The following is a 71,170-nucleotide window of genomic DNA, read 5'->3' as shown; positions in this document are numbered from 1 at the left end:
ATTGGATCTGTTGCCATAACATTAGTCAAAAACTGGCTCCAAGAGGATAAAAGGACATTCAAGAAAGAAAGAAACGAAGCGGAGGAAGCTTTGAGAAGACGAGAGGTTAAGAGCCATTCTCAAGACTTGGATTGCCGTGAGTAGCTGACTAGCTAACATGCTAATGGCGAAGCTAACTATGCTAACTGAGGGAGCTCACATTTACACTACACACGTCGTTTGCAAGAAGACATTAAAGCTGGAGAATATTTTTTACGTTTATGGACTATAAAAGCCTTTTGTGAACATTGGACAGTTTGTCTAAAATAAAATAAAAAATTATTGGACATTGTTGAGACTAAGACATGGAGGAGAAACGATCGTTTGCTGCCGCATCGGACGCAATGCAGGCGGGTGACCACAAGAGGGAGCCAAAATACACACAAAAGGCACTCGAAGAGAAACTCCACAGGCTTATTGGACAAAGAAGGGCAAAAATGCTCAGATTACGGCTAAAATGAAGGAAATAGACAGCATGAAAAGTAATGACGAGCATGTTGATAAAGTGGAATCAGAAACACTTCAAGGTTTTTACAAGCTGCATGAAGAGTTCATATTGCTAAACAATGTTGCACAGATGTTACCTGAAGATGAAGCTAACACAGATCAGTGTGACTGGTACGAGTCAAAGGCAGCTACTATTAAGCAGTTTTTGCATGAGACAGAAAGTTGGATTCAAGAACGTAAAAGATATGTTCAAAATGAAGAGGAGGTTACTCCACATGACAGTGTTTCTGTGATAGCTGATCTTCGTCGTCAAAGAAGTAAGAGCAGATCGAGTTCCAGCACTGAAGGTTCTTCAGTTGTGGCAAACACTAGTTCAGTGGCTCGCATGAAAGAGGAGGCTAAAAGAGCAGCTCTTCTAGCACAAGCTGAATCGCTAAAGAGGAAAAAGGCAATACAACTACAGGAAGCAAAGCTAAAGGCTGAGTTGGAGGAGCTAGAGATTGAAACTGCAATAGCAGCCTCTACCGCTAAGCTCAAGGTTTTCCAGAACCATGAAGATCCCCGAGATGCCATGAATGAATATGTGAAACACAGGCTGGAAGGACCTCTATCAAGTCTTCCAAGATCCCAACTTGTACATGAAATCCATGCTCCAATGACAGCAAATGATGAAGAGAAGGAAGATCATCCGATTTTTGATGTGTCTGCTAGTATCACGAAACATTCATCTCAGGCATATTTGTGTCATCAGGATCACTCGGATGGAGCCCCACCTACAGGTCCTCAGGATCCCACATCTACAGGTGACAAGATTTATGAAGTGATGCATCATCAGAACCTGATCACTGAAATGTTGGTCAAGCAGCAAAGCCTGTCACTGCTGCCCAAGAGAGACATTCCTGTGTTCTCAGGTGATCCACTCACATATAGATCTTTTCTCAGAGCACTTGACAATGCTATTGACAATAAGACACAAAATGAGAAAGATAAACTCTCTCGTTAAATTCACGGTTTGCACGCGTCCTTTATTTCCAGTGTCTAAGGAATGACACAGATATTGGATCTGTTGCCATAACAACCGGCATCCTGCATGTTTTAGTTCTCTCCCTGGTGGTAGTAAGAACCTTTTCAGCATGTCAATGTTCTTCTTAGGCCTCTAACGAGCCAGAATTGGATCCAGGTGCGTTAAACCAGGAAGAGAACTAAAACATGCAGGATGCCGACCTTCCAGGACCGACTTTGGGTATCCTGGTCTACAGCTTTCAAACCGTTCAGCATCTGTCTGCTTATTAAAAAACGTTCCAATTTAAAAGCAAAAGGAGATTCTCTAGTTGTGCTTCGTGTTATTTTGCTCAATTAAAACACAGCACACCTCGAAAATAACTGCTTATTAACTTATAACCGAAGATTTCACTGGTATTAAACAATAGCGCATGGAGCGTCTTCGGATAAGACGATTCTTACTGATCGGATTTGATTTATGAAATGGGGTATTTTATACAGGTGGTCCACAGACATAAAAAATGGCGCTTGCACTGGGACGGGATGAACAATAAACCGCTTATCATTTATAGATTTATAAGCCTGATAAAAGTGCAGAGAACAATTACTAATTTGTTCAAAGGAAAAGACAGTGATGTCGAAGATTTTAAAAAAGTTTCTGCAGACGTTACAAGATCAAATGGTTTGTCAATGTTTATACATGCCAGCAGAGGTGGAAAGAGTACAAAAATAACGTACAAGCAAAATGAGTTATTTTTTTGATAACGATTTGTGATTAGCACCTCATTAAAATTTTACTTTACTTACTTTATGATGAGTAAAACAAAGTTCAGCTCATCACAAAGAACATGAGAACATGTTGGTCCCAAGCTATTTTTATTTAAAGGAGCAAAATTATAAATAAAAAAGCAACACAAAATATTATGTGTATTTTTATTGGGACATTAATTTCCAATAAATTATGTCGGCTGCTGTTTGTCCCTCCCATCTAACAGTTTTATATAACTGACTGATGACTGATTTGTTGCTAAAATATTATTCAAGTTTACAATGTGTAATAAACTTGCTGCCTTTCTCATACTTGCAGTTAAATTGATGCCTTAAGTACAGCAAGATGATTTATTTTTCTCAGAAGATAACTTGAGCTACACTTGATGGGTTTTGCTCCTCTGTCTTCCTGTTGATTCAACATGAGATCTGAATACAAACCCAGCCGAAAGATCGATGCCATTTCTTCTGGTGTTTTCCTTATGTTTTATCTTTTTACTCATTAATGGATATGATTTCAAATGTAACTGAGTAACTTTACTAAAAAAAAAAAAATCAAGTAAAATTCAGGTTTTTAACAACTTAAAGGACAAATTAGACAAACTGTAATTACAGCAATAGATATAAATGTAACTAATTACTTTTCACCACGTATGGAAGAATATACATTTTTTTCACATTGTGAAGTGTCTCTACTTTCTGTGTTATCCAAACAAGGAGCTTATAGTACAGTAAAATATTAATCTTTTTATTTGCTTTGGTTTGTGCAATGAGCCACTGACGATTTTCGTCATAGTAATAGCAAGAATTTAAAACTACTTTCAGCCCTGCATGGGACCAATAACAGTCCTGAAAAACTGGTGACTCGGTCAAAGCGCAGGGCGGCGGCGAAGCCCAGTTCAAGGGTCGCACTCTGGGGTTTCTGTGGGGACGCAGAGGGCCGTGAACGTGGGGCGACGACCTACTTGGGGTTCTATTTTCATTTATAGACTGCACTTTTTCAACAGTTAAAGGATTATTGACTTCAAACAGCTGAGTAATCAGACTGAAAACGGACAATGCGATCCTAAAAACTCAACACACCTACCCCAAGAGGAAATGAGAAACGGTTCTGACTCTGTTCAGAAAAAACACAAAACAAAAACACTGCTTTTATACTGGCTCCGTATTTAGATTACCACTAAGTAAAAGCGAGGAGCGGGATCTGAAGGAACAGGAGATTTGAACTGTTTCTCCAGCAGGACGCCTCATGATGACTCCGTCTGCATAAAAAGAAGAGAATAATCTCAGAATGTCATCTGCGTTCATGGGGTATTTGGACCGCCTCCAGTTTTAACTACTTCGAAAAGTCCAAATCTCGGTATTTTTGTCATGCTTCCAGAAGTAAGGTTTGTCTGCATTGGAAATACTTTTGTCTGCGCCCAGAAGCCGTGCAGTGCAAAGTCTCTGATGGAGAGCTTCCTTTCAGCAGGAGAGTTTATACAAACAGCATTCTTTCTCTCAACAACATTCTCTCTGTCAACAACATTCTTTCTCTCAACAGCATTCTTTCTTTCAACAACTTGCTTTCTCTCAACCGCAGGCTTGCTCTCAACAGCAGTCTTTCTCTCAACAGGCTCTTCATTCATGTCCAGATCTTCCAAGTTTAGTGACTCAATGTCTTCCAAAACTAGATCACCAATATTCACATAGGGATAGTTTTTCATCTATGTCCTGGTTCTCAAAGTGTACTGATTTGGTATCTTCCAAAGCTGTATCACAGATGTTCACATGTGTAGATTACTTCAATGGTGTTCTGTTGGCTTTCCGTATTTTCTGGTTCAGAACTTTCCAAAACAGGATTACAAGGACGCACCTGTATGAATATTGGACAACACTTGCCTCTAAATGGATCATTCATTTTGTAGGGAGGTCTCATGGGTGAGTTTTCGGGAAACAACTCTGGGGTTTCATTTTCACTGATGGAAAGTTGACTTTTGTCCTGGTCTTCACTCTTGACAAACTCCAAAACAAGATCACAAGGAGCCACATCTGAAGGGGCTTCACTTGCATCTTGGCTTTCCAAGTTTGTTTGTCCTAACTCAGAGGCTGGCTCAATGTTTGGTCCACTGTTACAGGGCTCTTGAGTCTGGACAACATCTGAATCATCTGCACAACAGAACGCATGTTTAATGCACTTCCATGCCTTTTGAAGATTGTTTTTTTGAAGATTAATTTTCCAGGGACGTTGCAGGGTTCTTTTGAAATCCAGTATAATGTTGTGAAAGAACACTGGGCTTTCATCTAGACTGATAGGTGATTGACTATCGTCCAGGTCTTCATCAAACTCCAAACCAATATCACAAGGAACCACATCGGAACCACATCCACTTGTGTCTTGGCTTTCAAAGATTGTTTTCTTCATTCTTTTCCAAAAAGAAGGTCTCTGTTCCATTTTAATCGGTGAGCTTTTGACATTCATCTCTATTGCACTGAGCTAATGAAATTTGTGCCAACTGACCAGAGAATGAACTGATCACTTTGCTCATGCACTGGCCTCTATGACATCACAAAGTCAGCCTTAGAAGGGTCTCATGACACAGACATCATTTGAAGTCATGCTGATGACATCATTGTCAGCAGCATGGCAACTGTTGCTAGGGGTAATAATAGCACGCAGTGAGCATGCGCTATGAAAATAAATGGAATCTGTGGGCACTAAATACATTACTCCCACAAGTCTGAACCTGAAGTGATCTGCGCAGCTTCGCCAGAACAGGGGGGCCAGGGTATCATTGGCCCCTCCACTTTACCGCCCTACCCATTTTTATTTGTTATTTGGGTTCTATCTCTTAACAGGCATAGGGCAAGTGTCAATGGGACCACTACATCCAACCAGTTACTCAGCAAATCCACCGCTTTAACCCAAAGGGTTTGACCATTTTGCAGTCCCATATTCAGTGTAAAAAAGTTTCTACTTTTCATCTGCTCTCCTGCGCAGGAATCCGCTGCTAATGAACGGTAGACGTTCCACTCGGTTTGGTTCGATCGCAGTGACAAGGTCATATTTATATATTTTTTTTCTGCCTGTTTTACAAAGCGCTTCTCTGTCACCTGGTCATCCAGGCAAAGTCGTGAAAACGTATATTTTCTCATGGTGACTCACTAGTCTCAACACGTTAGGCGCAGCAGATCGGACAGCGAAACCAATCGAGTCTACCAACGTCAGCTCAGGCCCTGGGAGTAAATATAATTTTTTAGTACAGATTTTATAGTTAAAGGAACTTAAAACAAAAAGTCAGCATCAATGTAAAATTCTAAATATATTGAAGGGGTCATGAAATGTTTTTTGAAAAATTTACTACCAACTCAAATTCTACTTGTTACCATTTAACTGGCCTTAATTTGGGCTAATTTCATTTACTACCTTTTACTGCCGCACAGAAGCCCTGTTACATGAGGCAAATAGCTTCTGACCCACTGTAACAGTTTATAAACCATTAACCTAACCTCAATACGCCTGATTAGCGCACCATTCTGTCCTAACATGTAATAATTTTAACGCTGGCTGAAACACAAGCTAAAATTTAAAAAGAAAAAAACCCCACAAAAAATAGCACCAAAGGAGAAAAGCGAAGTTGGAGAGGTCGGGGGGATCTGGAACTATCGGTTTTTTACCCCCTTTGCCCCCCTCTTATTATTTTTCCCCCCGGTTCAACGGTAGTGTGTCTCCCCCTGAACCCTCCACCCCCTCTTGTTCCTACGTTCGTCTGTCACCTGGACTAATGGTCAAACCCAAAAGAAGTCCAAAAGATAGATGTTCCAGGGTCCAGTTAGCAAGAGAAATGTCGTCTGACCACTTTTCGCGCTTCGCAAAGGTACTTCTTCCTATTGTTGCACTCACAAAACAGACAGGAGTCCTTCAGTTTCGGCAACTTTATTTGCCCCACTCTGTATTTTTAATTTTTTTTATTTATTTTTGTTTTTGTTGTTCTTCTCAGAAGCAGTGCTGCCATAAAAAGGACACATAGATGAGGATCGGCTGGAAGAGTTGGGGTTGTTTTCTGAGAGTCTCTCTACTCGGGTGGAGCAGCTCTGCAGGACTTGGAAGGTTTGGTGACCCAACTGATCATAAGTGTAGATTCTCCTGGGCAGCCTCCTCCTTCTCGGGCATTCTCCAGGTGATCCTTCATCTCTTCGACCTTCATTAGATTCAGCGGTATCTGAGTCGACCTCCTCTTCTGAGGGTGTAGCTCCTCTACTCCTTCCTCCAAGACCTCGTTTGGCTCAGTCACATCTTCAGCTCTCGGATGAAATTCCTCAGCCTCTGCATTTAGAGTTGACTCGGCTGATCATGTTGTAGACATCTTTCTTGTTCTTCTTACTTTGTTTTGGTTTGTTTTGTTTTTTCTTTAGAATTTGAACTGCTGATGTTGGCCTCTTCCACCAGGTAAGGGCATGATAATAGCAGGTTGCGATGTAACACTCGTTCCCTTTCTGTTCCATGCAGTGGTTTTACGACAAATACTGGGTCCTCCTCCCCTCAACGTCTCTTCGCCCCCCGCCACTCCCCATTCTGGCTCTTCGGTATGCTCTACCCACCTCGCTCTGACTGTAACAGCGGACGATTAAAAGTTTCCGGTATTCTCAAATCCAAAATCCACTGCCGTGAGTTGTGAAGTTCTGCTGAAGAAACACATCCAGTTTTGACACTTTCTGACAACGTGTCTCTCCCTGGATCTCCGTTGGTGAGAAAAAGTCCTGTAAACACCGTTATGCATGAGGACGCACAGAGCCTGACTTTGACGCAGCATAGACGCACACATTACGCGTGGTTACGCATGCAGCTAGTGGATTCATGTCAAAACAAACCCCAAAATGCCTTATATCCTTATAACAGGACACATGTTGGCTACACATTGGTGTCTTTAAATTTAGTTTCCGAGTTGACCAGTCAGAAATATTCCAGAAAGAACACAGGCATGTCAAAACGAGCTCAAGTCGCTCTCTGGATATTATGGGCTCTTTGCACCTACAGCGCTGACGTCACATCCACATGCGCAAATGCAGCTAATTTTTTTCCGCTTTGAGTGACCATGACCGCAAGTAAAGACAAAATCGTATTTCAAAGCAGACCAGAGCCGGACAGCCGAAAAACTGATCTGCCTGTGCGATGCACTTCTGCAGATCACTATTAGTGCTCTGTCCCAGAACCAGCTGGCCTGGACATGGCAATAAATGAAAACGAGAAATTACAAGAAGAAATAAAAGCCCTAACAAACCAGATCGAAGAACTGAAAATCCAATCTACCTTTGGATTACAAAGGTTTGCCGGGTCTGATGACGACATCCGATTTTACGCAAGGTAAGTGTTACATGTCTCAGCTGTATTGAAACAGTTGTAACAGATGATTTTTTTTTTAATGTCTATGCTTCTCCTTTCTTCCGAGTGGGAAGCCTGTAAACAAGAACAGCTTTAGCGAACAAAGAACGACTGCCGTCTTCTTCCCCAAACTCTGTCTCTTTATTACAAATTGTCAAAATCATGAAATCATGCAATCATACAATGAACATTCCTTTGTGCATTCATGTCCATGTGTCCTTCCGTTGCTCCAAAACAACCATATTCCATCTACTTCAATAAACAACATCAGCCCCACCAGCTGTGACAGCATCCAAGGGCCAAATCAAAACAATTCAACAATCAATTTAAATCTTACAGATTTACATAAAAAGAAAACTATTTCTCAAGTGCAGTGAAATTTTAAGGCTACTTTGAATTGTAATAATTCTGAAAAATGTAATCATATTATTAGTACTATAATTTAATATGGGCATATTTAGATGACTGGATCTAGCTTAAGCTAGTACAGTAGAATCAATTACAGGGTAGTAGGGGAAAAGTGGTAACGTCTATAATAAATGTTTGAAACTGATGAGAACTGATTTCCGGTACATGTAACAGAGAGTAACTTTAACACTTCCTATCAAAAGATAACACAACACGTCAGGAAACCACCGTAATCCTTAATAAGGTTGGGTCGGGGAGTGGATCGGAGTTTATAGATACATGTAGCAAACTTCTATAACGGCTGTTTTACGACCGTTAAAACTAAAAACCGTAATTATGAAACAAAATCACTCTTTTTTTTTCCCTTGAACGTCTGAGCACGTCTAGCATGTAATTACGAAATCAGCACCAAATGAACTTGTAACTTTACATTTTAGCGGGGACAGTTTCCACCAGCTTCACACCACTAACCTGTAAACAAGAACAGCTTTAGCGAATGAGAGAACGACCGCCATCTTCTTCCCCAAACTGTCTGAGGAGCGAGGGGGCGGGGCTCCTCACTCTAGGACTCCTGGTGAAACGCTGTCTATAATTTGGTTCCCTGTTTTTTTCTTTAATTTGACGTGGTATTTTGGTCAATATCACCCTAAAAAAACATATATAATGCATCGTAATACTAATAATTTATGTGGTGGCTTATACCCTTAAATTTTTTGTCTATAGACAAATGATTATTACAATCTCCCACTTTATGGTGTATCACATAAGCTTGTACACTGCAACGAACCTTTTTCCTTTTTAAAATTTATGTTACTCGCCCCACCTGTGGTTTCTTAACTAAATATGTCTGAACTCAACAATACAAGGCTTGACGTGCTTCCTCATGCTTCGGAAGCAAAAAGACAGAACCGTAGTCTCCCCTGTTAGACACTAACGACAACAAACACACATTAAAGCAATACACTTAAAAATAAATACAAAATAACGAAAGAACATTGTCCGTGAGAAAGAATAAGAATGTTTAGACATTTAAATAGCAGAATTGTATAAGTAAAATGTCCGAGAATATTGCCTATTAGCATAAGCTAAAGCTAATGTTAGCCACCAAGTTTATAGACCTTTAAAGTAAGACTCACCTTCATATCCATGAATGTATGACGATACATGCGTCTTAAAACCTTTTTCCAGTTTGCTTTGGACGCGGTTGGGGCCCACTGGTTTAAAGGACAAATTAGACAAAATGAAGCCTAGGTGTAAATTCAAACTACAAGACTCTAACTCCACCTGCATCATCCAATCGGCGCGTCCCGCTCATCATCGTCGATCTATCACCGCTGGACCAAGCCACGTCACGGCCAATCACAGCCCCAGTTGAAGAGGACCTCCATCCATGGCATCTTCCGCTTTCCAGCTGCGCTCAACCCACCTCCACCCCTTCCCCACCTCCACTCTCCAGGCCTCCACCATCAGTGTCGGCCCCGGGGATGACATTCCTCTACTTTCTGTGTTATCCATACAAGGAGCTTATAGTACAGTTAAATATTAATCTTTTTGTTTGTTTTGGTTTGTGCAATGAGCCACTGACGATTTTCGTCATAGTACCGGCAAGAATTTAAAACTACTTTCAGCCCTGGCTTAGACCTAAGCTAACTTTTTCAAAGAAGCCTACTTGTTCACCTTTAAATAAAAATTACAAATCTCAGATTTTATTCTTTTTTGTTATGAGAATAAAGTCACAATAAAACCAGAATAAAGTTGTAATATTAGGTGAACAAATTAGTAATTTTATAATAACTCACACTAAAATTAACAGAAAATTAAAATGATAAATGTTGAGCATCTTGTGAAGTTATAGTCTGGTATAAGTTTTCATGGCACTTCGTAATTTGATGCTGATGTGTTAAAAGATCTACAGTCATGGCCAAATGTTCTGAGAATGATTCAAATGTTAATACTTACAAAGTCTACTGCTTCAGTTTTTATAACGGCAATTTGCATATACTCCAGAATGTTATAAAGAGTGATCAGCGTAACAGCAATTAATTGCAAAGTCAATATTTGCCTAGAAAATTAACTTTATCCCCCAAAACACATTTCAACTTCATTGCAGCCCTGCCTTAAAAGGACCAGCTAACATTGTTTCAGTGATTGCTCCATTAACACAGGTGTAGGTGGTGATGAGGACAGGGCTGGAGATCAATCTGTCATGATTAAGTAAGAATGACACCACTGGACACTTTAAAAAGAGGCTGGTGCTTGGCATCATTGTTTCTCTTCTGTGAACCATGGTTACCTCGAAAGAAACACGTGCAGTCATCATTGCACTGCACAAAAATGGCCTAACAGGAAAGAAAATCGCAGCTATAAAGATTGCACCTCAGTCAACAATCTATCGCATCATCAAGAACTTCAAGGAGAGAGGTTCCATTGTTGCCAAAAAGGCTCCAGGGCGCCCAAGAAAGACCAGCAAGCGCCAGGACCGTCTCTTTAAAGTGTTTCAGCTGCAGGGATCGGGCTACCAGCAGTGCAGAGCTTGCTCAGGAATGGCAGCAGGCAGGTGTGAGTGCATCTGTTACTGGCACCAGACCTACACTGAAAAAAGTGATTTTGGAGAGTGGTAAATATGATCTACACAAATCATATAAAATTTAATTAATTTTTTCAGTCAGCCAAGGAATTATAAAATAATGGGTAAATTATACACATGCTACCCATTCGTTAACATTAAAAACCATTACATAGGAAAATACAGTAAAATGTACACCCGAATCTTAAGTATGGTGCTCCAAAGTTGCGCATGCGTCAGACCGCATTTTTGAATGAGCGGGACAGAGAACTCTGCATCGTTTCTGCCATCGAACCGGGAGCTGAAGGTAAGCTATTTACATAGGGGTGCTGTGAATAATAGCGCGAAGGCAAATTGTAATATTTGAAATGATGAGATGTTACACTTCACTTATATTCTCTGTGCATCTGTGTAACATGCCATTACTCGAAATCAAAGTTTGAATCTGTCCCTGGGGCCACCATAGCAACTGCAGGTAAGTTGCAATGAAATGTTCGTGGTGTGCTTTTTACATTAGCCAGCTTGCATGACTGTGTCTGACCGCTGGTTTTAAGGTTAGAAACTAGTCAACGCCAGCGTTTCCTAATATATTGAATGGGCGGCTGTTTAGGCAACACATAGACTGTAAAGCGGATAGTTCAGCTTTTGCCGAGTGGTTAAGGTATAGCTAATGGTCACTAAGTATCTGCAGGCCTCTGCTCCCACATCACGCTGCACCGAGACACAGGCAGTAAATACACTGATGTCAATGAGGAACAATTCATTTGTGTATTTTCGCCGCTCATGAGAAGTCCCGTCTTAAAATACTACTATACTAACATGTCGCCAACATATGAAATGACTGACGTGTTTTCTGTTGTTTGCCTGTTAGCTCCGTTAGCTCCCTTAACATGGCTGCTAGAGTCGGTCTCCGCCGCGGTCTGTTTAAAAACAAAATGATCCGCTCTCCAGATTACCTGCATGCCTGCGTACGTGTGTCTCTGTTGTTAAAGTTTAGCGTTACTTCTCAGAGTTTTATTTTTACAATCGGGACTCTGAAGACTCATGTAAAGATGACGTGTCGCACGTCTTTTCCGGTCAGTCGTCATGGAAACAGCGTGCTGATGTGGACCAGAGTGGAAACAAACATGTTGTAAAATGAAAACAAAGTACCACTGTATCCAACCTTTATGTGTGTAAACACCCACTGTTGCTGCACCTAATTTTTTTAAAGGAATTGTGTGTTCAAGTAAAACATTTTAGAATTGATTTTATATTATATTGGGTATTGTTAAAACGTCAGTGCTTAATAAATGTTTTCAGAATCTTGTAATATTGTTTATGAAGCATATTACATCTATGAATATGATCTATGAAACTAATTCTATGAAGAATGAATATTAATCTATGCAATTGCATTGCCTTTATTTTAGTGAGGTAAGTACAGTTGTTTCTGCACAACAGAACCCTGTCAGACAGACAGACCAGCTCTGATCAGAGGAGCACAGAGAAACTATGCAAAATATTTACCTTATGTTTAGTTTCTACCTTCATTAAAGAGCCTCAGACTAATTGTGATGTTAGATAAATGACTTGTAACTTGTTGGTTGTTAAAGGGAGAGTGGAGGCTCAATTCCACATCATGGTTTAAAACCAAACCTGCATGATCAGAACCTTGGACCCGATGTCACAGCTCTCGTCTCTGCAGCATCACAATTCTGGGCCCCGTAAAGCATAATCTCTTGTTCATGAGGTTAACATGAAGATAAGTAACCTCTGAACTATACATTAGCCCTTATATATTTCTTCTCCCAGGTACATGTCTGATCATTTCTTTTTCTCTTATTTCTGTTGCAGCCGGAGTCTTTGTATGTGGACACTCAGTATTTGCCCTCTCTTCAGTTCCTCTTGTCTGTTCTCCACAAGCAGGGACTCACTGATAGACCACTCTGCTTCCAGTTCTGGGGCTGACACACTCTCCCACGTCCCCACACCCAGTGTATCCTGTACAGGTATGCAAGTTTGCTAAATAAAATAAATAACATTGACCTTAAAGGTGTAGTTACCTTAACCAAAGACCTCATTCATGTGATTACTATGAGATCTGGTCTGTCATTTAAAATTTTATTTGTGTCCTTTTATTTCCTAGATCAAGGAAGAGTTCAGACGTATCACGACAGTTTCCTTGGAGGAGACATTCATGCTCAAGCTTGATGAGTACACACCAAGTCTTATGCAGCTTATGCATGCTAAAGGAGGGGCTGCTGGTTCCAAGATGCACCCTCTGTTGGACACCTTAAATGACGTATGTTGTTTAACTTTTTTTCACAAATGTGTCATTATTGATATATGTGAATTAAAAGTGAATTAATTTGTAAAGAATTGCTTTGTTGTGCACAAAGTTGAGCTCCTTACCAACTTAAACTACCCTTTGGTTTTTAAGCAATTTGGTGTTAGTGTATGTAATTCTCTCCCCACTCTCCACTAACAGTCTTTTCACTAAATTGTATCTCCCTACAGACACAGAGCATTGAGGGAAAAAAAGGGATGCAGTTGTCTGCTGCCTCATTAACTACCTTGGTGAAAGACAAGAAGATCTTTTCCATGACTGCCAGGTATGTCATTGATAACAGATGATTGATTAACTCAAGGGATCCTCTCCACTCCTTTTCCCTCTCTCCCCTTTTGATCACTCCCCTCTGCTCTCCTTTAGATAAGTTGAAATGTATTGAAACAGCATATTCAATAAAATTAAAAATGTGTATCTTTTTTGTTTCTTTCTTTTTAACATGTAGGAATGTGAGGACTACACAGACAAAACAATGAAGGTGATCGTGATGCACAACATCATGGCTGAGGAGGATCCATCAGATGTGTCGATTGTGATTGAGGGAAACCAAGTGATGGAAGGATGTGGAAGCCGAACAAAAGCGTGTGTACTGCTGATGGGACTGATATATGCCCTCAACCTTGACTATCCAAAGCAGCTCAAGAACACATTTGAAGCTTTTCAAAAACTTTTTTTGGAACTTGATGGGGCAAAACTACTGAAGAAGGTCCACAGCCTCAAAAACAAGCTCATGCAATAGACATACATTTCCCCTCTTGTTCCAAGAGGATCTTTTGTCTGGACAGAGAGTTTTAATGGAGTATAGTTTTATATTTTTGTTCTCTTCCCTCCTCTGCTCCACACACAGACACAGAAATATATGTACAGATGGATACATAAGTATGTTGCAGCCTCTCTCAGGTTTTTGTTGTGTATAAATACACCTGCAGATTTCAGATTTGCTCAGTCACTGTTGTGTGAGGCCGAAGAAACACAAGTAAGAGTTTAGATACAAGAAAATCTTCATGTGATTGGACATCCCATGCACCTCTGCTCTGATCACCTCACTTCTCCTTTTCTCTAATCAACTCCTTTCTTATTGAGCAGTCTGGATGTTCTAAAGCAGGGATATGTTTTATTGTCCAACATTACTGAAACAACAGTTGAAGTTGTTAGGTTATAACGCAGGTTCATTATTTGAAATGTTGTGTGACACTGTTGTGCTGCAGTTTATTCTGTGTTTTTGATGACTTTATGGATTAAAAACATTGAGAAGGTGTACGATCTGAATGTCTTTTTTTGGGGTACATCTTACCTTCTCTGAATAAGTAATGGTTATTAACTGCTTTTAATTAACTTTGATTTGTAATTATCAGGTATTACCTACTAGCAAACAAGACATAGTTTTACCTAATTTAACTGAGTAAGTAGCTGTTGAATATATACATAAATGAGGTAAAGTTTACCCAATTTCTTTAAGTATTTCATATATTTTTTGTTCAGTTACTTTATACTCAATATATGGAATTGAATTTACCCCAAAAGAGTCGATGCAAATTGTTACCTCAGATTTATTAGGTAAATTCTATAGATGAATTTTTTCAGTGTAGGGGAATCTGAGCCAGTATCAAGCGGTGCAAAGGCACATGAATCCTTTACAACCAATTTCTGTGGATCACAGAGGATGCGAGTTGAAACAATGTTACTCTGGCAGAGCTCGTTTATTCTGAGCAGCACATTTTCAATTAAACAAACACAACCACAATACAATTCAAATGCAGTCAACAACATCCGGAGTTTCCACAAAGAAATAAAATAAAATAAAATAAAATCCTCAAATAAAATAACATAATAGCAAAAGGAATTAAGAAAATCTAATCCTAAATTAACATAACCCAACTGAACAAAACATTCCATCTACAACACACAGTAAACACCAACGTTTGTCAGTTACAACTGTTTTTTTAACGTTTGTCAGTTGTAACTGTTACAGCGGCCACAAAAGAGATCAAGCCCACCACAAATAAATACACTGTTATAAGAAACAAAAATATTATAATGCTACCCAAACAATACTGACCGATCAAGTGATATAAATAAATTTAAAAATCCCCAAGGCTCCAACAACAAAAAGCAAGCTACACGCCGACACAGATCAACGGCAATACAAAACTTTGCAAATTATACATGTAAGTTATACAATAGACTCCGAAATTAATCTTTATATATGTACAGATCATTTTACATGGCTTATGAGAGTGGCCTTCTATCTTACCTGTGGATCACAGAGGAAGCGAGTTGAAACAATGTTACTCTGGCAGAGCTCGTTTATTCTGAGCCGCGCATGCCCAGAGCCAGGAAACTCGTTCTCCTCGCTAGACCCACGGCGGCGCGAGAGCGCCCCCACTGGCAAGAAGACACACGCACACAACAAACACGTCTACACACACAGGAAAAAAACAAAGACAAAAGACAAGACCAACTCCGATAGAAAAATAGGGGGTGTATTTTCTATTTATTTATTGATTTTTTTTAACCTTTTTTCCTCAACCCACTGCACATCTGCACGCACTGTGAGGCGGAGACTCTTGGAGCAAGGCCTGGTCTCAAGGAGGGCAGCAAAGAAGCCACTTCTCTCCAGGAAAAACATCAGGGACAGACTGATATTCTGCAAAAGGTACAGGGAGTGGACTGCTGAGGACTGGGGTAAAGTCACTTTCTCTGATGAATCCCCTTTCCGATTGTTTGGGACATCTGGAAAACAGCTTGTTCGGAGAAGACAAGGTGAGCGCTACTACCAGTCTTGTCTCATGCCAACTGTAAAGCATCCTGAAACCATTCAGGAAACCATCCTGAAACCATGTGGGGTTGCTTCTCAGCCAAGGGAGTCGGCTCTCTCACAGTCTTACCTAAAAACACAGCCATGAATAAAGAATGGTACCAGAATGTCCTCCGAGAGCAACTTCTCCCAACCGTCCAAAAGCAGTTTGGTGATGAACAATGCCTTTTCCAGCATGATGGAGCACCTTGCCATAAAGCAAAGGTAATATCTAACTGGCTCAGGGAACAAAACATAGAGATTTTGGGTCCATGGCCTGGAAACTCCCCTGATCTTAATCCCATTGAAAACTTGTGGTCAATCATCAAGAGACAGGTGGACAAACGAAAACCTAGGAATTCTGACAAAATGCAAGCATTGATTGTGCAAGAATGGACTGCTATCAGTCAGGATTTGGTCCAGAAACTTGATTGAGAGCATGCCAGGGAGAATTGCAGAGGTCCTGAAGAAGAGGGGTCAACACTGCAAATATTGACCTGCTGCATTAACTCATTCTAACTGTCATTAAAAGCTTTTGTTACTCATAATATGATTGCAATTGTATTTCTGTATGTGATGACAACATCTGACATACACACATAAAAACCAGAGGGCAGCAGATCATGTGAAAATATAATATTTGTGTCATTCTCAATACTTTTGGCCATGACTGTACACTTGATGGGTTTTGCTCCTCTGTCTTCCTGTTGATGCAACATGAGATCTGAATACAAACCCAGCCGAAAGATCGATGCCATTTCTTCTGGTGTTTTCTTGTGTTTTATCTTTTTACTCATTAATGGATATGATTTCAAATGTAACTGAGTAACTTTACTAAAAAAAAAAATCAAGTAAAATTCAGGTTTTTAACAACTTAAAGGACAAATTAGACAAACTGTAATTACAGCAATAGATATAAATGTAACTAATTACTTTTCACCACGTATGGAAGAATATACATTTATTTCACATTGTGAAGTGTCTCTACTTTCTGTGTTATCCAAACAAGGAGCTTATAGTACAGTAAAATATTAATCTTTTTATTTGCTTTGGTTTGTGCAATGAGCCACTGACGATTTTCGTCATAGTAATAGCAAGAATTTAAAACTACTTTCAGCCCTGCATGGGACCAATAACAGTCCTGAAAAACTGGTGACTCGGTCAAAGCGCAGGGCGGCGGCGAAGCCCAGTTCAAGGGTCGCATTCTGGGGTTTCTGTGGGGACGCAGAGGGCCGTGAACGTGGGGCGACGACCTACTTGGGGTTCTATTTTCATTTATAGACTGCACTTTTTCAACAGTTAAAGGATTATTGACTTCAAACAGCTGAGTAATCAGACTGAAAACGGACAATGCGATCCTAAAAACTCAACACACCTACCCCAAGAGGAAATGGGAAACGGTTCTGACTGTGCAGAAAAAACACAAAACAAAAACACTGCTTTTATACTGGCTCCGTATTTAGATTACCACTAAGTAAAAGCGAGGAGCGGGATCTGAAGGAACAGGAGATTTGAACTGTTTCTCCAGCAGGACGCCTCATGATGACTCCGTCTGCATAAAAAGAAGAGAATAATCTCAGAATGTCATCTGCGTTCATGGGGTATTTGGACCGCCTCCAGTTTTAACTACTTCGAAAAGTCCAAATCTCGGTATTTTTGTCATGCTTCCAGAAGTAAGGTTTGTCTGCATTGGAAATACTTTTGTCTGCGCCCAGAAGCCGTGCAGTGCAAAGTCTCTGATGGAGAGCTTCCTTTCAGCAGGAGAGTTTATACAAACAGCATTCTTTCTCTCAACAACATTCTTTCTCTCAACAACATTCTTTCTCTCAACAACTTGCTTTCTCTCAACCGCAGGCTTGCTCTCAACAGCAGGCTTTCTCTCAACTGGCTCTTCATTCATGTCCAGATCTTCCAAGTTTAGTGACTCAATGTCTTCCAAAACTAGATCACCAATATTCACATAGGGATAGTTTTCATCTATGTCCTGGTTCTCAAAGTGTACTGATTTGGTATCTTCCAAAGCTGTATCACAGATGTTCACATGTGTAGATTCTTCATTGGAGTTCTGTTGGCCTTCCGTATTTTCTGGTTCAGAACTTTCCAAAACAGGATTACAAGGACGCACCTGTATGAATATTGGACAACACTTGCCTCTAAATGGATCATTCATTTTGTAGGGAGGTCTCATGGGTGAGTTTTCGGGAAACAACTCTGGGGTTTCATTTTCACTGATGGAAGGTTGACTTTTGTCCTGGTCTTCACTCTTGACAAACTCCAAAACAAGATCACAAGGAGCCACATCTGAAGGGGCTTCACTTGCATCTTGGCTTTCCAAGTTTGTTTGTCCTAACTCAGAGGCTGGCTCAATGTTTGGTCCACTGTTACAGGGTTCTTGAGTCTGAACAACATCTGAATCATCTGCACAACAGAACGCATGTTTAATGCACTTCCATGCCTTTTGAAGATTGTTTTTTTGAAGATTAATTTTCCAGGGACGTTGCAGGGTTCTTTTGAAATCCAGTATAATGTTGTGAAAGAACACTGGGCTTTCATCTAGACTGATAGGTGATTGACTATCGTCCAGGTCTTCATCAAACTCCAAACCAATATCAAAAGGAACCACATCGGAACCACATCCACTTGTGTCTTGGCTTTCAAAGATTGTTTTCTTCATTCTTTTCCAAAATGAAGGTCTCTGTTCCATTTTAATCGGTGAGCTTTTGACATTCATCTCTATTGCACTGAGCTAATGAAATTTGTGCGAACTGACCAGAGAATGAACTGATCACTTTGCTCATGCACTGGCCTCTATGACATCACAAAGTCAGCCTTAGAAGGGTCTCATGACACAGACATCATTTGAAGTCATGCTGATGACATCATTGTCAGCAGCATGGCAACTGTTGCTAGGGATAATAATAGCAGGCAGTGAGCATGCGCTATGAAAATAAATGGAATCTGTGGGCACTAAATACATTATTCCCACAAGTCTGAACCTGAAGTGATCTGCGCAGCTTCGCCAGAACAGGGGGGCCAGGGTATCATTGGCCCCTCCACTTTACCGCCCTACCCATTTTTATTTGTTATTTGGGTTCTATCTCTTAACAGGCATAGGGCAAGTGTCAATGGGACCACTACATCCAACCAGTTACTCAGCAAATCCACCGCTTTAACCCAAAGGGTTTGACCATTTTGCAGTCCCATATTCAGTGTAAAAAAGTTTCTACTTTTTATCTGCTCTCCTGCGCAGGAATCCGCTGCTAATGAACGGTAGACGTTCCACTCGGTTTGGTTCGATCGCAGTGACGAGGTCATATTTATATTTTTTTTTCTGCCTGTTTTACAAAGCGCTTCTCTGTCACCTGGTCATCCAGGCAAAGTCGTGAAAACGTATATTTTCCCATGGTGACTCACTAGTCTCAACACGTTAGGCGCAGCAGATCGGACAGCGAAACCAATCGAGTCTACCAACGTCAGCTCAGGTCCTGGGAGTAAATATAATTTTTTAGTACAGATTTTATAGTTAAAGGAACTTAAAACAAAAAGTCAGCATCAATGTAAAATTCTAAATATATTGAAGGGGTCATGAAATGTTTTTTGAAAAATTTACTACCAACTCAAATTCTACTTGTTACCATTTAACTGGCCTTAATTTGGGCTAATTTCATTTACTACCTTTTACTGCCGCACAGAAGCCCTGTTACATGAGGCAAATAGCTTCTGACCCACTGTAACAGTTTATAAACCATTAACCTAACCTCAACACGCCTGATTAGCGCACCATTCTGTCCTAACATGTAATAAATTTAACGCTGGCTGAAACACAACCTAAAATTTAAAAAGAAAAAAACCCCACAAAAAATAGCACCAAAGGAGAAAAGCGAAGTGGGAGAGGTCGGGGGGATCTGGAACTATCGGTTTTTTACCCCTTTTGCCCCCCTCTTATTATTTTTCCCCCCGGTTCAACGGTAGTGTGTCTCCCCCTGAACCCTCCACCCCCTCTTGTTCCTACGTTCGTCTGTCACCTGGACTAATGGTCAAACCCAAAAGAAGTCCAAAAGATAGATGTTCCAGGGTCCAGTTAGCAAGAGAAATGTCGTCTGACCACTTTTCGCGCTTCGCAAAGGTTCTTCTTCCTATTGTTGCACTCACGAAACAGACAGGAGTCCTTCAGTTTCGGCAACTTTATTTGCCCCACGCTGTATTTTTTATTTATTTTTGTTTTTGTTGTTCTTCTCAGAAGCAGTGCTGCCATAAAAAGGACACATAGATGAGGATCGGCTGGAAGAGTTGGGGTTGTTTTCTGAGAGTCTCTCTACTCGGGTGGAGCAGTTCTGCAGGACTTGGAAGGTTTGGTGACCCAACTGATCATAAGTGTAGATTCTCCTGGGCAGCCTCCTCCTTCTCGGGCGTTCTCCAGGTGATCCTTCATCTCTTCGACCTTCATTAGATTCAGCGGTATCTGAGTCGACCTCCTCTTCCTGAGGGTGTAGCTCCTCTACTCCTTCCTCCAAGACCTCGTTTGGCTCAGTCACATCTTCAGCTCTCGGATGAAATTCCTCAGCCTCTGCATTTAGAGTTGGCTCGGCTGATCATGTTGTAGACATCTTTCTTGTTCTTCTTACTTTGTTTTGATTTGTTTTGTCTTTAGAATTTGAACTGCTGATGTTGGCCTCTTCCACCAGGTAAGGGCATGATAATAGCAGGTTGCGATGTAACACTCGTTCCCTTTCTGTTCCATGCAGTGGTTTTACGACAAATACTGGGCTGTTTGGTCACTTCTGGGTCCTCCTCCCCTCAACGTCTCTTCGCCCCCCGCCACTCCCCATTCTGGCTCTTCGGTACGCTCTACCCACCTCGCTCTGACTGTAACAGCGGACGATTAAAAGTTTCCGGTATTCTCAAATCCAAAACTTGTCAGCTCTTACGGCCATAATCATCCACTGCCGTGAGTTGTGAGGTTCTGCTGAAGAAACACATCCAGTTTTGACACTTTCTGACAACGTGTCTCTCCCTGGATCTCCGTTGGTGAGAAAAAGTCCTGTAAACACCGTTATGCATGAGGACGCACAGAGCCTGACTTTGACGCAACATAGACGCACACATTACGCGTGGTTACGCATGCAGCTAGTGGATTCATGTCAAAACAAACCCCAAAATGCCTTATATCCTTATAACAGGACACATGTTGGCTACACATTGGTGTCTTTAAATTTAGTTTCCGAGTTGACCAGTCAGAAATATTCCAGAAAGAACACAGGCATGTCAAAACGAGCTCAAGTCGCTCTCTGGATATTATGGGCTCTTTGCACCTACAGCGCTGACGTCACATCCACATGCGCAAATGCAGCTAATTTTTTTCCGCTTTGAGTGACCATGACCGCAAGTAAAGACAAAATTGTATTTCAAAGCAGACCAGAGCCGGACAGCCGAAAAACTGATCCGCCTGTGCGATGCACTTCTGCAGATCACTATTAGTGCTCTGTCCCAGAACCAGCTGGCCTGGACATGGCAATAAATGAAAACGAGAAATTACAAGAAGAAATAAAAGCCCTAACAAACCAGATCGAAGAACTGAAAATCCAATCTACCTTTGGATTACAAAGGTTTGCCGGGTCTGATGACGACATCCGATTTTACACAAGGTAAGTGTTACACGTCTCAGCTGTATTGAAACAGTTGTAACAGATGATTTTTTTTTTAATGTCTATGCTTTTCCTTTCTTCCGAGTGGGAAGCCTGTAAACAAGAACAGCTTTAGCGAACGAAGAACGACCGCCGTCTTCTTCCCCAAACTCTGTCTCTTTATTACAAATTGTCAAAATCATGAAATCATGCAATCATACAATGAACATTCCTTTGTGCATTCATGTCCATGTGTCCTTCCGTTGCTCCAAAACAACCATATTCCATCTACTTCAATAAACAACATCAGCCCCACCAGCTGTGACAGCATCCAAGGGCCAAATCAAAACAATTCAACAATCAATTTAAATCTTACAGATTTACATAAAAAGAAAACTATTTCTCAAGTGCAGTGAAATTTTAAGGCTACTTTGAATTGTAATAATTCTGAAAAATGTAATCATATTATTAGTACTATAATTTAATGTGGGCATATTTAGATGACTGGATCTAGCTTAAGCTAGTACAGTAGAATCAATTACAGGGTAGTAGGGGAAAAGTGGTAACGTCTATAATAAATGTTTGAAACTGATGACAACTGATTTCCGGTACATGTAACAGAGAGTAACTTTAACACTTCCTATCAAAAGATAACACAACACGTCAGGAAACCACTGTAATCCTTAATAAGGTTGGGTCGGGGAGTGGATCGGAGTTTATAGATACATGTAGCAAACTCTCTATAACGGCTGTTTTACGACCGTTAAAGCTAAAATCTCGTTAACCGTAATTATGAAAAAAAAAAAAATCAGTCTTTTTTTTCCCACGTTGAACGTCTGAGCACGTCTAGCATGTAATTACGAAATCAGCACCAAATGAACTTGTAACTTTACATTTTAGCGGGGACAGTTTCCACCAGCTTCACACCACTAACCTGGGAACAAGAACAGCTTTAGCGAATGAGAGAACGACAGCCATCTTCTTCCCCAAACTGACTGAGGAGCGAGGGGGCGGGGCTCCTCACTCTAGGACTCCTGGTGAAACTCTGTCTATAATTTGGTTCCCTGTTTTTTTCTTTAATTTGACGTGGTATTTTGGTCAATTTCACCCTAAAAAACATATATAATGCATCGTAATACTAATAATTTATGTGATGGCTTATACCCTTAAATTTTTTTGTCTATAAACAAATGATTATTACAATCTCCCACTTTATGGTGTATCACATAAGCTTGTACACTGCAACGAACCTTTTTCTTTTTAAAATTTGGGTTACTCGCCCCACCTCTGGTTTCTTAACTAAATATGTCTGAACTCAACAATACAAGGCTTGACGTGCTTCCTCATGCTTCGGAAGCAAAAAGACAGAACCGTAGTCTCCCCTGTTAGACACTAACGACAACAAACACACATTAAAGCAATATACTTAAAAATAAATACAAAATAACCAAAGAACGTTGTCCGTGAGAAAGAATAAGAATGTTTAGATATTTAAATAGCACAATTGTATAAGTAAAATGTCCGAGAATATTGCCTATTAGCATAAGCTAACGCTAATGTTAGCCACGAAGTTTAAAGACCTTTAAAGTAAGACTCACCTTCATATCCATGAATGTATGACGATACATACGTCTTAAAACCTTTTTCCAGTTTGCTTTGGACGCGGTTGGGGACCACTGGTTTAAAGGACAAATTAGACAAAATGAAGCCTAGGTGTAAATTAAAACTGGAAAACTCTGGCCCCACCTGCATCATCCAATCGGCGCGTCCCGCTCATCATCGTCGACCTATCACCGCTGGACCAAGCCACGTCACGGCCAATCACAGCCCCAGTTGATAAGGACCTCCATCCATGGCATCTTCCGCTTTCCAGCTGAGCTCAACCCACCTCCACCCCTTCCCCACCTCCACTCTCCAGGCCTCCACCATCAGTGTCGGCCGCGGGGATGACATTCCTCTACTTTCTGTGTTATCCATACAAGGAGCTTATAGTACAGTTAAATATTAATCTTTTTATTTGTTTTGGTTTGTTCAATGAGCCACTGACGATTTTCGTCATAGTACCGGCAAGAATTTAAAACTACTTTCAGCCCTGCCTTAGACCTAAGCTAACTTTTTCAAAGAAGCCTACTTGCTCACCTTTAAATAAAAATGACAAATCTTAGATTTTATTCTTTTTTTATTATGAGAATAAAGTCACAATAAAACCAGAATAAAGTTGTAATATTAGGTGAATAAATTAGTAATTTTATAATAACTCACACACTGAAATTAACAGAAAATTAAAATGATAAATGTCGAGCATCTTGTGAAGTTATACTCTGGTATAAGTATTCATGGTACTTAGTAATTTGATGCTGATGTGTTAAAAGATCAAGTACTTCTGTTATCAGTAGCAGGACTTTGAAACTATTTGTGTCCGTTTCCAAGAAAGAACCACACAGAGTTAGGTGTGACACCAGCGTTTGCTCATTAAAACAACTTTTTTTCTCATAATTTTAAGATATTTTTTTTCAAGTAAAATAACATCTTTATCCTGACTCCATTGTACTTATGGAAAACAACAAGCATTAGCATGACGACCTCTTTCTTTATACAGACCTTAGATCTGACCACTTAACAGGCACATTGGCCATTTCAAGGCAAACTCTTTGTTTTTAACAGCCTGATCAGTGCATAACACGGAGGGCTTTGATGACTTACACAAACATAAATTATGTAAACAAGTGTGAGCACAGGATCAGTAAGAACCCCGATAAGAGAGTGGGAGTCCTCTGAAGGACACTGAGACGGAGCGTGACAAAACCGTGATTAAACCCAGAGCAAGCGAGACGATCTGCAGACCGAGCGGCGAAGAAAAGGGCGGACGTGACCATGGAGGTGTGTGACAGAGCGAGACGCCAAAATGAAGAAACGTTGAGATGGAAGGGATAGGAAAATAAAAGAGGCCTGCCAGACCTGGCAGAGGCTGGAGAAAGACGAGGGATCCACTCAGAGCAGATAAACAGATCACAAATGGCCTTTGTGGAAGTGTGGAGGCAATTCTGAAATGTGTGATAACGCATCGAAACGCAGCTCGCAACAGGTAAATCTTACTCCAACTGTAAGGTGTAAAGTTTCATGTCTTGATTTAAAATCCAGCCACAATAAAATATATTTTTTAAATGATGGCAACAGGTGTTGAATTATTTGGCTGTGTCCTGTTCTAATTTGGGTAGAGGAAGCAGATTTTAGGTTGCCAGGGTGAGAGAAAGTTACAGCAACCACAAAGTGACTGACAATCAGCCCTAACGTCTATCAGTGGGAGCCATTTTGTATCTTCCCAAATTTATCAAACAGCTCCAGGTAAACATTCGCCCTTGGACCGAAAGAAACAAGTTCAGCAATTTGTCTTTCTCTGACAGTTACTGCAGTAAATGTTCTTGTTCTCTCTATAAATATATATATGAAAAAAACAGAAAGCAAAACTGCAAATGTGTTGCTTCTGTTTGCAAAACAAAGTGCCCGCCTTGTCCTCATTTTGTAACAATTCAGCCTAATAAAGCTGGAGGCTGGGAACAAGGGAGTCTGATCTTCCAGCCTTTTAATCCTCGAGGGACACAAGAGGTAAAAATCACCATCAGTGACATGAGTTTGCAGCAGTGGTGGATATCAGATAAGAAGACATGGTACGTGGCATTCCCATCCTAATCAAGGTCACCTCTCGCCCTCTGAGGTTCAATCAGTCACTTGAATTTATTATAAATGCTAAACTGCTGCAGAAATAGACAATAATCTGGATCAAGTAATGAGTAAAATGTGTTTTTAAATAATATGATTTGACTGCTGTTGTGATTTAAAACGCCCGTTACCGTGACCTTGATGTTCGTCTTTGGTTAGTAGTCCGACAGCACCACCTGCTGGTCACGAACCAACAAGCAAGCCAGTAACTTCAATAGATGGCAACTTCAATTTAAAAAACAGTATAAAAGAGTAACTAATTGTTATTTCCATGCATATCTTTAACTAACGCTGCCCAAACTCTTTGAACGTTCTGGTCTTCATTAACTTAAAGCAACAATAAGACACTAATTTAATTAATTCATGTAATTTCTCAATACAAAACATTTTTAGCCCTTGTAAAAAGTCCTAAAAGAAGTTAATATTTTAATATTTGTAATTCACATTACAACCGCAAACTTTAAAGCACTTATCAGAGATTTATGGTATAGACCAACACAAATTGTTACATTACTTTTTAATTCACTTTTCATGCACATCATAAATCTGGTTTTTGTGGCAGAAGAGGAAGAGACAGATAAATTAGAAAAATGGTGAAAGAAACCTTGTTAGATTCTGCAAAAGGATTGAGACTGAAGTTCCCCTTCCTGAAAGACGAAATGCACTGCAAAAACACAAAATCTCACTGGTTTTTTTTTTTGTCTAGTTTCTTAGTACGCTTAAAATAAGACAAAACTAACGAACAAGTAACTTTTCAGCAAGATATAGTTTTAAGTCAAAAAGTCCTTGATGTTAATGATAAAGTTCTAGCTCCACCTGCAAATTATTTCACTTATAAAATGGAAAAAATGTAGAACTAATACTACTGTCAATATTAAACTATTATTTACTTAAAACATTTTCATCAATATTAATGAATTATTGACTTAAAAGAAGCTTTTATATCTTGCTGAAAAGTTACATGAGTTAGTTTTGTCATATTTCAAGATATTTGTATAAAAAACCAGGCCAGAAGTGTGAAATTTGCGGCCCGGGGGCCATTTGAGGCCCTCTGAAGGATTTTGTGCGGCCTCCACACCTAAACTCAATTCTAGAATTAAGTAAATCTGTCCTGCGTTCATAGTTGGTTGATCCAGACAAACACTTTTCATCATGAACAATGTTTTGTTGCTGAAATGTGCTACACAATTAAAATTTGATTGATTGATGCTTCAGGGCAGTTTTTTTCCAAAAATAAATTATTTCCTCTTACAAAATATTGGGTGCAATTTTAAAAATGTTACAAAAATATAACATTTTTGAACCCCATGTGATTTCTAATTTACCGATTTTTGCCCTCATTGCAAAAAGGCTGGACACTACTGAACTAGACCAAAAATATTTGGTAGGAAGTTGTGTTTTTGCAGTGCACAAACAGAAAGCCAACTGTGAACCCTCTCAGATCTTATGCACCATTTTGTGTTGGTCTAACATATAAAACACAGGTGTCAAACTACAGTCCCTGAGGTCCGCTGCCCTGCAACTTTTAGATGTGCCTCTGCTGCATCACACCTGAATAGAATAATTAGGTCATTAGCAAGGCTGGGAGAACTGATCTACACAAGGAGGAGGTAATTAAGCCATTTCATTCCAGTGTTTTGTACCTGTGGCACATCTAAAAACTGCCCTTGAGGACTGGAGTTCGACACCCCTGATATAAAATATTAACCAAACACACTCTGGTTTCTGGGACAATAAAAATGTGAAAATCAATGTAAATAAATATTTCTGCAAGGCAGCGGATTTGCTAAGATGTATTTGACATTAACACAGGAGCACAACGGTTATCAGGAAGATGATAGACTGGAGCGCTGATGTTCTGGTTCGAGTCGCCGTCCCTCTTTGGTGCAGCTGGTCTGTATGATCACAGCCTTTCCCCTTAAAGCCCCTGTAGCACTGGCACTGAAAGTCCATGTCAAGAAGCACCTTGTCTGGGTCTCCTAGCTTGCCGATGACCGTCAGTTTGCCGTTTCGCCTCTCGATGCGGTGTGTGAGGGGGTTGAGGTGAAGGTAAACATCCTTGTCTGGATGTTTGCGAAGGCAGCGGCCGTGGGAACCGCACAGGGTCTGGCTGCAGAGCTCTGCTGCCGTGGAGACGTTGAGGAGGTATTGGCTCAGTGTGCCCTGAAGATACGCGTTCAGGTCAGAGCAGGTGGTCTAAAGACCGGAAGAAAATGTATATTTACAGTAAATGTTAACATTTTACATCACAACTGCCAATCACTTCTTGTAAAAGGGAATATAATATGGCCAAATGCATTTAAATGGTTGTTTCATACTTCCTTATTTTACAGTCAAATTTGAAGTACCTTGTGTTTTACTTTGAAATCCAGGCTCTTATTTTGGTAGCATCTTTAGAGAAAGTCAATTTAACTCAGTTGAAAAAACAAAAAAAAAGAAATGCCAAACTGGTTTGAAAGTAATTTTAAGCTCCTTGCTGATAACAGGCACAAGACATGTTAGTTTTCTACATTTAGGAAGATTGTGAATGCACACAGGATCAATGAAAGTAAAGCTAAAGGTTTGCGATAGTGAGAAGCGTAGCTCCGGTTGCCATGCCAACAACTGGTTGCCGTTCCATTTATGCTAAACTTTAGCATCAGAGATAGTTTTTACATTTAGAAGCTGGTATTTTTTTTAGATATGTTTGAATTTGTTTAGTATGACCTAAAGTCACTCTTATGTGTGTCTTCATCATGTTGTTCTAAAGACACATTCATTAAAGAAGTGTTATGAACCAGTCAGAGCGACCAGCCACGAATGCTACATTCCTCACTCAATAATGTTCTGCAGTACTAAAAAACATGTTACGCCCCCAAGGTCTAGGAGTTCAGGGGCGGTAACATAAAAAAGTGTCCAGAGAAAATAAGTGGAATGTAAAATGATTTATTACAAAAAGATGGTTTCACAAAGCACAATACAACTTAACCCAATTAAAACAAAAGGGCCAACAAATTCAAGAATGGTTAAGTGCAAATTAAGTTACAAAATGTCCAAACAAGTCAGTCTAAACTTTGTAAACTGAAACCAACAAAAAAGAAAGGACACAAAGGCAGCACCACACCTCCCACACATGAGCTTCTAGCTTGTATAAAGTCAGTCTACAGCAGATTCAAACGACTTAGCAGAACAAACAAAAACAATGCACGTCTAAACACCAAAGGTGGCTGACAGCTTAACAAAACCTCTTCCTACTAGCTGCCCCACTAGAGGAATGCTTTCAGGAGCCTTTTATATGGTGCAGGTGGGCCTCGTTAACGTCTGATTGGCTTGACAATCCTCTGCTGGTCCAATGAAGTAGCAGCTCTCCTCCAGACTCTAGGCAGCCAATCAGGAAGATGTGCTCTCACAGCTGAACCTGCATAACAAAAAGGAGCCTGTACAGCCTCAAGAGGACAGGGGCCAAATTAATATAAAAAGAAGATCAACTTTAACCATCTGAGGTAATTTGAAGGCATTTAAAACAGTCTTATGTTCTAATTGTATTTATCCTGTCTAAGTAACTGTCTAAGGATTAAATAAGTATATTTATGCCTACCTTTCTTTTCAATAAAAATATATCCAAACATACACCTCTGGAAAAACTAAGAGCCCACTGCACTGAACCCCATTGAAAACCTCCTGGTTATTCCACCAAATGTTGATTTCTGAACTGAGTTAAAACATTAGTATAATTGTTTCTAAATGAATATGAACTTGTTTTCTTTGCATTATTTGAGGTCTGGAAGCAGTGCATCTTTTTGGTTATTTGAACATTTCTCATTTTCTGCAAATAAATACTAAATTTTTGCTTGCGATGTCAGAGACATGTTGTCAGTAGTGCATAGAATAAAAGTACAATGTTAATTTTACTCCAACATAAACCTATAAAAAGTAAAATCAGAGAAACGGATCATTTTAAGTGGTCTCTCATTTTTTTTCCTGTGCTGTAACTGAATTGTGGAAAGGTTCAATTCAAACCCTGTTCAATTCAGTGTTTGAATTGAACACTGAGAAATACATGGTCACTGTTTAGCCATGCCTTTGAATACTAAGCACAAAAATTTAATCTCACTACTGGTTTTTTAACTTGAAGCTAAAACATCTTAAACTGGGATTAATCTAAATCCCAGGTTCACCTTTGAAGATAAATTGAAGGCAACTTGTGCCACTGCTGGTTTTTAAAGATATTGTTTAAAGGTATCCTACAGTCTCATAAAGAAATCTTTTGAGATCTGAATTGATTTAGACCCAATTCATACCAATATACTGTATGTTTTACAAAACAGATTTTCTGCTGTGTTTGTTCCTCTTGTTCTTATACAAAGTACGTTTTTGGTGAGAAAAACTGATATTTAATTTTAAAGAAATGCTTTCTGGAGTGTTTTTTTTTTTTTGGTTACCTGTGAAGAGTTATTGTCTTGAGGTTATTAAATATGAATAAGAGGTTTACTTTACACATACCCACAACTCAAAACTGTAGATTAAAGCTTTCCCTTTTAATTATATTTTAAGTTACATCCAATGATTGTTTAAGTTTTCTCATAAAGGTAGAGATACATTTTGTTTTCAACCTGTACTCACATTTCTCTCTCATGCAAACTGTCTTACACTGACGACTACACACTCTGAAGCTAAAAGCAGACCATCAACTCAGCAAAATAAGAAGAAAAACTTATGCAAACGCTAAATAATCACACTTTTGTGTGAGTCTGTATACATCATGTGTTTTTCTTCATTTTAAATAGTTTCCTCCTTCCACCTTTAGCAGACTTTAATTTTCCTCCAGACAAGTATCTTCTGTGTATCTGCAGAACAAGTGGCTTACAGTATAATTAGTGACTGACTCGGAGTCCTGAGTGTCAAATGACTTCACATGTGACAGGCAAGCAGGGGATCAAACTCCAGGTGAAAACTGTCTGCCAAAAGTATTCAGACCTGTTCAACCTTTTCCCTTTTTCTCATAATACAGCCAAAAACTTTGATATTTAAGTGACAGAACAACCATCATCATAATGAGAAAGGCAAGTGGCACAACATTTTTAAGTAATTACAAAATACAAATCTGAAAAGTGCGGCATGTATCTGCCTCTTCAAGTTAATTTCCCATAAATTAAAAGTAGGTTGCTTGCAAGTTGTTTGGCGCTGCAAAAGACTTGACATTGAGATGGAGCAGAACAACAACCTAAAAGATAAATTAATATTTATCTTTTAGGTTGTTGTTCTGAAAATTAATATTTATCTTTTAGAATGGATTAGAACAAAATCTACTTAAAGTTGTTCTGCAGTTATTTTTTACATGTTTAACCAAGGCACTAAGCCTATTGTTTTCATCAGTTCCAGTTTTTTATTAATTAATTTGCATTGGCTGTTATACACCTAACTGCACTGACTGAATAAATTAAAGTTGTGTTTCTACATTTGACCAAGGTTTGATAACTCTGCACTACTACCGCTGTGGTAGTGCAGAGTTATCACATAATTCAGTACGTTTATGTGTGTTTTAAAAAAGAAACATTTAAAGTTGTGTTTGGCTGTATTGGATCGGTATCGGACGTGAAAAAAGTGGATCAGACAACCTGTGAAACGTGAGAGTCAGTTTATGCTTACTTTGTTTTTTGCATGTGTTAAATCTCCCCACATGATGATTCCTGCAGCTCCCAGAGCGACACTCTCCCCGATGGTGGACACCAGGTCAAACTGGAAAAGAGGATTCAGCTCTTGAAATTCACAGGTCAACAAAACTGCTTGGAAACTTAAAGGGGGGAAAAAAAGGAAGAAATAAGCTTTTATTTTTTTCTCTTTCTATCTTTATGGGTGATTAGACAGATCTTGAATGTAACCAACACCCTTCCTGCTAGCTCCACACAAATTAAAAGGTATTAGGGACATCTGACTGCTACCAAAACAGGACAGGAAAGGACTGCGCCTGCCGATAAGGAAAACTGAAGAGCTGTAGCTTCACTCAGCATGGGATGGGGGTTGTGAGCTAGCGCTCCTCTGCGATTGAGATTTGTTTGCTTGAGGGATGACATAAGTGCATTATATTAACTTTCCACATAGTCACTGAAAGGCAAGTGTAAAACAGGATACGAGTGTTTCTGAACGATAATTCAAACTTGTCAGTAGGAGAGGCTAAAGAAGGCGGAGTGTCACCTCTGTCAGGTGTTCCGGATAGTCGTTGTAGATGGGCCGGGTGTACACAAAGACAGGATGTGCCAACTCGTCGCCGGATGAAGACAAACGCATCCCTTCCTTCACACGGTGCCGCACAAACTGACGTCCTGGGGAAGAGGAGCGCAGCACTTTGCGCATGTAGATGGAGGGGAAGAGCGCCGTGCTCTCCGTCCACAGCCACTTCAGCTGCTCGTTGCGGGCCACCTCCACATCAGGGCAGCGGCCCGTGTAACCCTCCAGGGACTTCATGTAGTCGTGGTTGTAGCAGTCCGGGAACAGGTAGAACCCCCACAGAGTGTTGGGCCGCAGGCGTTTGGCGCGGCGTAGCGTCTCCACCATGAACGTCATAGCAGACATCTCAAACTCCAGCTGGGCCACTTTTCCCACCTGCTCCTCGGACCAAGTTGGGTTCTTCTGGCGCACCAGTTCACGGGACTGTTTTCGGTAGATGTCTTTGGGTCCCCAGTTTCGTATCCAAAGGGGCCGCCACTCTTCCCAGTCAATAACCGCTAAACCTACAGCGCCCCGGTTTGGTATGTACTCATCAACACCTTTCTGCATTTCGCTGAGGTGCTGCGAGAGACTGGCGATCTGTGGCAGCCCACCGCGCACCGGCGTCTCATCCTTCTTATAGTAGGGGTACAAGCCCAAGCGGTCGTGATAGAATAAGGTCAAGTTCTGCCCGACGAAGGTCTTACTTGGCGAGGCCACAATCTGGAACTGGTCCAGCTGCAAAGAAACGCCATGCCGGGAGCCACAGTCCTGAGTCGGGACATTCCAGGCGAAGAGAAGGGGCTTCTTGGAGTACAGGGGCCATGTTGTAGGTTTCACTTTCGGAGCGCAGACGCCGTCCCAGAGCAGAACAATCAGGAGCTGTACTCTCCAGTCACGAAGAGTCCAATACAACATGTCTTCAGTTGTGTCTCGAGTGTCCTTCTCGGCCCTACAATGTACATACGCCGATTGTTTTAGTGTATGTAGTTAAGGTTTTAGATGGCATAACCTTAACTGCTTGACCATGTCCTACAAGGACCGTTAACTAAAAAGTTTCACAACAGATTGTTGCTAGGTAACCACAAACTACTCAAGAGATTGTTGCCGGGTAACCAAAGAGTGAGTGAGTGAGTTGAAGCCACTAAACTTGCTGTGAAAGGTTGAGCAGCTAAAGTGTTTCTTCTGTCCACATTTCCCAGAATGCTGGTTACAAATGATCAAACAAATCTTCAATATCAAACAAAACTAACCAGATTGGATGAAAAAAAACAGTTTTCAGCTGATTATTTCATTTAATGAGAGGCAAAAAATCAGTTTAAACCAACCTGACCCACCTGGTACAAGTAACTACTCTCTAGCACTTAAAAAGGTAAAGGTAATGGTAATTTTATTTATATAGCACATTTTCAGCAACAATGCAATACAAAGTGCTTTAAATAGAACCTGTTTGACAACACAAAGAGGCTAAAAGTTGTCAAAAAGCAACACATCATGACCTGATCTAAAGAAATTCAAGGATAAAAGACAAAATCGTTGACATATATCAGAATGGAAAGGGTTAAAGGACCCAAATACAAACTTTAGGGAAAAACAAACAAACATGGTGGTTGTGATTTGCAGAAGTAGGAAGTTTTCTCTCTATATGGAGTTTTATCAAGATATTTTGTGGTTCTATTCTATTACAGTAGCAATAAAAGTTATGATTAAAAACTATTTACTGCTTCTATTTTTAGGTAACTATATGGCTCTGACTTCATGGCGCCACAAACATAAATACTGTTCTTGAATTCCCATTTGCAATAAGCTTCTTCAGAATGATATTTGTCTTGTTCAGGCAGTTACCGCAGTAAATGTTCTTGTTCTCTCTATAAACATATATATGAAATATATATATATGAAAAAACAGAAAGCAAAACTGCAAATGTGTTGCTTCTGCTTGCAAAACAAAGTGCCCGCCTTGTCCTCATTTTGTAACAATTCAGCCTAATAACGCTGGAGGCTGGGAACAAGGGAGTCTGATCTTCCAGCCTTTTAATCCTCGAGGGACACAGGAGGTAAAAATCACCATCAGTGACATGAGTTTGCAGCAGTGGTGGATATCAGATAAGAAGACATGGTACGTGGCATTCCCATCCTAATCAAGGTCACCTCTCGCCCTCTGAGGTTCAGTCAGTCACTTGAATTTATTATAAATCCTAAACTGCGGCAGAAATAGACAATAATCTGGATCAAGTAATGAGTAAAATGTGTTTTTAAATCATATGATTTGACTGCTGTTGTGATTTAAAACTCCCGTTACCGTGACCTTGATGTTCGTCTTTGGTTAGTAGCCCGACAGCACCACCTGCTGGTCACGAACCAACAAGCAAGTCATTATGGAAGCCCCAGTAACTTCAATAGATGGCAACTTCAATTTAAAAACCAGTATAAAGAGTAACTAATTGTTATTTCCATGCATATCTTTAACTAACGCTGTCCAAACTCTTTGAGCGTTCTGGTCTTCATTAACTTAAAGCAACAATAAAACACTAATTTAATTAATTCATGTTTTTCTCAATACAAAACATTTTTAGTAAAATTTAAAAAAAGGCCCAAAAGGAGTTAATATTTTATTGCACCCTGCAAAATTAAGGAGAATCCAACATTTAAATTCTACTTTGATAAATAATACTTTTTAAAATCAATCAGTGGTTCTTTTAACATGTTTAAAGTTACACTTTACTTTTTAAAGTAAGCATATTGATCAGCTCTTAGTAAGTGATCAGAGGTTTCTGTTTCCCATAGGGGCAAAAACACGACGCCACTAAACAACATTTTCTGATAATTACTCTTCAAAATGGGAAAAACAATTAAATATCCTCTTTAATAAAGGCAGATGTATGTAATATCCTCACAAGTCAGGTAATAATTACAAGAAAATTGCTACTTGCTGAAACTTACATAAGTTTAGAGTTAGAATAATATTTAAAAAGTTGTAAAAAAAAAAATCTTTTCCAGGGTGCCAGTAGTTATGGAGGGAGCTGAACATATTGAACAATTCACAACATATCTCAAACTTTGGTATAAAATTATCAGAAAGACTTTCTTCAACCTGATGTATGTGAAGATTTGAAACCACCTTTACAACAACATTTAGTTTGGTGTTTCAGGAATGACAAAGACGTAACTAATGCTCATTTAAAGCAAACAGCTATTAAAAAAAGAGTAAACGTTACTTGCATGATGCTATTTAGAAGCTGAAAGTTAAATCAAAACAACAAATTTTCCACTTGGGAGTTCATTTTACAACTCGTGCCATTGTGTTCTAAATACAGTCTGCCTGGAAAACTAATAGGATCTGTGCAGTTTGCAGAAGGATTTGATTAAGTAGGCAGACACCAAAACAAATTAGTGGTTTATGTAAAAAAAACACACACAGACACACACATCCATATCAGTGCACACTGACAATACTGTAAAACAAAACACAGATACAAAAAATGAGTCATGATTTCAAAAAATATAGCTGTTTTGAAATGAGCAAGAATCAATCAACTCAGTCCATTCATCCATCTTCAAAACCCATTTGGTCCTGATTAGAAATTGCAAATCCATCACAGAACAACGACAGAGACACTGACACCTAAAAGCAAATACTGCTAAAAGGCACAACTTTGGGTTCTGAGAAGAAACTGATGAAACGAGCAACAAGCAAACTCCACTCAGAAAGACTCTGGCTTTCACTTCCCCGTCTTATTATTTAAAACTATTGTAATCTCTAAACTGGCGTGGAGCAGTCCCTCCCTTCCCACCCAGGATAACACCTGCAGTGGAAGTCAGACTTCATCTGCAGCACACTTTGTGCGTCCATCTGCCCTAAAACCCTGTAGTTTGTCCCTCCTGCCGGTTTCTTCTCAGACAGGATCTTCCAGGCTGCGGGGTCAAGGTGGAGGTAGGAGCCCGACTTCAGGTCCGACCTCTGACACCGTCCCTGAGAGGAGCACAAAGCCTGGCTGCAGAGCGTGGCAGCCGAGGTCACGTTGACCACGTAGGGACCTAAAGTCTCGTCGATGTAGGACTTGACTGCTTCACATGTGGCCTGGACAAACACAGCAAATAGCACAGAATAAACATCTCTCTGTGTTGGAGCACAGCAAAAATAAATCTGCTCTTCGTTGTCTCTACAGTGTTTGTTTTAGAGTAAATAAAGTCATATTGTACATCAAGGGTCTAAAATGTTTTTGATTCTATTAGTTTTTATGACTAATAGATGTATTCTACACATATAATATGTTTTCTATGCAATTATTTGTTGTCTACTGCTGCTACTTTGCAAAGCCTTCACCTTTTTCTCATTTTATATCATTGCAACCCAAACCTGAAGTGTATTTTAAAAGGATTTTGTGCAATAAACCAACATAAAAGAGTGGATGATTGGAAAGTGGAAGCAAATTGATGCATTTTTTTAAACTAAACATCTAGAAAACAAAATATTTAGCACCAAATTAAATATTTAGTTATCAAGCTAAATATTTAGCCTGAACTTAAATATTTAGCCTGGAGTTAAATATTTAGCTATATCTTTACTTCAAAAACAACTTTGAAATTGTCACTGAAAAGCTTGATTTATATTGAGATTATAAAACACACAGCAGGACTGTAATAACAACTTCTGAAACCAATTGTTTGCACTAGATTTCACTTGGGAATAGCAGAGTAAAGGGGGCTGAAAACAAATCCAACCCTCAAATTTTGATTTTTAATTAAATCTTTAAAAAAAAAAAGCAGTAACTTATTTTTCTTCCAAATCAGAACTTTAACTTTATATACATAAAAGTGACAGAACATGAAACACTTTCAGGAGGAGTGAATACTTTCGCATAAACTGCAAATTTTACAAATTTCTCCTTTAAGATCTTCAGCCTTTTATAAGGAGTCTCACTGCAGTAGAAGCCAATAGGTGCCTGAGATGCTAAAGGTCATCAAACATTGGTACTAGAACTTGGGAAATAGTCATAAAGGAAAATGATTTGTAACAAGTATCACTTTCACAACCGGATTTCTAATGACAAGAGTTTCAACGGATATCTGCAGGATTATATCAGTGTTATACAGAGGGAAAACAGCCATTGCATGTTTCATACCTTAGATTTATCGAATGCATGGTCCCCCCACAGCACGACCCCAGCAGATCCTAAAGCAGCGCTCTCTCCTACAGTGTGGACCAGATGCTCCTGTGTTGTGAAAACAGAATATTATTTACATCGGACCGTGCTGAAGAAGACGGTACTAACCCGCCACTCACCTTGGAGAGGAACTCTAGTGTGTAGGTGTAGACGATGCGGGCGTAGGGGAAGACGGGCAGCTGCGACGGGGTCACCTGATCTGCCGCCCTCATGGCCTCCAGGATGCGGTGATGAGCGTAGAGCAGCACCTCTTTGCCGAGGCCTCGCAGGTCCAGGCTCAGGTAGATGTCAGGGTACAGAGCGGAGGAGGCGTTCCACATCCAGAACAGCTCATCGTTCCTGCTCAGCTCCACATCTGGACACTCACCTGTGTAGTTTACGCTCCTGTCGTTGTAATAGTTGTAGCAATTGGGAAATCCATAAAACCCCCACAAGCCACTTGGCCTCATTTTCTGCCCCAGTTTCTGTGTTTCCTCCATGAATTTCCTCCCAGATTGCTCAAACTCCAGCCGAGCCGCTGCCTCCACCTGAGCAGGACTCCAGTCTGGATGCCTGGCCCTCACCAGGGCTTTTGACCCCTCCTTGTACACCTGTTTACTGTCCCAGTTTCTCTCCCACACTGGCCGCCAGCTCTCCCAGTCCACCACCTGCCAGGCCCTGGAAGTCTCTGTCAGGGATGTAGTAGCGGATATCTTCGCTTGCGAGTCGGAGGTGAGCGTCTAGGCTGCTGTTCTGAGGAACCCCACCGTTGATGGCCTCGCCCTGGGCTGAGTACCGAGGGTACAGACCCAGCTTGTCAGCATAGAAAATAGTGACGTTTTCACCTATAAAGGTTTGATTTTGGTTCTGGACGATGCTAAACATCCCCAGGTCAAGATCCACGCCGTACTGGGAGAGGCAGTTCTCTGTGGGGGCGTTCCACACAGTGAGAAACGGCGCCTGGCTGAAAGGCGAGGCAACAGGCAGCCCTGAAGTTAGTCTGAGCAGACCAAAGAGGAGCAGCACCTCACAGAACCTCATGGCTGAAAAGAGGAACAAAGAGCTGTCACTCAGACGTGTTATGAAATTTCAGACATTGGCAAAACAGTGTCCTGTTTTTGTGTCTCAAAACATCATTCACTTCATTAATTTATGGCACTTTTTATAGTGGAAGGAATAAAATCAACAAAAGCAAAATTGTGTAAGAATGTAAAAAGTGTCAGAATGGCTACAAGTCCAGACCTACATCAAGTTGTGAATGTGCAATAAGACTTGTGGATTTCTGTAGAAACAATTCGCAGAAACACTGGTAAGACTTTCATTGACATGTTGAATGCTATTGTTTACATCCGGAAATATCGCGCATGCGCACAATGCTGGGGGGCAAAAAGACGATTCTTTATCTTGCCACAGCCACTGCTCCTCGGCCATCGAGCAATTACGTTAACACATTGAAACCTGGAGATGTAAGTACTTTAATGTAGCGCAGCGTGTCACAGTAAAGGGAAAACATCGCAGAGAAACGGATAAAGAGCAAGTCAAACCCGCTCCTTTTCTTCTTTTGTCTCTCTAGTGTCTAAGCTATACGCAGAGCCGTTGCCATAACAACCGACTGACCAACAGCTCCGCTAGCTGACAGAGATTCAACACCAGAAAACGCGTAAACATTTTTCTACGGAGAGAAACATTCAGTCTGTTTTCAGTTTTACTGTTTTCATGCTAAGGTTGTCAAAGTCAAGCTAACATAACTGACTTACCTCCCTCTCCTTCGCTACTTTTTTTTTAAATTAAAACTTTTTAGTGACCTGTAATCTTTTCTTCTAGTTGTCATAGTGTTGACAATTAATATCAGAACACTGCGTCCCTTTCTCTTGTATATATCTTGCATACATTTAAGATTTAGCGCATTATGTTGACAGCTAAAATCGTCGGAAGAGTTTTTTCCCCTCCAACAGGAAGTTGGGGGCGGGGTCTTGCGCGCATGACGTCACGTTTCAACGTGTCAAATAAAATGAGGCTAAGCAATCAATCAATCATTTATTTGTTTTATAGCGCTTTACACAACCAAGGTTTATAAGACTAAATGTTTTACAAGGAAAAAAGGGACATAAAAGAAACAGCAAGAAGTAAATCCAAGAAAATAAACACAGAATAAACTAAATAAAGGAGAGTACTAGTCAGAGAACCAGGCCAGAGGCCGCTAACCATGCTGAAACATGTTGGTGGCAGTATTATGGTTGTGGAGAATCTTTTTTTTTTTAACAACAGAACAGAAAAGCTGCTCAGTTAATAAATACATTAAACTAAATACAGAACAAGTCTGGATGAAAACCAAATAGACTCTGAAAGAGATTTGAGCTTCATTTCCAGCACAACGACAACTCTAGAATGGTTTGGAACAATGCATATTGATGTGTCAGAATGTCCTAGTCAAAGTACAGACCTAATTCCAATTGAAAAGTTGTGGAAATACTAATGCATTGTTGTAGAGGTTCTTAACTTTTAAACAACCGATGTTAAGTATTGCCAAATAGTCTGAGTTTAGGCAAGAAAAACAGCTACAAAGAATGATCCAGTCATAAGTCCAGTGCAAATTCTCAGCACTGAAACAGCAGCTAATCATTTCACACAAAATGAAATAAGCAAGCATGATTAACAGAAAACTTCAAACTGGTGTGAATTTGTAACAAAAACAACCCTCTTACCTACTGTAAAACCTTCAAGAGGTTCTAATCTGTGGTTTGCTAAAGACACCAGAAGTCTCATGATCTGACTGAAACAGGGAGGGAAACCAAGCAGGGAAAGGGGAAGTGAAACACCAGAACTGGAACCAATCCGACGCAAGCTCAAGATTTCTACCAGCAAATGAGAAGAGACATGCAAATCCTGCAAAAGCAGCCTTAAAGTCACAGGCGAGATCAAACCGAATCCAGCCATTCTCTCCCTCATGCTGCTTTCAATATAAACACATAAACAGAGCTGGAAATAACAGGACAGGTCACTGAGTACTAAGAGACAATCAAGAAAGCCATAATGAACTCCTACACATCCAAATTCACATGTAAGCTCTGCTCAGCTTATTAAAATAGTATAAATAACGTTTGGCCAACAACACCCTGTAATTACAGAGGGAAGGAGTAAGAGGCTGCCGCTGCCGCTTGCCTCCCGGGAACAGCAGGCTTGGACCGTCCTGATGAATAAGTCACAAAGAATTCCTATTGAAACTTTGCTTTTATTTGTAAAAGACAACAAATATGTACCTTTGTAATAACAAAGTCAGATCTTACCATTAATGCTTCCAGTGATTTATACAAGAAACTGCACAGGCTCACAAAAAAACTCTTTATTTGCAGTGACAAATCAGAAGAAAACAGCATGTACTTTTGCATGTATAAGCAGTTTCCAAACTTACCCTCAAATGAAGTTCTTGCTTTGTGATTCTGAGGTAAAAATACATGCACTGTGAGCTGTATGAAGGCATTAGTAGTCATGATTCGGACATACAAATAAAAACCCAGATATCAACTTCAAATACATTCAAATAAATACAAATGCGTGGAAAAACATCCAACGCCAGAGAGTGGTCACTTTGGGAAGTTAAATTTTTTAAGAAATCTGGCACTTCCGGTGTGTATGTAGTACTCCAAGCTGATTTAAGTGCTTTATTCCCACTCTGACCACCCAGCAACAAACATATTCCTTCACTTTGTTCAACACATTTACTACAGAAGCATCAGATCCTGCAGAGAGACGAAGAATCTGACACCTTGGGAAACTGACCCAGGGGGAAACGGAGAGCAAAATGTAAACAGTGTCATTTCCAGCAAGCCCTCTGCTGTTTAAAAAAACGCTTATAATTTATAAACAAACATCACTTTTCTGTCCCCTTTGTTTATAATACAGTTTGACTTTCTGTCATGAAAGTTTTGCAGCAGAGAAATGACTAACTAATCCCTCTTTGTGCTTGTGTGCAGTGCTTTACGAAAGCCTTGATATCTTCTGTTTCACATTTTGTCACATTACAACCGCAAACTTTAAAGCACTTATCAGAGATTTATGGTATAGACCAACACAAAGTGTTACATTACTTTTAAATTCACTTTTCATGCATATCATAAATCTGGTTTTTGTGGCAGAAGAGGAAGAGACAGATAAATTAGAAAAATGGTGAAAGAAACCTTGTTAGATGCTGCAAAAGGATTGAGACTGAAGTTCCCCTTCCTGAAAGACGAATGCACTGCAAAAACACAAAATCTCACTGGTTTTTTTGTCTAGTTTCTTAGTACGCTTAAAATACGACAAAACTAACGAACAAGTAACTTTTCAGCAAGATATAGGAGATTGTTTTAAGTCAAAAAGTCCTTGATGTTAATGATAAAGTCTAACTCCACCTGCAAATTATTTCACTTATAAAATGGAAAAAATGTAGAACTAATACTACTCTGTCAATATTAAACTATTTTTTACTTAAAACATTTTCATCAATATTAATGAATTATTGACTTAAAACAAGCTTTTATATCTTGCTGAAAAGTTACATGAGTTAGTTTTGTCATATTTCAAGATATTTGTATAAAAAACGAGGCAAGAAGTGTGAAATTTGCGGCCCAGGGGGCCATTTGAGGCCCTCTGATGGATTTTGTGCGGCCTCCACACCTGAACTCAGTAGAGCTTTGGAACTGACGTCACTGCGTGACACACGTTGACGTCGCTGGGCGCCATCTTGTATGGCCACATATCAAAACTTTATCCGGCGTTTTCATTGTGCTACCGACTGCAGTGACGTTGTTTCAAGTTGGATATTGAATATTCGCGCTCCGCGGCGTAAGGAGCGGTTAGCTCAAGGTTGATCCGATATATGAACGCTAATTCCGGCCAGCTGTTCTCACCGCTCCCTCCTCCAGCGCTCGGAGGTTTACATTGGGACCGTAAATTTCCGAACCAAACACTCCTGTAAATAAATGCCTTGTGACCAACTGATACAAAAAAGTGGCAATTCATTCTTTTACACGAGGCACACAATCCTCTATTAAAATTTTAAGTGACAGACTAGCGACCTGTCCAGGGTGACCCCGCCGCTCGTCAGGAACGTTAGCTGGAGAGGCAGCAGCATCCTCCCGACCCCACTAAGGACAAGGATGTAAGAAAATGGATGGATAAATAATTTTAATATTAAATTATATGTTTTCTTCAATAGCTTCCAAATCGTGCCCCATTAACTCAAAATCAGTGTGAAGTTATTCTACTAGACTTTTTTATTTAACTAATTTTATATTTAAAAAATATTTGATGGGCTCTTTCATCTGGTTTGCTTGTTACATTAAATGTTTACTGCAAAACGGTGCAGCACCAACACTGTTTATAGTGGGGATGGTGTGCTGCCTGACCTCTACTCGGGACGTTGTGGGCCGGTGGGCAGAGTACTTCGAAGACCTCCTCAATCCCACCAACATGCCTTCCACTGAGGAAGCGGAGCCTGGGGACTCTGGATTGGGCTCTCCAATCTCTGGGGACGAGGTCGCCGAGGTGGTTAAAAAGCTCCTCGGTGGCAAGGCCCCGGGGGTGGATGAGATCCGCCCGGAGTTCCTTAAGGCTCTGGATGTTGTAGGGTTGTGTTGGTTGACGCGACTCTGCAATATCGCATGGACATCGGGGGCAGTTCCCCTGGATTGGCAGACTGGGGTGGTGGTCCCCCTGTTCAAAAAGGGGGACCGGAGGGTGTGCTCCAATTATAGAGGGGTCACACTCTTAAGCCTCCCTGGCAAGGTCTATTCCGGGGTACTGGAGAGGAGGGTCCGTCGGATAGTCGAACCTCGGATTCAGGAAGAGCAGTGTGGTTTTCGTCCTGGTCGTGGAACACTGGACCAGCTCTACACCCTCGGCAGGGTCCTGGAGGGTGCATGGGAGTTCGCCCAACCAGTCTACATGTGTTTTGTGGACTTGGAGAAGGCGTTCGACCGTGTCCCTTGGGGAGCCCTGTGGGGGGTTCTCCGGGAGTATGGGGTACCGGGCCCTTTGATACGGGCTGTCAGGTCCCTGTATGACCGGTGTCAGAGTCTGGTCCGCATTGCCGGCAGTAAGTCGGGCTCGTTTCCGGTGAGAGTTGGACTCCGCCAGGGCTGCCCTTTGTCACCGATTCTGTTCATCACTTTCATGGACAGAATTTCTAGGCGCAGCCAAGGTGTTGAGGGGATCCGATTTGGTGGCCTTAGGATCTCGTCTCTGCTTTTTCGCAGACGATGTGGTCCTTTTGGCTTCATCAGATCGTGATCTGCAGCTCTCGCTGGAGCGGTTCGCAGCCGAGTGTGAAGCGGCTGGGATGGGGATCAGTGCCTCCAAATCCGAGGCCATGGTCTTGAGCCGGAAAAGGGTAGAGTGCCTTCTCCAGGTCAGGGGGGGTGTCCTGCCCCAAGTGGAGGAGTTTAAGTATCTCGGGATCTTGTTCACGAATGGGGGAAGAAGGGAGCGGGAGGTCGACAGGCGGATTGGTGCAGCGTCTGCCGTTAAGCGGGCGCTGTACCGGTCCGTCGTGGTGAAGAAAGAGCTGAGCCAAAAAGCGAAGCTCTCGATTTACCGGTCGATCTACGTTCCCACCCTCATCTATGGTCATGAGCTTTGGGTCATGACCGAAAGAACGAGATCGCGGATACAAGCGGCCGAAATGGGTTTCCTCCGTAGGGTGGCTGGGCTCTCCCTTAGAGATAGGGTGAGAAGCTCAGTCATCCGGGAGGGACTCAGAGTAGAGCCACTGCTCCTTCACATCGAGAGGAGCCAGTTGAGGTGGCTCGGGCATCTGGTCAGGATGCCTCCTGGACGCCTCCCTGGTGAGGTGTTCCGGGCACGTCCCACCGGGAGGAGGCCCCGGGGAAGACCCAGGACACGCTGGAGGGACTATGTCTCTCGGCTGGCCTGGGAACGCCTCGGGATTCCCCCGGAAGAGCTAGAAGAAGTGGCCGGGGAGAGGGAAGTCTGGGCCTCCCTTCTGAAGCTGCTACCCCCGCGACCCGACCTCGGATAAGCGGAAGAAGATGGATGGATGGATGGATGGATGCAAAATTTAATATAATTGTTTAATCACATAAAATGTTTATTTAAAATATCTTTCATTACATGATGCATGTTTATTACTTGAAACATTTCAGATATCACATTTTTAGGTGAAAAGTGATTCATTTCATCACCTGTTTACATGCAGCTTGAAGTGCTGGAATCAAACGTTTCATGAATGTTTTACCACATTAAATTATGAAATGAGGGGAAAAACAGCCACTTCCAACTGAACACATATTTCAACACAAATGGTTCATGTTCCTCTTCAGAGCCTTGCTGAGCTTTTCTCCTGGGGTTTCCTCCTCAGCCTCTCCAACTTGCTGCTCTTCTACAGCCTCCGCTGCTGTGTTTCCATTATTTACCTCTTCTGGGGTAAATAATGAAAACACAGTCTCTCTAACTTGCTCCCCCACTTGTTGATCCATCATGGTCTTGCTGTATCGCCTCTTTAATTTACGCGCATGTCAGTCCGATGTTGTGGCGTTTACCTCGCAGTGACCCATATTCAGTCTGGATTGAGCTGATCCATTTCATACGACGGTTTGCCTTGAAGAGGACATATCAGAACACACATCGGTATTAATGCCCTAAATTTGGTAACACTAGTAAAATAGTTTACTTCACAATAATGGAATAACCTCGATGTCCACTGACACTATGCTACATAAAAACATATAAGCCCTGACCCAAACAAGGTTGACCCGCTTAAATGTAACGTAAGTGACATTTAGCATCAATGTAACTGAACATGAGTAAATCATAGCCAAACATTATGACACAACACCAACAGAGCGAATTTAGACACTCACCAAAATGGACATGTCTGGAGCAAACTTGTAGATATCTTGGGATGTTGGAGAACGTAATATCCGGACGTCTCACCGCTGATACCCGGGACATTCGTCTCCTTTTCGTTAGCTCCAAAAGCTTAGCCTCCTCGCGTTGTTTACAGGCAGGAAAACAGTGAAATGAAAGTCCGTTTTCCATCTTTTTACCGTTTCAGTCGTGTGATCGGACATTACATCCAATAACGCAGCAAGTTCCAACCATTGCTAATTAATTTTAAGTAACTTAGATTCAAAAAATCTGGAGATACTCATTTTCTCGGTTATGTTTATGGCCATACAAGATGGCGCTCATATCCCTACGCCTAGAGCAGTGACGTCAATTTCCAAAGCTCTATTCTAGAATTAAGTAAATCTGTCCTGCAGTTCATAGTTGGTTGATCCAGACGAACACGTTTCATCACAAACAATGTTTTGTTGATGAAATGTGCTACACAAATAAAATTTGATTGATTGATGTTTCAGGGCAGTTTTTTCCCAAAATAAATTATTTGCTCTTACAAAATATTGGGTGGAATTTTAAAAATGGTACATTTGGTACAATATAACATTTTTGAACCCCATGTAATTTCTAATTTACCGATTTTTGCCCTCATTGCAAAAAGGCTGGACACTACTGAACTAGACCAAAAATATTTGGTAGGAAGTTGTGTTTTTGCAGTGCACAAACAGAAAGCCAACTGTGAACCCTCTCAGATCTTAGGCACCATTTTGTGTTGGTCTATCATATAAAACACAGGTGTCAAACTCCAGTCCCTGAGGGCCACTGCCCTGCAACTTTTAGATGTGCCTCTGCTGCATCACACCTGAATAGAATAATTAGGTCAAGGCTCTAGAGAACTGATCTACACAAGGAGGAGGTAATTAAACTATTTCATTCCAGTGTTTTGTACCTGTGGCACATCTAAAAACTGCCCTTGAGGACTGGAGTTTGACACCCCTGATATAAAATATTAACCAAACACACTTTTCTGGGACAATAAAAATGTGAAAATCAATGTAAATAAATATTTCTGCAAGGCAGCGGATTTGCTAAGATGTATTTGACATTAACACAGGAGCACAACGGTTATCAGGAAGATGATAGACTGGAGCGCTGATGTTCTGGTTCGAGTCGCCGCCCCTTTTTTAGGCGGTTCTTTCTGAGGCTGTGTATAACTACAGCCGCCCTCCTTAAAGCACTTGTACCACTGGCACTGAAAGTCCATGTCAAGAAGCACCTTGTCTGAGTCTCCTAGCTTGCCGATGACCGTCAGTTTGCCTTTTCGCCTCTCGATGCGGTGTGTGAGGGGGTTGAGGTGAAGGTAAACATCCTTGTCCCAACGTTTGCGAAGGCAGCGGCCGTGGGAACCGCACAGGGTCTGGCTGCAGAGCTCTGCTGCCGTGGAGACGTTGAGGAGGTATTGGCTCAGTGTGCCCTGAAGATACGCGTTCAGGTCAGAGCAGGTGGTCTAAAGACCGGAAGAAAATGTATATTTACAGTAAATGTTAACATTTTACATCACAACTGCCAATCACTTCTTGTAAAAGGGAATATAATATGGCCAAATGCATTTAAATGATTGTTTCATACTTGTTTAGTATGACCTAAAGTCACTCTTATGTGTGTCTTCATCATGTTGTTCTAAAGACACATTCATTAAAGAAATGTTATGAACCAGTCAGAGCGACCAGCCACGAATGCTACATTCCTCACTCAATAATGTTCTGCAGTACTAAAAAACATGTTACGCCCCAAAGGTCTAGGGGTTCAGGGGCAGTAACATAAAAAGTGTCCAGAGAAAATAAGTGTAATGTAAAATGATTTATTACAAAAAGATGGTTTCACAAAACACAATACAACTTAACCCAATTAAAACAAAAGGGCCAACAAATTCAAGAATGGTTAAGTGCAAATTAAGTTACAAAATGTCCAAACAAGTCAGTCTAAAGCAGGGGTGGGCAACCGTGGTCCTCGAGGGCCGTTGTCCGTCAACTCTTAGATGTCTCCTTGGTCCAACACACTTGAATCCAATAGCTGAATCACCTCCTAAGTGCAGTCAAGTTCTCCAGAGTCCTGCTAATGACCTCATTATTTGACTCAGGTGTGTTGAAGTAGAGACACATCTAAAAGTTGCAGGAGACCGGCCCTCGAGGACTGGAGTTGCCCACCCCTAGTCTAAAATAAACTCAAAACAACCCAAAAGAAAGGACACAAAGGGAGCACCACACCTTCCAAACATGAGCTTCTAGCTTGTATAAAGTCAGTCTACAGCAGATTCAAACGACTTAGCAGAACAAACAAAAACAATGCAGGTCTAAACACCAAAGGTGGCTGACAGCTTAACAAAACCTCTTCCTACTAGCTGCCCCACTAGAGGAATGATTTCAGGAGCCTTTTATATGGTGCAGGTGGGCCTCATTAACGTCTGATTGGCTTGACAATCCTCTGCGTTGACCAGATCAACATTGTCTCTGACTGTACTCACATTTCTCTCCCAGAACATATCAGTAAATAATGTATCTATGATGTTACACAATTCACATTCAGAGGCACAAAAGCATGCTTGCACCAAATTACAGCCTTGCACAATCATGGAAGAAGCTCCTGGATTGATGGATTTTACATACAAGCCTCTGTTCTGCCAAGTGAGCACAGATGTGCAAACAGGGAGAAAGCAGACAGGAGGGAGTAGACAAAGATTTGAACTTTGCACAAGGTTTTTATAGCCCACTTACATGCAAACTGTCTTTACACTGACGACTACACACTCTGAAGCTAAAAGCAGACCATCAACTCAGCAAAATAAGAAGAAAAACTTATGCAAACGCTAAATAATCACACTTTTGTGTGAGTCTGTATACATCATGTGTTTTTCTTCATTTTAAATAGTTTCCTCCTTCCACCTTTAGCAGACTTTAATTTTCCTCCAGACAAGTATCTTCTGTGTATCTGCAGAACAAGTGGCTTACAGTATAATTAGTGACTGACTCGGAGTCCTGAGTGTCAAATGACTTCACATGTGACAGGCAAGCAGGGGATCAAACTCCAGGTGAAAACTGTCTGCCAAAAGTATTCATACCTGTTCAACCTTTTCCCTTTTTCTCATAATACAGCCAAAAACTGTGATATTTAAGTGACAGAACAACCATCATCATAATGAGAAAGGCAAGTGGTACAACATTTTTAAGTAATTACAAAATACAAATCTGAAACGTGCGGCATGTATCTGCCTCTTCAAGTTAATTTCCCATAAATTAAAAGTAGGTTGCAACGCAAAGTTTAGGTTGTAATCTAAAGCTTTGGACATCTCAAAGAATGCTTCAATCCATAATGTGAAACACCAAGTTTCCCCATCCCCTCTGTGAAACACGGTGGTGGCAGCATTAGGCTGCAGGCATGCTTCAGAAGGACAGGAGAGCTGGTCAGATTTTATGGGAATGTAGTGGAAAAAAAGGTTGATTTTTAAAGAAAACGTCCTGCAATAGACTTGCAGCGTCAAAGTCTTAGGGAAGCGCATCTTACCTAAATTAATATTTATCTTTTAGAATGGATTAGAACAAAATCTACTTAAAGTTGTTCTGCAGTTATTTTTTACATGTTTAACCAAGACAGTAAGCCTATTGTTTTCATCAGTTCCAGTTTTTTATTAATTAATTTGCATTGGCTGTTATACACCTAACTGCACTGACTGAATAAATTAAAGTTGTGTTTCTACATTTGACCAAGGTTTGATAACTTCTGCACTACTAGCGCTGTGGTAGTGCAGAGTTATCACATAATTCAGTACGTTTATGTCTGTTTTAAAAAAGAAACATTTAAAGTTCTGTTTGGCTGTATTGGATCGGTATCGGACGTGAAAAAAGTGGATCAGACAACCTGTGAAATGTGAGAGTCAGTTTATGCTTACTTTGTTTTTTGCATGTGTTAAATCTCCCCACATGATGATTCCTGCAGCTCCCAGAGCGACACTCTCCCCGATGGTGGACACCAGGTCAAACTGGAAAAGAGGATTCAGCTCTTGAAATTCACAGGTCAACAAAACTGCTTGGAGAAAAAGGAAGAAATAAGCTTTTATTTTTTTCTCTTTCTATCTTTATGGGTGATTAGACAGATCTTGAATGTAACCAACACCCTTCCTGCTAGCTCCACACAAATTAAAAGGTATTAGGGACATCTGACTGCTACCAAAACAGGAAAGGAAAGGACTGCGCCTGCCGATAAGGAAAACTGAAGAGCTGTAGCTTCACTCAGCATGGGATGGGGGTTGTGAGCTAGCGCTCCTCTGCGATTGAGATTTGTTTGCTTGAGGGATGACATAAGTGCATTATATTAACTTTCCACATAGTCACTGAAAGGCAAGTGTAAAACAGGATACGAGTGTTTCTGAACGATAATTCAAACTTGTCAGCAGGTAGTGATGGGAAATCTGAAGCCAGGCTTCGAGGCGTGAACCGAGTAAAAAGGGGGCGTGTCAGATGAAGCCCCCGCTTCGGCGTTTGTGTCATATTGAGGAAAATCACCTGATCAACAACAAACGAGGCCTCGCACTACATCTGCCTCGTCATTGCTTCGTTTTGCGTATAATTTTTTAAAATAAAAGCGCGATGAACCCTGTTGCTTCGGGGGTTGCAGTAGGTAGTTTTTTTAGCGCGTCAGCAGAGCAGTTTTCATCATGCAGTGGTTGAAAAGGAGCCGTCAAAAAAGAGGAAAACCTCTCAAACCTGGGAGTATTTTGGGATGACAGATCACAATAAGGTTTGTATAATGTTTGCACACGATCTGACTACTTTTGCATCATTAATAGCAACTTTGTGTTAACTTCCACATCCTTTTATTTCAGGTGAAATGTTTGCTGTGTGAAAACATGTTGGTCTACATCATCAACACATCATCAATGATTAGCCATTACAGGGCCATACATGAAAATAAGCACACTTCAAACACAGGAGACTCCAGCAAGAGTATGACATTGTCTGATGTTTTGTAAATTAATTAATTCATATCATATATCTATCTATCATGTATATTATTGTGTAATTTCAATAGTTTTATATTTATGTGTCTTACAGGTTCCAGGAAGCAGGTGCTAGATGAGGCTGTGGTAAATCTGATTGTAAAGGATTCCCAACCTTTTTCAGTGGTGGAGGATGAGGGGTTCAGAGAGCTCGTTCATTTGCTGGATCCAACCGAGGTTCTTCCTACTAGAAAGGTTTATATGTCTAAACAATAACAGCTAACGTGGTAATTGGAAATCATTTCAGTTATTTAAATGAATAATTTTCCTTTTCATTTTAGGCATTAGAAAAGATGGTGGAAGAGAAATTCTACAAAACGAAAGAAAAGGCCAAAGAAGACATCCAAAAGGTGTCTGCCGTCAGCCTGACAGCAGATATGTGGACGTCCATGAATATGGAGGCGTACCTGGCCATAACATGCCACTTCACTGGTCCCAATGACAAACTGGGCATTGTATTAGTTGGAGTGGAGCATTTCCCTTCCACTCACATATCTGACAATCTGGCCAGGGTAGTGCATAATCACATGGCAGAGTGGGGAATTACTGATAAGGTGAACTGTCTGGTGACTGATGCCGCAGCTAACATGATTGCATGTGCTAAGGCATTAAAGATCAGGCACTCCATCTGCATTGCTCATGGACTGAATTTATTAGTCCGAAAATCATTTGACCAGATCCCTGCCCTCTGTGACATCCGCGCAAAGGCTAAAGGAATTGTGGCATATTTCCACTCAAGCACCACAGGTAAAGAAAGGCTGGAAGGGACTCAAATACAGATGGGAACATTCCACTTCATTGATCCCAATGACAAACTGGGCATTGTATCAATTGGAGTGGAGCATTTCCCTTCCACTCACACATCTGGGGAATTACTGATAAGGTGAACTGTCTGGTGACTGATGCCGCAGCTAACATGATTGCTAACACAAAAGCTTATATTCGATGTGGACACACGCTGGAACAGCACAGCACTTACTGTATGTTGGAACATCTGTTTCAACAAAAAGAACCTGTGGCCGCAGCCCTCACAACACTCACAACTGATATAATCCCTTTCACTTCTCAGGATTACGAGATAATTGAGGAATCCTTACCGGTGGTGTTCCCACTTTTCCAAGCAACTTCAGAGATCTCTGAAGAGAAAAGAGTGTCAATGTCCAAGGTTATACCTTTAAAGAACATGCTGCACCATGCAGTGCTTACAAAGATGGCAAATATCAAAAATGATGTTGCAAGACTTCTGTCTGAAAACCTATTGAGGCGTGTCAAAGAACAAGTCGCAAATACTGATTCATTAAGTTTCATGCAATGGCCACATTGCTGGACCCTGGGTTCAAAACTCCTGGTTTGCTCAGTCAAAGCCAAGCACAAGAGGCGGTATGGCGGCTGAAAGCAAAATGTTCTGCACTGATTGCAATGAAGGTGTCCAGCTGCAGGATTCAGGAGATGCAGGAGAAGGCACCAGCAGATCTTGTGAGTTTTTATTTATTTTGAAATTTTCTTGTGACATTTGTACTACTGTATTTCAGCTCTTGGTGTTGTGTATTATCTGCAGTGATTTTTTAAAATTATTTATAGGTGAACTGTGGTCTCTGTTAGATACTACAGTGGACCAGAAGAGGTGAAGCTCCAATGCCACAGCAGATGCCATTGTTGAAGTGGAGCGATACCTTGCTGAAATGAACCTAAGGAGACCATTGGCGTATTGGCATACACAGAAACATGTGCATCCCCATTTGTACTGTATGGCACTGAAGTTCCTCTGTTCACCTGCATCATCAGTGCCTTGTGAACGAGTGTTTTCCAAGGCGGGGGAGGTTATCTGCCGACGAAGAAACCGTCTAAAACCTGAAACAGTGAAAAAAGTCCTGTTCCTAAATAAAAACAATTAAACCTAAAATCCAGAAATTTCTAAATTTTCTTTTGTTTGATCAGGAGACGCATCAGAATCACACATCAAAAGCAGGCTGAAAGCCATTGGAAGAGGCAAACTGGATGTGTAACTTAATATTAAGAACCAGAACTAGAGCTCCCAGGAAGAGATTATTTTAAACACATTCTCTCTTTCAGGAAGCAAGTTTCAAGCTCAAAGTATACAGAGTCTGCCCCAACAATCACTCAATTCCCAATACATTAAAGTAACACATATCTTCATTGTCAAATAAGTCCATGACATAAAAGAAGCCCAACACAACCACTGATGGTCAAGGATTAGATTGGCTACAAATCATTTTGATAATTAAAACATGTCAATTAAATATGATTTAATTGATTCTCTTCTTACTAAACATGAGTTTGATGAAAACTTTGTGACAATATTGAATTGACTAATTTTTGGAAGTATGATTCAACTGAGTGACAAGCCTGTTACAGTTTCATCAGCAGATGTCACTAGTGAGTGAGTGGTGAACGAAGCATCGAGTAATGAACCTTTTTCCAAAGCAAAGTGTTGGAAAGCTTCATTGCTTCATGAGGCTTCATTTGCCCATCACTGTCAGTAGGAGAGGCTAAAGATGGCGGAGTGTCACCTCTGTCAGGTGTTCCAGGGAGTCGTCGTAGATGGGCCGGGTGTACACAAAGACGGGACGTGAAAACTCCTCGCCGAATGAAGACAAACGCATCCCTTCTCTCACACGGTGCCGCACAAACTGCCGTCCTGGGGAAGAGGAGCGCAGCACTTTGTCCATGTAGATGGAGGGGAAGAGCGCCGTGCTCTCCGACCACAGCCACCTCAGCTTCTCGTTGCGGGCCATATCCATGGAGGGGCACTGGCCCTTGTAGCCCTCACAGGGAGGCCATGTAGTTGTGGTTGTAGCATTCCGGGTACAGGTAGAACCCCCACAGAGTGTTGGGCCGCAAGGCGATTGCCGCGGCGTAGCGTCTCCAGCATGAACTTCTTAGCAGCCTCCTCAAACTCCAGCTGGGCCGCTCTTCTCGCATGGTCATCGGACCAAGTTGGGTTCTTCTGGCGCGCCAGTTCAAAGGACTGTTCGCGGTACATGTGTCTTCTTCCATAGTTTCGTACCCAAAGAGGCCTCCACTCTTCCCAGTCAATAACTGCTAAACCTACAGCGCCCCGGTTTGGTATGTACTTAACAACATTTTTCTGCATTTCTCTGAGGTGCTGCGAGAGACTGGCGGCCTGTGGCAGCCCACCGCGCACCGGCGTCGCATCCGTTTTAAAGTAGGGGTACAAGCCCAAGCGGTCGGGATAGAAGAAGGTCAGGTTCTGCCTGACGAGGGTCTGACTTGACGAGGCCACAATCTGGAACTGGTCCAGCTGCAAAGAAACGCCATGCCGGGAGCCACAGTCCTGAGTCGGGACACTCCAGGCGAGGAGAAGGGGCTTCTTGGAGTACAGGGGCCATGGTGTAGGTTTCACTTTCGGAGCGCAGACGCCGTCCCAGAGCAGAACAATCAGGAGCTGTACTCTCCAGTCACGAAGAGTCCAATACAACATGTCTTCAGTTGTGTCTCGAGTGTCCTTCTCGGCCCTACAATGTACATACGCCGATTGTTTTAGTGTATGTAGTTAAGGTTTTAGATGGCATAACCTTAACTGCTTGACCATGTCCTACAAGGACCGTTAACTAAAAAGATTCGCAACAGATTGTTGCTAGGTAACCACAAACTACTCAAGAGATTGTTGCCGGGTAACCAAAGAGTGAGTGAGTGAGTTGAAGCCACTAAACTTGCTGTGAAAGGTTGAGCAGCTAAAGTGTTTCTTCTGTCCACATTTCCCAGAATGCTGGTTTCAAATGATCAAACAAATCTTCAATATCAAACAAAACTAACCAGATTGGATGAAAAAAAAATTGTTTTCAGCTGATTATTTCATTTAATGAGAGGCAAAAAATCAGTTTAAACCAACCTGACCCACCTGGTAAAAGCAACTACCCTCTAGCACTTAAAAAGGTAAAGGTAATGGTAATTTTATTTATATAGCACATTTTCAGCAACAATGCAATACAAAGTGCTTTAAATAGAACCTGTTTGACAACACAAAGAGGCTAAAAGTTGTCAAAAAGCAACACATCATGACCTCATCTAAAGAAATTCAAGGATAAAAGACAAAATCGTTGACATATATCAGCATGGAAAGGGTTAAAGGATCCAAACACAAATTTCAGGGAAAAACAAACAAACATGGTGGTTGTGATTTGCAGAAGTAGGAAGTTTTCTCTCTATATGGAGTTTTATCAAGATATTTTGTGGTTCTATTCTATTACAGTAGCAATAAAAGTTATGATTAAAAACTATTTACTGCTTCTATTTTTAGGTAACTATATGGCTCTGACTTCATGGTGCCACAAACATAAAATATAAATATATATATAAAAAAACAGAAAGTAAAACTGCAAATGTGTTGCTATTGTTTGCAAAACAAAGTGCCCGCCTTGTCCTCATTTTGTAATAATTCAGCCTAATAAAGCTGGAGGCTGGGAACAAGGGAGTCTGATCTTCCAGCCTTTTAATCCTCGAGGGACACAGGAGGTAAAAATCACCATCAGTGACATGAGTTTGCAGCAGTGGTGGATATCAGATTAGAAGACATGGTACGTGGCATTCCCATCCTAATCAAGGTCACCTCTCGCCCTCTGAGGTTCAATCAGTCACTTGAATTTATTATAAATCCTAAACTGCTGCAGAAATAGACAATAATCTGGATCAAGTAATGAGTAAAATGTGTTTTTAAATCATATGATTTGACTGCTGTTGTGATTTAAAACTCCCGTTACCGTGACCTTGATGTTCGTCTTTGGTTAGTAGTCCGACAGCACCACCTGCTGGTCACGAACCAACAAGCAAGCCAGTAACTTCAATAGATGGCAACTTCAATTTAAAAAACAGTATAAAAGAGTAACTAATTGTTATTTCCATGCATATCTTTAACTAACACTGTCCAAACTCTTTGAACGTTCTGGTCTTCATTAACTTAAAGCAACAATAAAACACTAATTTAATTAATTCATGTTTTTCTCAATACAAAACATTTTTAGTAAAATTTAAAAAAAGGCCCAAAAGGAGTTAATATTTTATTGCACCCTGCAAAATTAAGGAGAATCCAACATTTAATTTCTACTTTGATAAATAATACTTTTTAAAATCAATTAGTGGTTCTTTTAACATGTTTAAAGTTACACTTTACTTTTTAAAGTAAGCATATTGATCAGCTCTTAGTAAGTGATCAGAGGTTTCTGTTTCCCATAGGGGCAAAAACACGACGCCACTAAACAACATTTTCTGATAATTACTCTTCAAAATGGGAAAAACAATTAAATATCCTCTTTAATAAAGGCAGATGTATGTAATATCCTCACAAGTCAGGTAATAATTACAAGAAAATTGCTACTTGCTGAAACTTACATAAGTTTAGAGTTAGAATAATATTTTAAAAGTTGTAAAAAAAAAATCTTTACCAGGGTGCCAGTAGTTATGGAGGGAGCTGAACATATTGAATAATTCACAACATATCTCAAACTTTGGTATAAAATTATCAGAAAGACTTTCTTCAACCTGATGTATGTGAAGATTTGAAACCACCTTTACGACAACATTTAGTTTGGTGTTTCAGGAATGACAAAGACGTAACTAATGCTCATTTAAAGCCAACAGCTATTAAAAAAAGAGTAAACGTTACTTGCATGATGCTATTTAGAAGCTGAAAGTTAAATCAAAACAACAAATTTTCCACTTGGGAGTTCATTTTACAACTCGTGCCATTGTGTTCTAAATACAGTCTGCCTGGAAAACTAATAGGATCTGTGCAGTTTGCAGAAGGATTTGATTAAGTAGGCAGACACCAAAACAAATTAGTGGTTTATGTAAAAAAAAACACACACACACACATCCATATCAGTGCACACTGACAATACTGTAAAACAAAACACAGATACAAAAATTGAGTCATGATTTCCAAAAATATAGCTGTTTTGAAATGAGCAAGAATCAATCAACTCAGTCCATTCATCCATCTTCAAAACCCATTTGGTCCTGATTAGAAATTGCAAATCCATCACAGAACATCGACAGAGACACTGACACCTAAAAGCAAATACTGCTAAAAGGCACAACTTTGGGTTCTGAGAAGAAACTGATGAAACAAGCAACAAGCAAACTCCTCTCATAAAGACTCTGGCTTTCACTTCCCCCTCTTATTATTTAAAACTATTGTAATCTCTAAACTGGCGTGGAGCAGTCCCTCCCTTCCCACCCAGGATAACACCTGCAGTGGAAGTCAGACTTCATCTGCAGCACACTTTGTGCGTCCATCTGCCCTAAAACCCTGTAGTTTGTCCCTCCTGCCGGTTTCTTCTCAGACAGGATCTTCCAGGCTGCGGGGTCAAGGTGGAGGTAGGCGCCCGACTTCAGGTCCGACCTCTGACACCGTCCCTGAGAGGAGCACAAAGCCTGGCTGCAGAGCGTGGCAGCCGAGGTCACGTTGACCACGTAGGGACCTAAAGTCTCGTCGATGTAGGACTTGACTGCTTCACATGTGGCCTGGACAAACACAGCAAATAGCACAGAATAAACAACTCTCTGTGTTGGAGCACAGCAAAAATAAATCTGCTCTTCGTTGTCTCTACAGTGTTTGTTTTAGAGTAAATAAAGTCATATTGTACATCAAGGGTCTAAAATGTTTTTGATTCTATTAGTTTTTATGACTAATAGATGTATTCTACACATATAATATGTTTTCTATGCAATTATTTGTTGTCTACTGCTGCTACTTTGCAAAGCCTTCACCTTTTTCTCATTTTATATCATTGCAACCCAAACCTGAAGTGTATTTTAAAAGGATTTTGTGCAATAAACCAACATAAAAGAGTGGATGATTGGAAAGTGGAAGCAAATTGATGCATTTTTTTAAACTAAACATCTAGAAAACAAAATATTTAGCACCAAATTAAATATTTAGTTATCAAGCTAAATATTTAGCCTGGAGTTAAATATTTAGCTATATCTTTACTTCAAAAACAACTTTGAAATTGTCACTGAAAAGCTTGATTTATATTGAGATTATAAAACACACAGCAGGACTGTAATAACAACTTCTGAAACAGATTGTTTGCACTAGATTTCACTTGGGAATAGCAGAGTAAAGGGGGCTGAAAACAAATCCAACCCTCAAATTTTGATTTTTAATTAAATCTTAAAAAAAAAAAAGCAGTAACTTATTTTTCTTCCAAATCAGAACTTTAACTTTATATACATAAAAGTGACAGAACATGAAACACTTTCAGGAGGAGTGAATACTTTCGCATAAACTGCAAATTTTACAAATTCCTCCTTTAAGATCTTCAGCCTTTTATAAGGAGTCTCACTGCAGTAGAAGCCAATAGGTGCCTGAGATGCTAAAGGTCATCAAACATTGGTACTAGAACTTGGGAAATAGTCATAAAGGAAAATGATTTGTAACAAGTATCACTTTCACAACCGGATTTCTAATGACAAGAGTTTCAACGGATATCTGCAGGATTATATCAGTGTTATACAGAGGGAAAACAGCCATTGCATGTTTCATACCTTAGATTTATCGAATGCATGGTCCCCCCACAGCACGACCCCAGCAGATCCTAAAGCAGCGCTCTCTCCTACAGTGTGGACCAGATGCTCCTGTGTTGTGAAAACAGAATATTATTTACATCGGGCCGTGCTGAAGAAGACGGTACTAACCCGCCACTCACCTTGGAGAGGAACTCTAATGTGTAGGTGTAGACGATGCGGGCGTAGGGGAAGACGGGCAGCTGCGACGGGGTCACCTGATCTGCCGCCCTCATGGCCTCCAGGATGCGGTGATGAGCGTAGAGCAGCACCTCTTTGCCGAGGCCTCGCAGGTCCAGGCTCAGGTAGATGTCAGGGTACAGAGCGGAGGAGGCGTTCCACATCCAGAACAGCTCATCGTTCCTGCTCAGCTCCACATCTGGACACTCACCTGTGTAGTTTACGCTCCTGTCGTTGTAATAGTTGTAGCAATTGGGAAATCCATAAAACCCCCACAAGCCACTTGGCCTCATTTTCTGCCCCAGTTTCTGTGTTTCCTCCATGAATTTCCTCCCAGATTGCTCAAACTCCAGCCGAGCCGCTGCCTCCACCTGAGCAGGACTCCAGTCTGGATGCCTGGCCCTCACCAGGGCTTTTGACCCCTCCTTGTACACCTGTTTACTGTCCCAGTTTCTCTCCCACACTGGCCGCCAGCTCTCCCAGTCCACCACCGCCAGGCCCTGGAAGTCTCTGTCAGGGATGTAGTAGCGGATATCTTCGCTTGCGAGTCGGAGGTGAGCGTCTAGGCTGCTGTTCTGAGGAACCCCGCCGTTGATGGCCTCGCCCTGGGCTGAGTACCGAGGGTACAGACCCAGCTTGTCAGCATAGAAAATAGTGACGTTTTCACCTATGAAGGTTTGATTTTGGTTCTGGACGATGCTAAACATCCCCAGGTCAAGATCCACGCCGTACTGGGAGAGGCAGTTCTCTGTGGGGGCGTTCCACACAGTGAGAAACGGCGCCTGGCTGAAAGGCGAGGCAACAGGCAGCCCTGAAGTTAGTCTGAGCAGACCAAAGAGGAGCAGCACCTCACAGAACCTCATGGCTGAAAAGAGGAACAAAGAGCTGTCACTCAGACGTGTTATGAAATTTCAGACATTGGCAAAACAGTGTCCTGTTTTTGTGTCTCAAAACATCATTCACTTCATTAATTTATGGCACTTTTTATAGTGGAAGGAATAAAATCAACAAATGCAAAATTGTGTAAGAATGTAAAAAGTGTCAGAATGGCTACAAGTCCAGACCTACATCAAGTTGTGAATGTGCAATAAGACTTGTGGATTTCTGTAGAAACAATTCGCAGAAACACTGGTAAGACTTTCATTGACATGTTGAATGCTATTGTTTACATCCGGAAATATCGCGCATGCGCACAATGCTGGGGGGCAAAAAGACGATTCTTTATCTTGCCATAGCCACTGCTCCTCGGCCATCGAGCAATTACGTTAACACATTGAAACCTGGAGATGTAAGTACTTTAATGTAGCGCAGCGTGTCACAGTAAAGGGAAAACATCGCAGAAAAACGGATAAAGAGCAAGTCAAACCCGCTCCTTTTCTTCTTTTGTCTCTCTAGTGTCTAAGCTATACGCAGAGCCGTTGCCATAACAACCGACTGACCAACAGCTCCGCTAGCTGACAGAGATTCAAAACGCGTAAACACTTTTCTACGGGGAGAAACATTCAGTCTCTTTTGAGTTTTACTGTTTTCATGCTAAGGTTGTCAAAGTCAAGCTAACATAACTGACTTACCTCCCTCTCCTTCGCTACTTTTTTTTTTAAATTAAAACTTTTTAGTGACCTGTAATCTTTTCTTCTAGTTGTCATAGTGTTGACAATTAATATCAGAATCACTGCGTCCCTTTCTCTTGTATATATCTTGCATACATTTAAGATTTAGCGCATTATGTTGACAGCTAAAATCGTCGGAAGAGTTTTTTCCCCTCCAACAGGAAGTTGGGGGCGGGGTCTTGCGCCCATGACGTCACGTTTCAACGTGTCAAATAAAATGAGGCTAAGCAATCAGTCAATCATTTACTTTGTTTTATAGCGCTTTACACAACCAAGGTTTATAAAACTATATGTTTTACAAGGAAAAAGGAACAAAAAGAAACAGCAAGAAGTAAATCCAAGAAAATAAACACAGAATAAACTAAATAAAGGAGATTACTAATCAGAGAACCAGGCCAGAGGCCGCTAACCATGCTGAAACATGTTGGTGGCAGTATTATGGTTGTGGAGAATCTTTTTTTTTTTTTTAACAACAGAACAGAAAAGCTGCTCAGTTAATAAATACATTAAACTAAATACAGAACAAGCCTGGATGAAAACCAAATAGACTCTGAAAGAGATTTGAGCTTCATTTCCAGCACAACGACAACTCTAGAATGGTTTGGAACAATGCATATTGATGTGTCAGAATGTCCTAGTCAAAGTACAGACCTAATTGTGGAAATACTAATGCATTGTTGTAGAGGTTCTTAACTCTTAAACAACCGGTGTTAAGTATTGCCAAATAGTCTGAGTTTAGGCAAGAAACACAGCTACAAAGAATGATCCAGTCATAAATCCAGTGCAAATTCTCAGCACTGAAACAGCAGCTAATCATTTCACACAAAATGAAATAAGCAAGCATGATTAACAGAAAACTTCAAACTGGGGTGAATTTGTAACAAAAACAACCCTCTTACCTACTGTAAAACCTTCAAGAGGTTCTAATCTGTAGTTTGCTAAAGACACCAGAAGTCTCATGATCTGAGTGAAACAGGGAGGGAAACCAAGCAGGGAAAGGGGAAGTGAAACACCAGAACTGGAACCAATCCGACGCAAGCTCAAGATTTCTACCAGCAAATGAGAAGAGACATGCAAATCCTGCAAAAGCAGCCTTAAAGTCACAGGCGAGATCAAACCGAATCCAGCCATTCTCTCCCTCATGCTGCTTTCAATATAAACACATAAACAGAGCTGGAAATAACAGGACAGGTCACTGAGTACTAAGAGACAATCAAGAAAGCCATAATGAACTCCTACACATCCAAATTCACATGTAAGCTCTGCTCAGCTTATTAAAATAGTATAAATAACGTTTGGCCAACAACACCCTGTAATTACAGAGGGAAGGAGTAAGAGGCTGCCGCTGCCGCTTGCCTCCCGGGAACAGCAGGCTTGGACCGTCCTGATGAATAAGTCACAAAGAATTCCTATTGAAACTTTGCTTTTATTTGTAAAAGACAACACATATGTACCTTTGTAATAACAAAGTCAGATCTTACCATTAATGCTTCCAGTGATTTATACAAGAAACTGCACAGGCTCACAAAAAAACTCTTTATTTGCAGTGACAAATCAGGAAGAAAACAGCATGTACTTTTGCATGTATAAGCAGTTTCCAAACTTACCCTCAAATGAAGTTCTTGCTTTGTGATTCTGAGGTAAAAATACATGCACTGTGAGCTGTATGAAGGCATTAGTAGTCATGATTCGGACATACAAATAAAAACCCAGATATCAACTTCAAATACATTCAAATAAATACCAATGCGTGGAAAAACATCCGACGCCAGAGAGTGGTCACTTTGGGAAGTTAAAATCTTTAAGAAATCTGGCACTTCCGGTGTGTATGTAGTACTCCAAGCTGATTTAAGTGCTTTATTCCCACTCTGACCACCCAGCAACAAACATATTCCTTCACTTTGTTCAACACATTTACTACAGAAGCATCAGATCCTGCAGAGAGACGAAGAATCTGACACCTTGGGAAACTGACCCAGGGGGAAACAGAGAGCAAAATGTAAACAGTGTCATTTCCAGCAAGCCCTCTGCTGTTTAAAAAAACGCTTATAATTTATAAACAAACATCACTTTTCTGTCCCCTTTGTTTATAATACAGTTTGACTTTCTGTCATGAAAGTTTTGCAGCAGAAAATGACTAACTAATCCCTCTTTGTGCTTGTGTGCAGTGCTTTACGAAAGCCTTGATATCTTCTGTTTCACATTTTGTCACATTACAACCGCAAACTTTAAAGCACTTATCAGAGATTTATGGTATAGACCAACACAAAGTGTTACATTGCTTTTTAATTCACTTTTCATGCATATCATAAATCTGGTTTTGTGGCAGAAGAGGAAGAGACAGATAAATTAGAAAAATGGTGAAAGAAACCTTGTTAGATTCTGCAAAAGGATTGAGACTGAAGTTCCCCTTCCTGAAAGACGAATGCACTGCAAAAACACAAAATCTCACTGGTTTTTTGTCTAGTTTCTTAGTACGCTTAAAATACGACAAAACTAACGAACAAGTAACTTTTCAGCAAGATATAGGAGATTGTTTTAAGTCAAAAAGTCCTTGATGTTAATGATAAAGTTCTAGCGCCACCTGCAAATTATTTCACTTATAAAATGGAAAAAATATAGAACTAATACTACTCTGTCAATATTAAACTATTATTTACTTAAAACATTTTCATCAATATTAATGAATTATTGACTTAAAAGAAGCTTTTATATCTTGCTGAAAAGTTACATGAGTTAGTTTTGTCATATTTCAAGATATTTGTATAAAAAACGAGGCAAGAAGTGTGAAATTTGCGGCCCGGGGGCCATTTGAGGCCCTCTGAAGGATTTTGTGCGGCCTCCACACCTGAACTCAATTCTAGAATTAAGTAAATCTGTCCTGCGTTCATAGTTGGTTGATCCAGACGAACACTTTTCATCATGAACAATGTTGTGTTGCCTGAAATGTGCTACACAAATAAAATTTGATTGATTGATGTTTCAGGGCAGTTTTTTTCCAAAAATAAATGATTTCCTCTTACAAAATATTGGGTGCAATTTTAAAAATGTTACAAAAATATAACATTTCTGAACCCCATGTGATTTCTAACTTTACCGATTTTTGCCCTCAGTTGCAAAAAGGCTGGACACTACTGAACTAGACCAAAAATATTTGGTAGGAAGTTGTGTTTTTGCAGTGCACAAACAGAAAGCCAACTGTGAACCCTCTCAGATCTTATGCACCATTTTGTGTTGGTCTAACATATAAAATATTAACCAAACACACTCTGGTTTCTGGGACAATAAAAATGTGAAAATCAATGTAAATAAATATTTCTGCAAGGCAGCGGATTTGCTAAGATGTATTTGACATTAACACAGGAGCACAACGGTTATCAGGAAGATGATAGACTGGAGCGCTGATGTTCTGGTTTGAGTCGCCGTCCCTCTTTGGTGCAGCTGGTCTGTATGATCACAGCCTTTCCCCTGAAAGCCCTTGTAGCACTGGCACTGAAAGTCCATGTCAAGAAGCACCTTGTCTGGGTCTCCTAGCTCGCCGGTGACCGTCAGTTTGCCGTTTCGCCTCTCGATGCGGTGTGTGAGGGGGTTGAGGTGAAGGTAAACATCCTTGTCCGGATGTTTGCGAAGGCAGCGGCCGTGGGAACCGCACAGGGTCTGGCTGCAGAGCTCTGCTGCCGTGGAGACGTTGAGGAGGTATTGGCTCAGTGTGCCCTGAAGATACGCGTTCAGGTCAGAGCAGGTGGTCTAAAGACCGGAAGAAAATATATATTTACAGTAAATGTTAACATTTTACATCACAACTGCCAATCACTTCTTGTAAAAGGGAATATGATATGGCCAAATGCATTTAAATGGTTGTTTCATACTTCCTTATTTTACTGTCAAATTTGAAGTTTTACTTTGAAATCCAGGCTCTTATTTTGGTAGTACCTTTAGAGGAAGTACATTTAACTCCGTTGAAAAAACAAAACAAAACAAAAAAATGCCAAACTGGTTTGAAAGTTTAATTTTAATTTTAAGCTCCTTGCTGATAACAGGCACAAGACATGTTAGTTTTCTACATTTAGGATGATTGTGAATGCACACAGGATCAATGAAAGTAAAGCTAAAGGTTTGCGATAGTGAGAAGCGTAGCTCCGGTTGCCATGCCAACAACTGGTTGCCGTTCCATTTATGCTAAACTTTAGCATCAGAGATAGTTTTTACATTTAGAAGCTGGTATTTTTTTAGATATGTTTGAATTTGTTTAGTATGACCTAAAGTCACTCTTATGTGTGTCTTCATCATGTTGTTCTAAAGACACATTCATTAAAGTGTTATGAACCAGTCAGAGCGACCAGCCACGAATGCTACATTCCTCACTCAATAATGTTCTGCAGTACTAAAAAACAACATTTAAAGTAACACATAAAATAAATTAATATAAAAAGAAGATCAACTTTAAGAATCTGAGGTAATTTGAAGGCATTTAAAACAGCCTTATGTTCTAATTGTATTTATCTTGTCTAAGTAATTGTCTAAGGATTAAATAAGTATATTTATGCCTACCTTTCTTTTCAATAAAAATATATCCAAACATACACCTCTGGAAAAACTTAAGAGCCCACTGCACTGAACTTAAGCACTTTGAAATGCCTTGCTGCTGAAATGTGCTATACAAATAAAATTTGATTGATTGATTGATTGAACCCCATTGAAAACCTCCTGGTTTTTCCACCAAATGTTGATTTCTGAACTGAGTTAAAACATTAGTATAATTGTTTCTAAATGAATATGAACTTGTTTTCTTTACATTATTTGAGGTCTGAAAGCAGTGCATCTTTTTGGTTATTTGAACATTTCTTATTTTCTGCAAATAAATACTAAATTTTTGCTTGCGATGTCAGAGACATGTTGTCAGTAGTGCATAGAATTAAAGTACAATGTTAATTTTACTCCAACATAAACCTATAAAAAGTAAAATCAGAGAAACTGATCATTTTAAGTGATCTCTTATTTTTTTTCCTGTGCTGTAACTGAATTGTGGAAAGGTTCAATTCAAACCCTGTTCAATTCAGTGTTTGAATTGAACACTGAGAAATACATGGTCACTGTTTAGCCATGCCTTTGAATACTAAGCACAAAAATTTAATCTCACTACTGGTTTTTTAACTTGAAGCTAAAACATCTTAAACTGGGATTAATCTAAATCCCAGGTTCACCTTTGAAGATAAATTGAAGGCAGCTTGTGCCACTGCTGGTTTTTAAAGATATAGTTTAAAGGTATCCTACAGTCTCATAAAGAAATCTTTTGAGATCTGAATTGATTTAGGCCCAATTCATACCAATATACTGTATGTTTTACAAAACAGATTTTCTGCTGTGTTTGTTCCTCTTGTTCTTATACAAAGTACGTTTTTGGTGAGAAAAACTGATTTAATTTTAAAAAATGCTTTCTGGAGTGTTTTTTGTGTTGTTACCTGTGAAGAGTTATTGTCTTGAGGTTATTAAATATGAATAAGAGGTTTACTTTACACATACCCACAACTCAAAAATGTAGATAAAGCTTTCCCTTTTAATTATATTTTAGGTTACATCCAATGATTGTTTAAGTTTTCTCATAAAGGTAGAGATACATTTTGTTTTCAACCTGTACTCACATTTCTCTCCCAGAACAAATCAGCAAATAATGTATCTACGATGTTACACAATTCACATTCAAAGGCACAAAAGCATGCTTGCACCAAATTACAGCCTTGCACAATCATGGAAGAAGCTCCTGGATTGATGGATTTTACATACAAGCCTCTGTTCTGCCAAGTGAGCACAGATGTGCAAACAGGGAGAAAGCAGACAGGAGGGAGTAGACAAAGATTTGAACTTTGCACAAGGTTTTTATAGCCCACTTACATGCAAACTGTCTTACACTGACGACTACACACTCTGAAGCTAAAAGCAGACCATCAACTCAGCAAAATAAGAAGAAAAACTTATGCAAATGCTAAATAATCACACTTTTGTGTGAGTCTGTATACATCATGTGTTTTTCTTCATTTTAAATAGTTTCCTCCTTCCACCTTTAGCAGACTTTAATTTTCCTCCAGACAAGTATCTTCTGTGTATCTGCAGAACAAGTGGCTTACAGTATAATTAGTGACTGACTCGGAGTCCTGAGTGTCAAATGACTTCACATGTGACAGGCAAGCAGGGGATCAAACTCCAGGTGAAAACTGTCTGCCAAAAGTATTCATACCTGTTCAACCTTTTCCCTTTTTCTCATATTACAGCCAAAAACTGTGATATTTAAGTGACAGAACAACCATCATCATAATGAGAAAGGCAAGTGGCACAACATTTTTAAGCAATTACAAAATACAAATCTGAAAAGTGCGGCATGTATCTGCCTCTTCAAGTTAATTTCCCATAAATTAAAAGTAGGTTGCAACGCAAAGTTTAGGTTGTAATCTAAAGCTTTGGACATCTCAAAGATGAATGCTTCAATCCATAATGTGAAACACCAAGTTTCCCCATCCCCTCTGTGAAACACGGTGGTGGCAGCATTAGGCTGCAGGCATGCTTCAGAAGGACAGGAGAGCTGGTCAGATTTTATGGGAATGTAGTGGGAAAAAAAGGTTGATTTTTAGAGAAAACTTGTTTTGACGCTCCAAAAGACTTGACATTTAGTTGCATGTTTAGGTTGCTGGCAAAAAGATAAATTAGTATTTATCTTTTTGAATGGATTAGAACTAAATCTACTTAAAGTTATGGTGAAACTTGAGCAATTTTGCTAAAGAAAATGGACCAAAATATTAAGCATTTTGGATCCCAAAACAGTTAATGAGGAACTGGTGTTGAACTGCTTTCTTTGACTTTTGATTTTATTTTTAAATTTATATCTTACATAATGTAGTATATTATTGCAGTTTGTGACTGATTATACATTTCTCACAGCCACAGATATCTTTTTATGGACTGATTTTCCATCCTGTCTCTGATTGGCTTAGATTTCCTTTCATCTCTAAATAGACACATTGTTTGAGAAGCTGATGACGCCATGCAGCCTGAAACGCATCCGATTTCTGCCCTTTTTTAAAACCTATGACTATTTTTATGTAGTTCTTCAGAAGCAGACAGTCATTTACTCTTCTCCTTTTTTACATTAAGGTTGTGCGCACTAACTTCCTCCCCTTAAAAAGGCTCGGTCTCTAGATGTCCAAAGATAATAGAGATTTACCCCAGCAGGCTTGCAGCTGAGATCACAGCATGAAGTGGTTCAACAAAGTGTTAACTGAGAGAACTGAATAAAATAATGCACATTTAAAATGAACAAAGAAAATAATGTATCTATTTCCCTTCTGTTTCACCTGCTTTATGTTGGTCTATCATATAAAATCCCATTAAAATGTATCGGCCTCCAAATTGAAGAAAATTCTGGCATTGGTGACAATCTGCCTAATCCATAAAGGCAGATCTATTCAGTCTAATTCTATGATTTATTATTCATTTTACATTATATTCATAATTCTTAATTGTTCTTTCTGAACTATTTGAAAGGTCTGCTGCAGTTATTTTTTCACATGTTTAACCAAGGCACTAAGCCTATTGTTTTCATCAGTTCCAGTTTTTTATTAATTAATTTGCATTGGCTGTTAATACACCTAACTGCACTGACTGAATAAATTAAAGTTGTGTTTCTACATTTGACCAAGGTTTGATAACTCTGCACTACTAGCGCTGTGGTAGTGCAGAGTTATCACATAATTCAGTACGTTTATGTCTGTTTTAAAAAAGAAACATTTAAAGTTCTCTTTGGCTGTATTGGATCGGTATTGGACGTGAAAAAAGTGGATCAGACAACCTGTGAAATGTGAGAGTCAGTTTATGCTTACTTTGTTTTTTGCATGTGTTACATCTCCCCACATGATGATTCCTGCAGCTCCCAGAGCGACACTCTCCCCGATGGTGGACACCAGGTCAAACTGGAAAAGAGGATTCAGCTCTTGAAATTCACAGGTCAACAAAACTGCTTGGAAACTTAAAGGGGGGAAAAAAAGGAAGAAATAAGCTTTTATTTTTTTCTCTTTCTATCTTTATGGGTGATTAGACAGATCTTGAATGTAACCAACACCCTTCCTGCTAGCTCCACACAAATTAAAAGGTATTAGGGACATCTGACTGCTACCAAAACAGGAAAGGAAAGGACTGCGCCTGCCGATAAGGAAAACTGAAGAGCTGTAGCTTCACTCAGCATGGGATGGGGGTTGTGAGCTAGCGCTCCTCTGCGATTGAGATTTGTTTGCTTGAGGGATGACACAAGTGCATTATATTAACTTTCCACATAGTCACTTAAAGGCAAGTGTAAAACAGGATACGAGTGTTTCTGAACGATAATTCAAACTTGTCAGTAGGAGAGGCTAAAGAAGGCGGAGTGTCACCTCTGTCAGCTGTTCCAGAGAGTTAGCGTAGGTGGGCCGGGTGTACACAAAGACAGGACGTGCCAACTCGTCGCCGGATGAAGCCAAACGCATCCCTTCCTTCACACGGTTCCGCACAAACTGCCGTCCTGGGGAAGAGGAGCGCAGCACTTTGCCCATGTAGATGGAGGGGAAGAGCGCCGTGCTCTCCGTCCACAGCCACTTCAGCTGCTCGTTGCGGGCCACCTCCACGTCGGGGCAGCGGCCCGTGTAACCCTCCAGGGAGCGCAGGTAGTCGTGGTTGTAGCAGTCCGGGAACAGGTAGAACCCCCACAGATTGTTGGGCCGCAGGTGTTTGGCGCGGCGTAGCGTCTCCAGCATGAACTTCTTAGCAGACATCTCAAACTCCAGCTGGGCCACTTTTCCCACCTGCTCCTCGGACCAAGTTGGGTTCTTCTGGCGCACCAGTTCACGGGACTGTTTTCGGTAGATGTCTTTGGGTCCCCAGTTTCGTATCCAAAGGGGCCGCCACTCTTCCCAGTCAATAACTGCTAAACCTACAGCGTCCCGGTTTGGTATGTACTTATCAACACCTTTCTGCATTTCGCTGAGGTGCTGCGAGAGACTGGCGATCTGTGGCAGCCCACCGCGCTCTGGCGTCTCATCCACCTCAAAGTAGGGGTACAAGCCCAAGCGGTCGTGGTAGAACATGGTCAAGTTCTGCCTGACAAAGCCCTCATTTGGCGTGGCCACAATCTGGAACTGGTCCAGCTGGAAAGAAACGCCGTGCCAGGGGCCACACTCCTGAGTCGGGACATTCCAGGCGAGGAGAAGGGGCTTCTTGGAGTACAGGGGCCATGTTGTAGGTTTCACTTCCGAAGAGCAGACGCCGTCCCAGAGCAGAACAATCAGGAGCTGTACTCTCCAGTCACGAAGAGTCCAATACAACATGTCTTCAGTTGTGTCTCGAGTGTCCTTCTCGGCCCTACAATGTAGAGAGGAAAATTTAGGTTTAGAAATTCCTGCACTCTCTTTCTCTACATACGCCGATTGTTTTAGTGTATGTAGTTAAGGTTTTAGATGGCATAACCTTAACTGCTTGACCATGTCCTACAAGGACATGTTCGGGACATGTCCTTGTTGAGAAACAGCAACAACCTGTTTCTTAACAGGTTGTTGCTAGGTAACCACAAACTACTCAAGAGATTGTTGCCTGGTAACCAAAGAGTGAGTGAGTGAGTTGAAACCACTAAACTTGCTGTGAAAGGTTGAGCAGCTAAAGTGTTTCTTCTGTCCACATTTCCCAGAATGCTGGTTTCAAATAATCAAACAAATCTTCAATATCAAACAAAACTAACCAGATTGGATGAAAAAAACAGTTTTCAGCTGATTATTTCATTTAATGAGAGGCAAAAAAGATCAGTTTAAACCAACCTGACCCACCTGGTAAAAGCAACTACCCTCTAGCACTTAAGTAGAACCTGTTTGACAACACAAAGAGGCTAAAAGTTGTCAAAAAGCAACACATCATGATCTGATCTAAAGAAATTCAAGGATAAAAGAGAAAGTTGTTCACATATATCAGCAAAGAAAGGGTTAAAGAACCCAAATACAAACTTTTAGGGAAAAACAAACAAACATGGTGGTTGTGTGATTATCTATGATTTGCAGAAGTAGGAAGTTTTCTCTCCATATGGAGTTTTATCAAGATATTTTGTGGTGCTATTGTAATAACAATAAAAAGATAATTATGTGATTCATGACGCAGCATTCATGGCGCCACAAACATAAATACTGTTTTTGAATTCCCATTTGAAATAAGCTTCTTCAGGATGCCACCTACTTAAAGGAGACTGATCTACATCAATAAATTGCTCACAGTAACTGTATTTAACCATATTTTTGAACTTACTGACATTAATTAAAGCATTCGTGGAACAGTGGAACATTTCCCATGATACTTTAAGTTTTGTTTTTCTTTAATCTAATTAATTAAAATTGATCAAGACAACAATAAATCGAAAATTCTTATCATCTTAAGAAAGTTTTTTGTGATAAATGACAACATGAATGCCAACCCAGATTCTCCAGTAGAAGGAGAATGTCGGACCATTCGCTCATAACCTGGAGCTCAAACACACAAGCAATGAGGAGGTACAGTAGTTTGACCATTTCAATCATCTGTGTTGGAGCAGACTCACATCTAAAACTGGCAGGACAGCGGCACTGAGGGACACTGAAGCAGGACAACGATCCATAACCCAGCAACAAGTCAAACTCTGAATGGTTAAACATGAAAAAAAAAACCAACTAATTTATGTGACCTAGTCAAAGTCTTGACTTAAATCCAACTCCAATGCAATGGGATAACCCTAAACACAAAACTCTCTAATCAGAATGAATTTAAAAAGGTGAATGATGAATCAAAATTCCTCTATACTCAATGCCAGCTATATGCAGACATTTGCAATAATGTTGGAACAGCCGGTTATCAGGTTTTGTGGGGTAAAATACTCTTTCAACTTTGGGTAAAACAGAAAACTGCATTATACTCGTACTCAGGATGAAACATTAGAAAGTTACAGAATAATAATAATAAAACTATTCACTATTCAATCGCCATTATATTTAAAAATACAATTAATAATTTAAAAGGAAGTTAACAAAATGTAGTATAACTGCATTTAATTGTTGTCAAACTTGTCAGATTAACAGTTTTTACTTACTGAGAACATATAGATGTTGTCATGCTTTTCCAATTTCTATGTAAGCAAATAAACAAAACAAAGATTTAAAAAGTCCTACAGTCGTATCCACTAGTCATTTTATTACTCCGCTCCATGTTTTTCTTTTTCTTTTCTTTTTTCTTACAGTTTAGAGTTTAATAACAGCCAGTAAAGCAATTTTAAGCTCCAAGTGGATGGACCTACCTTTAACAGCAGACTGGGGAAGCATTCCCGTTAAAAAAAAAAAAAAAAAAAAATCCCAAAAACTTCAGGCGCGTCTCTCCAAAACAATCATTTCCTCCGGGTGAGGAAGCTATGACTGGGAAAACTTTAGAAAGGCATAAGAAAGAGTGTTGGACCGTGTCAGCTCGGCTCCCGGTCTTCCCACGGCCACTACAGCGGGGAAAGAGTGAACTTACCCCCCGCGATGTTGTCAGTTCAAACTCCTTCAGTCAGAAAAGCTCAAACCATTTTCAGGATGTTCCATTCAGGCCGGGAAGAGAGGGGGGAGCTCTCCGGACATCCTGAAAACTCCCTCAGCGCGTTTAATTTCTTCGATAAAACGCGTTTCCTTTGCGTAACTCCTCACGTATCGGACGAGTGACCTAATCGACCTTAACTTGGTCGTGTTTTATTCATTTTTTCCCCCGAGTTAATTTATTGGGTTCAGCCCATAATGTTTCAGTCCAAGAAGCTGACCAGCAGGAACAGTGAAACAGACACCCTAACTATACCAAGATCCACGCCAGGACAGCTTGCAGTGTCCCAAAATAAATTCACTAAAGACATTTCAGATACGTTATATCCCGCAGTGCACATGGACGCAGTTGCCTGCTGAATTTGAACCCCGAAACTCAAGGATTTTTATAGTTTTTTATCAAAATTCAGACATAAATGTGTGAATTTGCTGTTCATATTGCTATAACTTGATGTAAAATGGATTTTAATCAGGTGTTACTGAATAAAATCCATTCCAATCAGCTGCCATTAGAAGTCACCCAATTAAAATCAACATTCATGGACTTTAACGGGGACTTATTTATGGAAAATTCACGTTTTGTACATTTTATACTTCCATTTGTGCTTCTAGAAACAATCCAAGCACAAAAAAAACAACAACAAAAAAACCATCCAGACATTTTATAACAATAAATTAATGTGCTTTGGTGTCTAGAAAACAAGCCATTTCAAAAACTTCTCTATATTAAGGTCTCAATGGGCACTCCTCCCAAGCAGAGCTCCACCCATTTCACTGTTGGAGGACCAGCAGTTTGGTCAGCAAGCTTTACCATTTTATGCACTGTACAATGGCTGCTGTTGTTGACTTACCTCTTGCTGCGTCCTGGCTGTGCAGGAGGCTCCACTTCTTCTGCTTCTGGGTCTGACTCCAGGTCAAAGACGTACAGGTTTACCATTTGGTATC

The 71,170-nt window shown here is 40.4% G+C and overlaps 5 protein-coding genes and 2 long non-coding RNA genes across 7 annotated transcripts in view; 1 reads left to right on the top strand and 6 right to left on the bottom strand.

Annotated features, from left to right (window-relative positions):
• The window catches only part of LOC116709996 (uncharacterized), an 8,955-nt gene extending 1,378 nt beyond the window's left edge, over positions 1–7,577 (bottom strand). Inside the window, exons 1-2 of the long non-coding RNA XR_004337023.1 lie at positions 7,060–7,577; positions 1,505–1,509 (exon numbers count right to left, since the gene is read on the bottom strand). This is a non-coding gene — a long non-coding RNA (uncharacterized LOC116709996). The remainder of the gene's footprint in view (positions 1–1,504; positions 1,510–7,059) is intronic.
• Positions 7,578–12,928: 5,351 nt separating this feature from the next.
• On the top strand, positions 12,929–14,181 carry LOC116711207 (uncharacterized). Its single transcript, XR_004337188.1, has 2 exons — positions 12,929–13,186; positions 13,367–14,181. It is a non-coding gene; the product is annotated as an uncharacterized LOC116711207 (long non-coding RNA).
• A 12,581-nt stretch (positions 14,182–26,762) lies between these two features.
• Positions 26,763–32,233, bottom strand: LOC116709844 (hyaluronidase-2-like). Its single transcript, XM_032548518.1, has 3 exons — positions 31,237–32,233; positions 30,691–30,780; positions 26,763–27,258 (listed from the first exon to the last, which is right to left on the bottom strand). Exons 1-3 carry the CDS (start codon positions 32,164–32,166, stop codon positions 26,866–26,868), a joined length of 1,413 nt encoding a protein of 470 aa, XP_032404409.1. The 5' UTR covers positions 32,167–32,233; the 3' UTR covers positions 26,763–26,865.
• A 1,854-nt stretch (positions 32,234–34,087) lies between these two features.
• LOC116711119 (hyaluronidase-1-like) lies at positions 34,088–39,626 on the bottom strand. Its single transcript, XM_032550500.1, is given in 5 exon segments — positions 34,088–35,329; positions 36,375–36,464; positions 36,536–37,063; positions 37,065–37,438; positions 39,101–39,626. Coding segments are annotated over 5 exon segments (1,557 nt in total). The 5' UTR covers positions 39,345–39,626; the 3' UTR covers positions 34,088–35,008.
• A 5,614-nt stretch (positions 39,627–45,240) lies between these two features.
• LOC116710392 (hyaluronidase-2-like) lies at positions 45,241–52,804 on the bottom strand (the record flags this gene model as incomplete). The annotated part of the gene is given in 5 exon segments (XM_032549415.1): positions 45,241–45,741; positions 48,181–48,270; positions 51,819–52,076; positions 52,078–52,149; positions 52,151–52,804. Coding segments are annotated over 5 exon segments (1,476 nt in total), but the record flags the coding sequence as incomplete, so codon positions are not given.
• A 1,750-nt stretch (positions 52,805–54,554) lies between these two features.
• On the bottom strand, positions 54,555–59,783 carry LOC116710874 (hyaluronidase-1-like). Its single transcript, XM_032550159.1, has 4 exons — positions 59,525–59,783; positions 56,979–57,880; positions 56,818–56,907; positions 54,555–55,791 (listed from the first exon to the last, which is right to left on the bottom strand). The coding sequence occupies exons 1-4, from the start codon at positions 59,766–59,768 to the stop codon at positions 55,471–55,473; spliced, it is 1,557 nt and encodes a 518-aa protein (XP_032406050.1). The 5' UTR covers positions 59,769–59,783; the 3' UTR covers positions 54,555–55,470.
• Positions 59,784–60,431: 648 nt separating this feature from the next.
• LOC116710875 (hyaluronidase-2-like) lies at positions 60,432–70,293 on the bottom strand. The gene is made up of 4 exons (XM_032550160.1): positions 69,952–70,293; positions 67,043–68,006; positions 66,497–66,586; positions 60,432–62,372 (listed from the first exon to the last, which is right to left on the bottom strand). The coding sequence occupies exons 2-4, from the start codon at positions 67,970–67,972 to the stop codon at positions 61,980–61,982; spliced, it is 1,413 nt and encodes a 470-aa protein (XP_032406051.1). The 5' UTR covers positions 67,973–68,006; positions 69,952–70,293; the 3' UTR covers positions 60,432–61,979.
• Positions 70,294–71,170: the final 877 nt, after the last annotated feature.

This window comes from Xiphophorus hellerii, chromosome 20 (assembly GCF_003331165.1).
Source record: "Xiphophorus hellerii strain 12219 chromosome 20, Xiphophorus_hellerii-4.1, whole genome shotgun sequence".
Classification (NCBI taxonomy): domain Eukaryota; kingdom Metazoa; phylum Chordata; class Actinopteri; order Cyprinodontiformes; family Poeciliidae; genus Xiphophorus; species Xiphophorus hellerii.
The sequence above is the reverse complement of the archived record's forward strand: the minus strand, read 5'-3'. Positions and strand labels throughout refer to the sequence as shown.

What these genes read in the sequence shown, in the direction of transcription:
- LOC116710875 (XM_032550160.1), bottom strand. Translation starts at nt 67,972, where the DNA reads ATGTTGTATTGGACTCTTCGTGACTGGAGAGTACAGCTCCTGATTGTT. An exon ending in CTCTGGAACAGCTGACAGAG is followed by an intron (nt 66,587 to 67,042) that starts GTGACACTCCGC and finishes CCTCTTTTCCAG; the next exon opens with TTTGACCTGGTGTCCACCAT. An exon ending in TAACACATGCAAAAAACAAA is followed by an intron (nt 62,373 to 66,496) that starts GTAAGCATAAAC and finishes TCCGGTCTTTAG; the next exon opens with ACCACCTGCTCTGACCTGAA.
- LOC116709844 (XM_032548518.1), bottom strand. Translation starts at nt 32,166, where the DNA reads ATGTTGTATTGGACTCTTCGTGACTGGAGAGTACAGCTCCTGATTGTT. An exon ending in ATCCGGAACACCTGACAGAG is followed by an intron (nt 30,781 to 31,236) that starts GTGACACTCCGC and finishes CCTCTTTTCCAG; the next exon opens with TTTGACCTGGTGTCCACCAT. An exon ending in TAACACATGCAAAAAACAAA is followed by an intron (nt 27,259 to 30,690) that starts GTAAGCATAAAC and finishes TCCGGTCTTTAG; the next exon opens with ACCACCTGCTCTGACCTGAA.
- LOC116710874 (XM_032550159.1), bottom strand. Translation starts at nt 59,768, where the DNA reads ATGAGGGAGAGAATGGCTGGATTCGGTTTGATCTCGCCTGTGACTTTA. An exon ending in TCTTGAAGGTTTTACAGTAG is followed by an intron (nt 57,881 to 59,524) that starts GTAAGAGGGTTG and finishes TCCTCTTTTCAG; the next exon opens with CCATGAGGTTCTGTGAGGTG. An exon ending in ATGCATTCGATAAATCTAAG is followed by an intron (nt 55,792 to 56,817) that starts GTATGAAACATG and finishes GTGTTTGTCCAG; the next exon opens with GCCACATGTGAAGCAGTCAA.